The 72,089-nt window shown below is 50.1% G+C and overlaps 1 protein-coding gene across 1 annotated transcript; it reads right to left on the reverse strand.

Moving 5' to 3' along the window:
* Positions 1 to 9,144: 9,144 nt before the first annotated feature.
* On the reverse strand, positions 9,145 to 48,337 carry ZBTB43 (zinc finger and BTB domain containing 43). The gene is made up of 3 exons (XM_068249949.1): positions 48,222 to 48,337; positions 24,077 to 24,158; positions 9,145 to 10,728 (listed from the first exon to the last, which is right to left on the reverse strand). Exon 3 carries the CDS (start codon positions 10,711 to 10,713, stop codon positions 9,322 to 9,324), a length of 1,392 nt encoding a protein of 463 aa, XP_068106050.1. The 5' UTR covers positions 10,714 to 10,728; positions 24,077 to 24,158; positions 48,222 to 48,337; the 3' UTR covers positions 9,145 to 9,321.
* Between the last annotated feature and the right edge of the window lie 23,752 nt (positions 48,338 to 72,089).

Below are 72,089 nucleotides of genomic sequence, written 5' to 3' on the forward strand. Positions count from 1 at the left end.
CCCAGCTAAACATTATGCCGCCTTCAGTCCCATGCCGCCACTGGCCCTGTCCACTCCCAGCTAAACATTATGCCGCCTTCAGTCCCCCGCCACCACTGGCCCTGCCCACTCTCAGCTAAACATTATGCTGCCTTCAGTGCCACGCCACCACTGGCGCTGCCCACTCCCAGCTAAACATTAGGCCGCCTTCAGTCCCATGCCACCACTGGCCCTGCCCACTCCCAGCTAAACATTATGCTGCCTTCAGTCCCACGCAGCCACTGGCCCTGCCTACTCCCAGCTAAACATTATGCTGCCTTCAGTCCCATGCCACCACTGGCACTGCCCACTCCCAGCTAAACATTATGCTGCCTTCAGTCCCATGCAGCCACTGGCCCTGCCCAATCCCAGCTAAACATTATGCTGCCTTCAGTCCCATGCCGCCACCGGCCATGCCCACTCCCAGCCAAACATTATGCTGCCTTCAATCCCACGCCACCACTGGCCCTGCTAGCTTTCAGCTAAACATTATGCCACCTTCAGTCCCACGCAGCCACTGGCCCTGCCCACTCCCATCATTATGCCGCCTTCAGTCCCACGCCACCACTGGACCTGCCCACTCCCAGCCAAACATTATGCCGCCTTCAGTCCCACGCAGCCACTGGCCCTGCCCACTCCCAGCTAAACATTATGCCGCCTTCAGTCCAACACCACCACTGGCCCTGCCCAATCCTAGCTAAACATTATGCCGCCTTCAGTGCAACGCGACCACTGGCCCTGCCCACTCCCAGCTAAACACTATGCTGCCTTCAGTCCCACACCACCACTGGCCCTGTCCATTTACTGCCATGCCTGGTCATTGCTGGCCTGGTCATGTCTGGTCATGCTGTCTGAAATCAATCACAAGTATATTGATTGGTTATTTGGGGTCAACAGATCGCTGACAGATACCATCAAAGTGAATGCATTTTTTAGAAATATGTATGGCCACCTTAAAGTGACCCTGTAGTGAGAAGGATATGGAGGTTTCCTTTTCAAACAATGCTAGTTGCCTGGCAGCTCTGTTAATCTTTCTGGTTTCAACAGTGCCTGAATCTCATTACTGAAACAAGCATGTGGTCAAAGTCTAGTCAAGAACACCGTGGCCACGTCCTGTCCTTGTATGACTGAAACAAGCATCTGGTCAATGTGGTCAGAGTCTAGTCAAGAACATCGTAGCCACGTCCTGTCCGTGTATGACTGAAACAAGCATCTGGTCAATGTGGTTTGAGTCTAGTCAAGAACATCGTAGCCACGTCCTGTCCGTGTATGACTGAAACAAGTACCTGGTCAATGTGGTCAGAGTCTAGTCAAGAACAGCATGGCCACATCCAGTCCATGTATGACTGAAACATGCATTTGGTCAATGTGCAACGGGTCTCCTCCACGGGTTTTAACTATCATCTGTATGCAGATGACACCCAGATCTACCTCCACACCCCTGACATATCCACCACTACCATGGACAAGGTCTCCTCCTGCCTATCAGCCATCTCCTCCTGGATGTCCGCTAGGTTCCTGAAACTAAATCTAGACAAAACGGAATTTATGATCTTCCCACCCCGGCCATCCACGAACCTCCCAGATGTGCATGTCAGTGTTAACCACACTACCATTCGCCCTACCTCTCAAGCCCGCTGTCTGAGTGTCACCCTGGACTCCGCACTCTCCTTCACGTCCCACATCCAAAACCTCACAAAGTCCTGCAACTTCCACCTTCGTAACATCTGTAAGATTCGCCCTTTCCTGACCTCTGCCACCACCAAACTCCTCATCCATGCCCTCATAATTTCCCGCCTTGACTACTGCAATGCCCTGCTGTCTGGTCTCCCTATGACCCGAACAGCCCCACTGCAGTCCATCATGAATGCGGCAGCCAGAATTATCCACTGCTCCCATCGCTCCACCACGGCAGATCCCCTCCTAGAATCCCTCCACTGGCTTCCTATCCAGTCCAGAATCAGATTCAAGATACTGTGTCTGACCTACAAATCTGTCCACAAAACCTGTCCAACCTACATTTCCGATCTTACTCAGAGGTACACACCTAGCCGCTCACTCCGCTCTTCCAATGAACTTCGCCTAACCGCCCCCCGCATCACCCAGTCCCATGCACGCCTCCAGGACTTCTCAAGAGCTGCTCCAACACTATGGAACTCCCTACCTCCACCCATTAGGGCAGCCCCCTCCTTCAAAATCTTCAAGAAAGCCCTCAAAACTCACCTTTTCACTCTGGCCTACCACCCCTCACAATTGCTCTAAACCCACAGCTGAACTCTGGTCCCCTACCTTTCGTGTCCCTACCTCTCCCTCTAGATTGTAAGCCTTTGGGCAGGGTCCTCCTCCTTTTGTGTCCTACCTGATCATGCACCTCCATTACTGTGAACCCATGCTATGCATTTGAGTGAACCTAACTTGCCTAATCTCCATGCTCCATCCAGTGACTGACTAAGCATTACCTTGTACTCATACTGTGCTGTGTGATCTGGTTTTCTTGTATTCCTGTATTGTCATATTGCTGTATGTCACCCCTAAATATTGTCTGTAACCTAAATTAATGTTCAGCGCTGCGTAATATGTTGGCGCTTTATAAATACAATAAATAAATAAATGTGGTCAGAGTCTAGTCAAGAACATTGTGGCCACGTCCAGTCCATGTATGACTGAAACATGCATTTGGTCAATGTGGTCAGGGTCTAGTCAAGAACGCCGTGGCCACATCCAGTCTGTGTATGACAAACAAGTACCTGGTCAATGTGGTCAGAGTCTAGTCAAGAATGCCGTGGCCACATCCAGTCTGTGTATGACAAACAAGTACCTGGTCAATGTGGTCAGAGTCTAGTCAAGAACGCCGTGGCCACATCCAGTCTGTGTATGACAAACAAGTACCTGGTCAATGTGGTCAGAGTCTAGTCAAGAATGCCGTGGCCACATCCAGTCTGTGTATGACAAACAAGTACCTGGTCAATGTGGTCAGAGTCTAGTCAAGAACATCGTAGCGACGTCCTGTCCGTGTATGACTGAAACAAACATCTGGTCAATGTGGTCAGAGTCTAGTCAAGAACGCTGTAGCCACGTCCCATCCTCATATGACTGACCACATTGTCCAGATACTTGTTTCAGTAACATCAGTCATATGAGGATGGGACGTGGCCACAGCATTCTTGACTAGACTCTGACCACATTGACCAGATGTTTGTTTCAGTCATACATGGACTGGACGTGGCCACGATGTTCTTGACTAGACTCTGACCACATTGACCAGATGTTTGTTTCAGTCATACATGGACTGGACGTGGCCACGCTGTTCTTGACTAGACTCTGACCACATTGACCAGATGTTTGTTTCAGTCATACATGGACTGGACGTGGCCACGCTGTTCTTGACTAGACTCTGACCACATTGACCAGATGCTTGTTTCAGTAACATCAGAGTCTAGTCAAGAACAGTCCATGTATGACTGAAACAAACATCTGGTCAATGTGGTCAGAGTCTAGTCAAGAACGCCGTGGCCATGCTCCCGTCCTTATATGACTGAAACAAGCATCTGGTCAATGTGGTCAGAGTCTAGTCAAGGGCGCGGTGGCCACGTCCAGTCCGTGTATGACTGAAACAAGTACCTGGTCAATGTGGTCAGAGTCTAGTCAAGAACCCCATGGCCACGTCCCATCCATGTAGGACTGAAACAAGCATCTGGTCAATGTGGTCAGAGTTTAGTCAAGAACGCCGTGGCCACGTCCCATCCTCATATGACTGATGTTACTGAAACAAGCATTTGGTCAATGTGCTCAGAGTCTAGTCAAGAACACCATTAGCCATTTATTTAGGAAAGGGTTCTTTACAGTAAGAGTGATTAAGATGGGGAATGCATTGCCACAGGAAGTAGTTATAGCAAATTCTATACCTGCATTTAAAGGGGGCTTAGATGCTTTCCTTGCATTGAAAGACATCCATGGCTACAATTACTAGGAATGCCCAATGATGTTGATCTAGGGATTTTATCTGATTGCCATCTGGAGTCAGGAAGGAATTTTTTCCCTTTTGAGGCTAATTGGACCATGCCTTGTAAGGGTTTGTCGCCTTCCTCTGGATCAACAGGGATATATGAGGGAGCAGGCTGGAGTTGTACTTTGTTCTCTGGTTGAACTCGATGGACGTATGTCTTTTTTCAACCCAAGTAACTATGTAACTATGTAACACTGTGGCCACGTCCCATCCGTGTATGAGTGAAACAAGCATCTGGTCAATGTGGTCAGAGTCTAGTCAAGAACAACGTAGCCACGTCCTGTCCGTGTATGACTGAAAGAAGCATCTGGTCAATGTGGTTTGAGTCTAGTCAAGAACGCCGTGGCCATGCTCCCGTCCTTATATGACTGAAACAAGCATCTGGTCAATGTGGTTTGAGTGGTGAGGGAAGGTTGTAGGTAGCTCTCCTGGCCTTCTCATCCTGGACATAAAGATATAGTGTAAAATACTTCTCTGATCGAGCAGACAAGTCGCTGGGCTGGATGCAGCTAGCCGCACCAAAATAGGAAGGGAAATGGAAGTTATCCTACGGCAGATGAGGACGGGTCAGTTCCACCCTGATGTCCACACCACCACAACCAACCCAAATTCCAAACGCATGAAACTCAGTAAACCGCTCAAAAATACAGTTTCCCTTTCCACATCTCAATAGGTTTACAACTACGGTATAACACTTCTGAACAACTTCTGCCACAAAACGTACAACATTCAATTAAGTGCTGTCAGTTTCAGCTTATTTCCTGAACAATACAAAAACGAAGGAGGGTCACTGCCTCGATATGAACCATTGTATATAGTGCATGACCCAATGCTGGAGGGGGGGAGGGGTCGATTAGTGGCGGTTCTATCTAAAAAAAAATTGTGACTAAATTAGAGACACTGAAGCAAAAAAAAAATTATGATATTATGATTTGTATGTGTAGTACAGCTAAGAAATAAAACATTAAGATCAGATACATCAGTCTAATTGTTTCCAGTACAGGAAGAGTTAAGAAACTCCAGTTGTTATCTCTATGCAAACAAGCCATTAAGCTCTACGACTTTCAAAGTGGAGAGGGCTGTTATCTGACTTTTATTATCTCAACTGTTCCTGAACTATTTACTTTTTCTCTGCCAGAGGAGAGGTCATTAGTTCACAGACTGCTCTGAAAGAATCATTTTGAATGCTGAGTGTTGTGTAATCTGCACATATTATAGAATTATGCAATGTTAGAAAAAACACTATATACCTGAAAATAAAAAATATGAGAATATTTTCTTTGCTGCTAATCTTCTAGTAATTATTCATAGTACACAACCAATTCACTATATCATATATATTTTTTCGCTTCAGTGTCTCTTTAAGGTCTTCCAAAAGAAAGTGCTTTTTGACTTTGTGACACCAGAGCAGAGAGATACGACCCAAAGACTTGTCCAGAAACAGAGTAACAAAGTGCTACAGCAGTGCCAAACTCTGAACACCGGAATACGGAGCGACACAAAACTGAGAAGGGCGGGATAAGTGGACAGACTTTCCATCCGTCATAAATGATGACCTCTGTGAACTCTTCATACAAAGGTGACAATTCTTCTTACCCCCGCTACAGGAATGCCTGCAGAATACAGGATCTTCTCAAAAAATTAGCATATTGGGATAAAGTTCATTATTTTCTGTAATGTACTGATAGACATTAGACTTTCCTATATTTTAGATTCATTACACACAACTGAAGTAGTTCAAGCCTTTTATTGTTTTAATATTGATGATTTTGGCATACAGCTCATGAAAACCCAAATTTCCTATCTCAAAAAATTAGCATATTTCATCCGACCAATAAAAGAAAAGTGTTTTTAAAACAAAAAAAGTCAACCTTCAAATAATTATGTTCAGTTATGCACTCAATACTTGGTCGGGAATCCTTTTGCAGAAATGACTGCTTCAATGCGGCGTGGCATGGAGGCAATCAGCCTGTGGCACTGATCAGGTGTTATGGAGGCCCAGGATGCTTCGATAGCGGCCTTAAGCTCATCCAGAGTGTTGGGTCTTGTGTCCCTCAACTTTCTCTTCACAATATCCCACAGATTCTCTATGGGGTTCAGGTCAGGAGAGTTGGCAGGCGAATTGAGCACAGTAATACCATGGTCAGTAAACCATTTACCAGTGGTTTTGGCACTTTGAGCAGGTGCCAGGTCGTGCTGAAAAATGAAATCTTCATCTCCATAAAGCTTTTCAGCAGATGGAAGCATGAAGTGCTCCAAAATCTCCTGATAGCTAGCTGCATTGACCCTGCCCTTGATAAAACACAGTGGACCAACACCAGCAGCTGGCATGGCACCCCAGACCATCACTGACTGTGGGTACTTGACACTGGACTTCAGGCATTTTGGCATTTCCCTCTCCCCAGTCTTCCTCCCGACTCTGGCACCTTGATTTCCGAATGACATGTAAAAGTTGCTTTCATACGAAAAAAGTACTTTGGACCACTGAGCAACAGTCCAGTGCTGCTTCTCTGTAGCCCAGGTCAGGCACCTCTGCCGCTGTTTCTGGTTTAAAAGTGGGTTCATGCTTCCATCTGCTGAAAAGCTTTATGGAGATGAAGATTTCATTTTTCAGCACGACCTGGCACCTGCTCACAGTGCCAAAACCACTGGTAAATGGTTTACTAACCATGGTATTACTGTGCTCAATTGGCCTGCCAACTCTCCTGACCTTACTTACTTACCTTACCTCTCCTGACTTAAGGCCGCTATCGAAGCATCCTGGGCCTCCATAACACCTGAGCAGTGCCACAGGCTGATTGCCTCCATGCCACGCCGCATTGAAGCAGTCATTTCTGCCAAAGGATTCCCGACCAAGTATTGAGTGCATAACTGAACATCCATTATTTGAAGGTTGACTTTTTTGCTTTAAAAAACACTTTTCTTTTATTGGTCGGATGAAATATTGCTAATTTTTTGAGATAGGAAATTTGGGTTTTCATGAGCTGTATGCCAAAATCATCAATAAGAAAAACAATAAAAGGCTTGAACTACTTCAGTTGTGTGTATTTGAATCTAAAATATATGAAAGTCTAATGTTTATCAGTACATTACAGAAAATATCACAACTTTATCACAATATGCTAATTTTTTGAGAAGATCCTGTATATTGCACATGGCTTTATCTCATTGCACCCCGCTAAGTACACGCTGCGGCAGTCAGATTCCAGCCATATGGGCCCACATGTCATTCACTTCTCCTGAGTGATCTTTTCACATCTTACCAATAAAATGCATGCTAAACCATTTACAAGCAAGAAAATACTCAATATCATTTTTATAGTACTTATTCGCCTACTTTTTGGTACTTCTTCAGTTGCAGAGTACCGAATAGTCATTTTAAAAAGAAGATGAGATCTCTTAAGAGAAAACTAAGGAGAAAACGTAAATTGCATAAGGGCCTTTATCTATCGTTAAAGCCAATTGGAATCAAATTTAAAAAAAAAAAAAAATCATGGAAGTGTTCAAAATGAAGATAGCATTCACCTTACTGTATTTTCGCAGCTCCCCCGCCCCTGGATCTGTTTATTTTACCCAGCACCGATGCCCGTGTTATCCAAGATGGCTGCTGACCTTTGCCTTTCTCTTCCGGGTCAGCAGCCTCTTCCTTTTTACTAGCGCTGGTAAAGTCGCGCGAGAAGCAGCACGAGGCCATGAAATGTTGCATAGTTCTACTCATAACTTTTCCCCCGAGTAGAACTATGCGTCTTCTCCTCTGCCGTCAGCGCTGCCTGTGTTGTGTAGCGTCACTATGCGCGCTCTGTCAGTGAGACCAGGGAGCTGCGCATCACCGGGAGGGCGGCTCAGAGAGGCGGGGAAAGGGGAGGTGATGGCCAGGCATGACGGAGGAGAGACAGAGCAGTTGAAATAAGCTCTGCCTCCTCCCAACAGCATTATATTCGACCAAACTGGTCAAATATGTATAAATGAGATTTTGGATGCCAGGCTGCAGCAATTTACACGATAAGGGGACTGAGCAGCACAGGAAAGAAATAGATAAATTATAAGCTATTGGAATTTTTCTTAAAAACTGGTTCCCATTCACTTTAACTCATAATTTATCTCTCCTCATCTAACTCATAATTTATCTCTCCTTATCTCAAGCAGAAATGTGCCTTCTTGAAACAGAAGGTACTTGCGATTATTCAGACTGGAGTGAGCATATGATCTCTCCCACAATGCATCACTGCTGAATATGCAAATCATCTCTGTGTTGTCCCTGAAGTACCTGAATACCTTCTGTTGTAAGAAGGCAAATTTCTGCTAACGCCAACAATCTAAAGCCTCATCTGCACGGTGCAATTTTCCGGCAGATCGGATCTACTAGACCAGTGGTCCTCAAACTAAGGCCCGCGGGCCGAGTGCGGCCCCTCAAGGCTTTTTCACTGGCCCCTGAACACAAATATAGAATAGCAGCGCTGGCACCTCTCATCCACAGACTGTAGAAGTCAGCGAGCAGTCATTTGCTGGCTTCCAATCCAGTTCTGCATCAGGTGACACTGCTGTCTAGCTAGACAGCAGGTTGTCACCTGGGTATGCTTTACTGTCTGGTGCACAAAGACGTTCTTCGGGCGCCGCATGACTGACTGGCTATTGCTGGGAGTTCTCCTCCGGGCATAATTGGGGGAATCAATACCTAGATTCAATGCAATGTTTTTCAACATCATTTTATGTATGTTCCGGCCCCCCAGCAGTCTGAAGTATATTGACCCGGCCCTTGACCGAAAAAGTTTGGGGACCCCTGTACTAGACGGATCTATTTGATAATTTGGTCCAATTGGATTTTGCAATAGATTTTGGGTACTTATCGAAGCAAAATCTATTGCAAAATTGATCTGAAACAATTCGGACATCTACTCACGATGCAATTTCTTATTAGATCCATCTACTAGATCTGTCTATCTGATGGAAAATTGTACCGTGTAAATGAGGCTTAAGAACAATGAGGACACATGAGCTGCGAGATCGGTGGGCTGTCCTCCCCTGATACTTACTATGTTCTTCCCATATTACTGGACAAAGTGGATAAAAAAACCTTTAAGTGACAGAATTTTTTTCCCATAAGTTTCTCACTGCCAAAGTTTTGTTGTAATTTTCTGTGTTGACGGAGCAGAATTACAACAGCAAGCACCGAAGCCCAGACTATGAGCTGATCACTGCTCAGTAACATTATCGCAACATTACCAGTGTGGTTTCCTGGCCCAACTATTACAACAGGACCCTCTCTGAATGACTAAGCAGAAGGGAAATGGGCGTGTCTAGTTTTCAGCTGGGGCGGCATCCTCCTTTAAGGCGGCGTGGTAAGACTTGGAACAGGAGGTGACGTGTCGGTGGAAGCTGTCTCTCCACATGAAGCGCTTGCCACAGATATTACACTCGTAAGGCTTAATACCAGTGTGTATCTTCATATGGCCCACCAGGTGATGCTTCATTTTGAACTTTTTTCCGCAAACACCACAGCCGTACGGTCGGAGGCCAAGGTGCATGCTCATGTGTCTATCCCGTTGGCTTTTGTGGGTAAAGCTCTTGCCGCACTGGCAAGGGTAGAGTTTGTACACAACGGCGGTGAAGCCCGATGAGGACGTTTCTTCTTTAATACCGCTAGGAACCTCTAAACCTTCTCCGAACCCTCCGGGGGTAGTTTCTGGCCCATGGTTCTCATGCTCTTCCCGCTCTGAAAACTCTTCCATTGACGCTCCGTAAAAGTCTACCTGATCGTCGTAGCGGCCATTGTCACTGTGCACGTCAGGCTCCACCGATTTCTTATTACAGAAGACAAAACTGTCTGCAACTCCAGAAGACTGAATGGGAGCTTCCACCGGACATTGGTTGATGGACTCAGAAACATGGTCTTCGAATGGGGATTGAATTTCAACACCTTCACAATCCTGGGGAAACCTCTCTGGCTTGACATGGATCCATCTTTTGTGGGACATGATGCTGGGCTTTATATACGGGGGGCGGGGATAGTGGTAATCAGCGCTATCACTTGCCCCTTCCTCGCCATCTTGGCTCGTCATCTCTGTACTTAGTTGGTCGTGTTCTGTAGAAGAGTTGCTGGGTAGATATTCATGTTCAGTCAACTGAGAAGACATTTCATCATCTTTTGGACTCTCTGCCTCATTTTCTACATCTTGTAGCTCCACGCCTTTTCTGAAATCAGCTTGACTGCTGGAGCCTAGATCGAAAGCTTCATTAAGAGTATTGTAGTTGCTGCTACTGGGAGACTGGTGATCGTTATTGTGGGAGGCCTTTTGGCATAGAAGAGTTGGGTTGCTTTCCAGGAGTTCTGTACACTTGTCAACAACATGCCACATCTGGAGGAAGCTAGCGGCAGTAAGATAACTGACAATTTCGTTGGCCGGCAGGGCCAGTCTTCCTGTGTACGTAGACAAGAGGATGTTCTCAAACACTCTAGGATTCATGACATCAGGAAGGACTACCCTACGACTGTTCTTGAGCAGCACCTGGTCACAGAAGTAGGGTGAGCTGGCCGCCAGGACAGCTTTGTGAGCCCGGAAGAGGTGGCCCTGAACCACAATGGAGATGTCGCATAACTGTCCCAGCTGACGCTGCTGGTTTAGCTTCTGCAAGATGGTGTTGGAGAAGTCTGGAAACTCGACACGGAAGGAGGTCACTCCAGGCTCCATCTCATCTCACGTTGCCTTCAAGAAAGAGAGAAAACAAGGAGATGTTAAACCCTTCAAGTTAACAATCTCACATTTTCTTTTAAATATTTGCAGAAATAAGTAAAAGAAAGACATTGCCCTTTCTTTATCTTTACCCCAAAACTAGAGAAATTTTCAAAGAATGTTATTTTCTTGGTTCCACCAGATTGTGCCTGGGCTGGAATCCTCGGTTCTTCAAGCAGAAGAAAAAACCCCACAACATTATCAGGGATGAGTCAAAAATTCTAAAAAGTAAATTTCCACCGACTTAGGCCTCGATTCGTAGAGCTGTGTGCGGTAAATTTAAAATGCTCGGTAAATCAACGCATTCACTCTTTTAGGGCTAGTTCACACTTGCTTTAAAAACGTATCCGTAGCTACGTTTTTTGTCCCGGACAAAAAACTGAGCCATGGATACCAATGTTAAAAATAGGAACAGTACACACGCAAGTTAAAAACGTATCCGCGTGCGATCCGCGGAATACGTTTTTAAACCCGGAACGCAGAGTCCGGACTTGCAGCATTTTTCACGGACCCGTATACACGTACGGGTAGTGAAAATCAATGGGGAAACGGGCCTACCTCTTCACTGACATTTTGGGACACTGGAAACGGATCAGTTTCCAGTGTCCCTTGGTGAAGGATGGGGCCGCCATGCTGGAGGGGGTAGCAGCCAGGACGGGGTGCTGCGGGGAAAGCGGCGGCCAGGGAGGTCACACCCCCCCTTGCTCACCTGGGTGCCCCCCGTCCCCGCTCCCCCTCGACCATAATGTAATAAATTGTACCTAAGGAGGAAGTTCGGCGAGCCGGGCACTTCCGCCCACACCGCTCGAGTCACTTCCGCCCACACCGCTCGAGTCACTTCCTGCGATGCCGCCCACTGAAATACAGAGGGCGGCATTGCAGGAAGTGACTCGAGCGGTGTGGGCGGAAGTGCCGGCTCGCCGAACTTCCTCCTTAGGTACAATTTATTACATTATGTGCGAGGGGGAGCGGGGACGGAGGGCACCCAGGTGAGCAAGGGGGGGTGTGACCCCCCTGGCCGCTGCTTTCCCCGCAGCCCCCCGTCCTGGCTGCTACCCCCTCTAGCAAAAAAAAAAAACAAAAAAAAAAACACGCAAACGGATCCAGAACGTGTGCTGCAAAAAAGGCAGCACGGATCCGTTTGCGTTCCGGTTTTTGAAAATCGTAGCCCGGACCGCGGATGCGTCCCGCACTCGGAGCTAGTGTGGCCCTAGCCTTACACTAGTGGGGCCCTAGCCTTACACTTTGGTATGCTAATTCATAAAAATGTTCAGAGGTGTGATAGAAGTTCGGTTATTTAGTGTTTCGATAGACAAATCTCTGTGCAGTGAAGGCATTACAATGCATCCCGACATCCCTTTAGATGTGCATGCTTTGCTATACTGTTTGTTATACTGCCTCTGCTTGGCTCTGAATCTGTCTGTTAACATTTTATTTGATTGCCATAACTTAAATTAACTTCTAAGAGACGTTACACATGCCCTACAGTACTGTGACGATAAGTAGCTAGTAAAAGGAAATCATCTATCAGGAATGGAAGATGTTACACACTGCAGAAGGGCTCCAAGGGAAACGTCATTAGTTCCTTTCTCTCTGCTCACCACGTGGGTGTTAGAAACTTTTCTTCTACCCACAAAGCCTGCGCTTCCTATCAGAATCCCATCAGCAGGACCTGAAGCAGACAGGAGCTGTTTCTATTGGCTTCTGCTTCTGTCAGTCACAGCTTGTCCTCTCTCTGCTTGTGGCTTTCACACAGTTACCACTCTCATATCGCCAGCTAAAAGGAGATGGTAATTTTTCGTGTTGTTACCGCTTTTTTCTGGGTTAGACTACTGCAACACCTCCCAGGCACATGGCTGTGGGTTAGACTACTGCCACAACTCCCAGGCACGTGGCTGTGGGTTAGACTACTGCCACACTTCCCAGGCACATGGCTGGGAGTTAGTCTACTGCCACACTTCACAGGCACATGGCTTTGGGTTAGACTACTGCCACACTTCCCAGGCACGTGGCTTTGGGTTAGACTACTGCCACACTTCCCAGGCATGTGACTGTGGGTTAGACTACTGCCACACTTCCCAGGCAGGTGGCTGTGGATAAAACAACTGCCACACTTCCCAGGCACGTGGCTCTAGGTTAGACTACTGCCACACTTCCCAGGCATGTGACTGTGTGTTAGACTACTGCCACACTTCCCAGGCACGTGGCTGTGGGTGAGACTACTGCCACACTTCCCAGGCACGTGGCTGTGGGTTACACTACTGCCACACTTCCCAGGCACGTGATTGTGAGTTACACTACTGCCACACTTCCCAGGCATGTGACTGTGGGTTAGACTACTGCCACACTTCACAGGCACATGGCTGTGGGTTAGACTACTGCCACACTTCCCAGGCACATGGCTGTGGGTTAGACTACTGCCACACTTCCCAGGCACGTGGCTGTCGGTTAAACTACTGCCACACTTCCCAGGCACATGGCTGTCGGTTAAACTACTGCCACACTTCCCAGGCACATGGCTGTGGGTTAGACTACTGCCACACTTCCCAGGCACGTGGCTGTGGGTTAGACTACTACCACACTTCCCAGGCACTTGCCTGTGGGTTAGACTACTGCCACACTTCCCAGGCGCGTGGCTGTGGGTTAGACTACTGCCACACTTCCTAGGCACACAGCTGTGGGTTAGACTACTGCCACACTTCCCAGGCATGTGACTGTGGGTTAGACTACTGCCACACTTCCCAGGCACATGGCTTTGGGTTAAACTACTGCCACACTTCCCAGGCACGCGGATGTGGATTAGACTACTGCCACACTTCCCAGGCACGTGGCTCTGGGTTACACTACTGCCACACTTCCCAGGCATGTGCCTGTGAGTTAGACTACTGCCACACTTCCCAGGCACGTGGCTGTGGGTTAGACTACTGCCACACTTCCCAGGCACGTGGCTGTGGATTAGACTACGGCCACACTTCCCAGGCACGTGGCTCTGGGTTAGACTACTGCCACACTTCCCAGGCACGTGGCTGTGGGTTAGACTACTGCCACACTTCCCAGGCATGTGGCTGTGGGTTAGACTACTGCCACACTTCCCAGGCACATGGCTTTGGGTTAAACTACTGCCACACTTCCCAGGCACGCGGATGTGGATTAGACTACTGCCACACTTCCCAGGCATGTGGCTGTGGGTTAGACTACTGCCACACTTCCCAGGCACATGGCTGTGGGTTAGACTACTGCCACACTTCCCAGGAACATGACTGTGGGTTAGATTACTGCCACACTTCCCAGGCACGTGGCTGTGGGTTAGACTACTGCCACACTTCCCAGGCACATGGCTTTGGGTTAAACTACTGCCACACTTCCCAGGCACGCGGCTGTGGATTAGACTACTGCCACACTTCCCAGGCACGTGGCTCTGGGTTACACTACTGCCACACTTCCCAGGCACATGGCTGGGGGTTAGTCTACTGCCACACTTCACAGGCACATGGCTCTGGGTTAGACTACTGCAACACCTCCCAGGCACATGGCTGTGGGTTAGACTACTGCCACAACTCCCAGGCACGTGGCTGTGGGTTAGACTACTGCCACACTTCCCAGGCACATGGCTGGGGGTTAGTCTACTGCCACACTTCACAGGCACATGGCTTTGGGTTAGACTACTGCCACACTTCCCAGGCACGTGGCTTTGGGTTAGACTACTGCCACACTTCCCAGGCATGTGCCTGTGGGTTAGACTACTGCCACAACTCCCAGGCACGTGGCTGTGGGTTAGACTACTGCCACACTTCCCAGGCATGTGACTGTGGGTTAGACTACTGCCACACTTCCCAGGCAGCAGGCATGGTCGGAATAGCCCATTTCCGTTTCCGTCACAATTCCGCATTCCGTCATATAGAAATTCCGTTACCGTTCCATTCCGACGGTATACCGGGGTAATTCCGCGGAATTCCGTTTAAGTCGGAATTCCGCCGGAAAAATTTTAAAATTCTCTCCCTCCTCCTCCTCCCATCCATCCATCCATCCATCCATCCATCCCATGCAGTAGGGAATTGCAGATTTTCAAAACAGCTTATATACCATAGCTGGGATTTGAACCCAGAACCTAGTGTGTAGTAGGTATGTGTCTTAACCTCTAGACCATGACCCACACTACATGCTAAAGCTGGCGGTAGCATAAACCATACTTCCATTATGATCAATTCGATAGAAAAAGTAGCATGATTAAGGATTTGTACTTTTTGAAAAGCATGCCTATATACCATAGCTGGGATTTGAACCAAGGACCTAGTGTATAGTAGGTATCTGTCTTAACCTCTAGACCATGACCCACACTACATGCTAAAGCTGGCGGTAGCATAAACCATACTTCCATTATGATCAATTCGATAGAAAAAGTAGCATGATTAAGGATTTGTACTTTTTGAAAAGCATGCCTATATACCATAGCTGGGATTTGAACCCAGGACCTAGTGTGTAGTAGGTATCTGTCTTAACCTCTAGACCATGACCCACACTGCATAGTAGTAGGTACCTGTCTTACCCACTAGTAAGGGAGAGGCTGCAGCCTCAGGGCGCAGTGTAGGAGGGGGTGCACAATTCATTCAGCTGTCATTCCCAATTGTGTTTGAAGCAGAAAGAAATAAGAAAAGGTGATACATGGCAGCGACTGCAAGCCAGATAAGTAGAGATTAAGGTGTTGGGGGTGGGGGGGGGGGGCCCTGGGGCACCTCTTAGTGTAATAGCAATCAGTGTGTGACAGCTGGGGTGGGAGGGATGGGGGGGCGCACTTTGCTGTCTCAGCCTTGGGTGCTGAAGGACCTTGTCCCACCTCTGACCACACTACATGCTAAAGCCTGGCCCTGAGTGTGGTTGATGGTCTAGAGCAGTGGTCCTCAAACTAAGGCCCGCAGGCCGAATGTGGCCCCCTAAGGCTTTCTTACCGGCCCCCCACACAGAAAATGTATTGCTTATAAATGCAGTCAGCTACATCTTTAAATATTGGTGGTCCACATATGGAATAGCAGTGCAGCACCCCCCATCCACATGGAAGCCAGAAAGTACAAATCCTTAATCATGCTACTTTTTCTATCGAATTGATCATAATGGAAGTATGGTTTAATGGTTTATGCTACCGCCAGCTTTAGCATGTAGTGTGGGTCATGGTCTAGAGGTTAAGACAGATACCTACTATACACTAGGTCCTTGGTTCAAATCCCAGCTATGGTATATAGGCATGCTTTTCAAAAAGTACAAATCCTTAATCATGCTACTTTTTCTATCGAATTGATCATAATGGAAGTATGGTTTATGCTACCGCCAGCTTTAGCATGTAGTGTGGGTCATGGTCTAGAGGTTAAGACAGATACCTACTATACACAAGGTCCTTGGTTCAAATCCCAGCTATGGTATATAGGCATGCTTTTCAAAAAGTACAAATCCTTAATCATGCTACTTTTTCTATCGAATTGATCATAATGGAAGTATGGTTTAATGGTTTATGCTACCGCCAGCTTTAGCATGTAGTGTGGGTCATGGTCTAGAGGTTAAGACAGATACCTACTATACACTAGGTCCTTGGTTCAAATCCCAGCTATGGTATATAGGCATGCTTTTCAAAAAGTACAAATCCTTAATCATGCTACTTTTTCTATCGAATTGATCATAATGGAAGTATGGTTTATGCTACCGCCAGCTTTAACATGTAGTGTGGGTCATGGTCTAGAGGTTAAGACACATACCTACTACACACTAGGTTCTGGGTTCAAATCCCAGCTATGGTATATAAGCTGTTTTGAAAATCTGCAATTCCCTACTGGATGGATGGATGGATGGATGGATGGATGGATGGATGGATGGATGGATGGGAGGGAGGAGGAGGAGGAGGAGGAGGAGGAGGAGGAGGAGGAGGAGGAGGAGGAGGAGGAGGAGGAGAGGGAGAGAGAGATTTTTTTGTATTATTCCGGAAAATTCCGTCGGAATTATAAAATTTCCGCGGAATTCCGTTTTAGAGGTATAGGAATTCCGATTGACTACCGGAATCGGAATTAACTTAATTCCGGCCGGAATCACGGAATTTATAATTCCGCGGAATTTTCCGAGCATCCCTACCAGGCAGGTGGCTGTGGATAAAACAACTGCCACACTTCCCAGGCACGTGGCTCTAGGTTAGACTACTGCCACACTTCCCAGGCATGTGACTGTGTGTTAGACTACTGCCACACTTCCCAGGCACGTGGCTGTGGGTGAGACTACTGCCACACTTCCCAGGCACGTGGCTGTGGGTTACACTACTGCCACACTTCCCAGGCACGTGATTGTGAGTTACACTACTGCCACACTTCCCAGGCATGTGACTGTGGGTTAGACTACTGCCACACTTCACAGGCACATGGCTGTGGGTTAGACTACTGCCACACTTCCCAGGCACATGGCTGTGGGTTAGACTACTGCCACACTTCCCAGGCACGTGGCTGTCGGTTAAACTACTGCCACACTTCCCAGGCACATGGCTGTCGGTTAAACTACTGCCACACTTCCCAGGCACATGGCTGTGGGTTAGACTACTGCCACACTTCCCAGGCACGTGGCTGTGGGTTAGACTACTACCACACTTCCCAGGCACATGCCTGTGGGTTAGACTACTGCCACACTTCCCAGGCGCGTGGCTGTGGGTTAGACTACTGCCACACTTCCTAGGCACACAGCTGTGGGTTAGACTACTGCCACACTTCCCAGGCATGTGACTGTGGGTTAGACTACTGCCACACTTCCCAGGCACATGGCTTTGGGTTAAACTACTGCCACACTTCCCAGGCACGCGGCTGTGGATTAGACTACTGCCACACTTCCCAGGCACGTGGCTCTGGGTTACACTACTGCCACACTTCCCAGGCATGTGCCTGTGGGTTAGACTACTGCCACACTTCCCAGGCACGTGGCTGTGGGTTAGACTACTGCCACACTTCCCAGGCACGTGGCTGTGGGTTAGACTACTGCCACACTTCCCAGGCACGTGGCTGTGGATTAGACTACGGCCACACTTCCCAGGCACGTGGCTCTGGGTTAGACTACTGCCACACTTCCCAGGCACGTGGCTGTGGGTTAGACTACTGCCACACTTCCCAGGAACATGGCTTTGGGTTAAACTACTGCCACACTTCCCAGGCACGCGGCTGTGGATTAGACTACTGCCACACTTCCCAGGCACGTGGCTCTGGGTTACACTACTGCCACACTTCCCAGGCATGTGCCTGTGGGTTAGACTACTGCCACACTTCCCAGGCACGTGGCTGTGGGTTAGACTACTGCCACACTTCCCAGGCACGTGGCTGTGGATTAGACTACGGCCACACTTCCCAGGCACGTGGCTGTGGGTTAAACTACTGCCACACTTCCCAGGCACGTGGCTGTGGGTTAGACTACTGCCACACTTCCCAGGCACATGGCTGTGGGTTAGACTACTGCCGCACTTCCCAGGCACATGGCTGTGGGTTAGACTACTGCCACACTTCCAAGGCACATGGCTGTGGGTTAGACTACTGCCACACTTCCCAGGCACATGGCTGTGGGTTAGACTACTGCCACACTTCCCAGGCACGTGGCTGTGGGTTGGACTACTGCCACACTTCCCAGGCACATGGCTGTGGGTTAGACTACTGCCACACTTCCTAGGCACGTGGCTGTGGGTTAGACTACTGCCACACTTCCCAGGCACGTGGCTGTGGGTTAGACTACTGCCACACTTCCCAGGCATGTGACTATGGGTTAGACTATTGCCACACTTCCCAGGCACATGGCTGTGGGTTAGACTACTGCCACACTTCCCAGGCATGTGACTGTGGGTTAGACTACTGCCAGACTTCCCAAGCAGATGGCTGTGGGTTAGACTACTGCCACACTTCCCAGGCACGTGGCTCTGGGTTAGACTACTGCCACACTTCCCAGGCATGTGACTGTGGGTTAGACTACTGCCACACTTCCCAGGCATGTGACTGTGGGTTAGACAACTGCCACACTTCCCAGGCACATGGCTGTGGGTTAGACTACTGCCACAACTCCCAGGCACATGACTGTGGGTTAGACTACTGCCACACTTCCCAGGCACATGGCTGTGGGTTAGACTACTGCCACACTTCCCAGGCACATGGCTGTGGGTTAGACTACTACCACACTTCCCAGGCACATGCCTGTGGGTTAGACTACTGCCACACTTCCCAGGCACATGGCTGTGGGCTAGACTACTGCCACAACTCCCAGGCACATGGCTGTGGGTTAGACTACCGCCACACTTCCCAGGCACATGGCTGTGGGTTAGACTACTGCCACACTTCCCAGGCACGTGGCTGTGGGTTAAACTACTGCCACACTTCCCAGGCACATGGTTGTGGGTTAGACTACTGCCACACTTCCCAGGCACATGGCTGTGGGTTAGACAACTGCCACACCTCTCAGGCACGTGGCTGTGGGTTAGACTACTGCCACACTTCCCAGGCACATGGCTGTGGGTTAGACTACTGCCACACTTCCCAGGCACATGGCTGTGGGTTAGACTACTGCCACACTTCCAAGGCACATGGCTGTGGATTAGACTACTGCCACACTTCCCAGGCACGTGGCTGTGGGTTAAACTACTGCCACACTTCCCAGGCACGTGGCTGTGGGTTAAACTACTGCCACACGTCCCAGGCACATGGCTGTGGGTTAGACTACAGCCACACTTCCCAGGCACATGGCTGTGGGTTAGGCTACTGCCACACTTCCCAGGCACGTGGCTGTGGGTTAAACTACTGCCACACTTCCCAGGCACGTGGCTGTGGGTTAGACTACTGCCGCACTTCCCAGGCACATGGCTGTGGGTTAGACTACTGCCACACTTCCCAGGCACATGGCTGTGGGTTAGACTACTGCCACACTTCCAAGGCACATGGCTGTGGGTTAGACTACTGCCACACTTCCCAGGAACGTGGCTGTGGGTTAGACTACTGCCACACTTCCCAGGCACGTGGCTGTGGGTTGGACTACTGCCACACTTCCCAGGCACATGGCTGTGGGTTAGACTACTGCCACACTTCCTAGGCACGTGGCTGTGGGTTAGACTACTGCCACACTTCCCAGGCAAGTGGCTGTGGGTTAAACTACTGCCACACTTCCCAGGCATGTGACTGTGGGTTAGACTATTGCCACACTTCCCAGGCACATGGCTGTGGGTTAGACTACTGCCACACTTCCCAGGCATGTGACTGTGGGTTAGACTACTGCCACACTTCCCAGGCATGTGACTGTGGGTTAGACTACTGCCACACTTCCCAAGCAGATGGCTGTGGGTTAGACTACTGCCACACTTCCCAGGCATGTGGCTGTGGGTTAGACTACTGCCACACTTCCCAGGCGCGTGGCTGTGGGTTAGACTACTGCCACACTTTCCAGGCACATGGCTGTGGGTTAGACTACTGCCACACTTCCCAGGCACATGGCTGTGGGTTAGACTACTGCCACACTTCCCAGGCACATGGCTGTGGATTAGACTACTGCCACACTTCCCAGGCATGTGACTGTGGGTTAGACTGCTGCCACACTTCCCAGGCATGTGACTGTGGGTTAGACTACTGCCACACTTCCCAGGCATGTGACTGTGGGTTAGACTACTGCCACACTTCCCAGGCACGTGGCTTTGGGTTAGACTGCTGCCACACTTCCCAGGCACATGGCTGTGGGTTAGACTGCTGCCACACTTCCCAGGCACATGGCTGTGGGTTAGACTACTGCCACACTTCCCAGGCACATGGCTGTGGGTTAGACTACTGCCACACTTCCCAGGCACATGGCTGTGGGTTAGACTACTGCCACACTTCCCAGGCACGTGGCTGTGGGTTAGACTACTGCCACACTTCCCAGGCACGTGGCTGTGGGTTAGACTACTGCCACACTTCCCAGGCACATGGCTGTGGGTTAGACTACTGCCACACTTCCCAGGCACATGGCTGTGGGTTAGACTACTGCCACACTTCCCAGGCACATGGCTGTGGGTTAGACTACTGCCACACTTCCCAGGCACGTGGCTGTGGGTTAGACTACTGCCAAACTTCCCAGGCACGTGGCTCTGGGTTAGACTACTGCCACACTTCCCAGGCACGTGGCTGTGGGTTAGACTACTGCCACACTTCCCAGGCACATGGCTGTGGGTTAGACTACTGCCACACTTCCCAGGCATGTGGCTGTGGGTTAGACTACTGCCACACTTCCCAGGCATGTGACTGTGGGTTAGACTACAGCCACACTTCCCAGGCACATGGCTGTGGGTTAGACTACTGCCACACTTCCCAGGCACATGGCTGTGGGTTAGACTACTGCCACACTTCCCAGGCACATGGCTGTGGGTTAGACTACTGCCACACTTCCCAGGCACGTGGCTGTGGGTTAGACTACTGCCACACTTCCCAGGCACGTGGCTCTGGGTTAGACTACTGCCACACTTCCCAGGCACGTGGCTGTGGGTTAGACTACTGCCACACTTCCCAGGCACGTGGCTGTGGGTTAGACTACTGCCACACTTCCCAGGCACATGGCTGTGGGTTAGACTACTGCCACACTTCCCAGGCACATGGCTGTGGATTAGACTACTGCCACACTTCCCAGGCACGTGGCTGTGGGTTAAACTACTGCCACACTTCCCAGGCACGTGGCTGTGGGTTAAACTACTGCCACACTTCCCAGGCACATGGCTGTGGGTTAGGCTACTGCCACACTTCCCAGGCACGTGGCTGTGGGTTAAACTACTGCCACACTTCCCAGGCACATGGCTGTGGGTTAGACTACTGCCGCACTTCCCAGGCACATGGCTGTGGGTTAGACTACTGCCACACTTCCCAGGCACATGGCTGTGGGTTAGACTACTGCCACACTTCCAAGGCACATGGCTGTGGGTTAGACTACTGCCACACTTCCCAGGCACATGGCTGTGGGTTAGACTACTGCCACACTTCCCAGGCACGTGGCTGTGGGTTGGACTACTGCCACACTTCCCAGGCACGTGGCTGTGGGTTAGACTACTGCCACACTTCCTAGGCACGTGGCTGTGGGTTAGACTACTGCCACACTTCCCAGGCAAGTGGCTGTGGGTTAAACTACTGCCACACTTCCCAGGCATGTGACTGTGGGTTAGACTATTGCCACACTTCCCAGGCACATGGCTGTGGGTTAGACTACTGCCACACTTCCCAGGCATGTGACTGTGGGTTAGACTACTGCCACACTTCCCAGGCATGTGACTGTGGGTTAGACTACTGCCACACTTCCCAGGCACATGGCTGTGGGTTAGGCTACTGCCACACTTCCCAGGCACGTGGCTGTGGGTTAAACTACTGCCACACTTCCCAGGCACATGGCTGTGAGTTAGACTACTGCCACACTTTCCAGGCACATGGCTGTGGGTTAGACTACTGCCACACTTCCCAGGCACATGGCTGTGGGTTAGACTACTGCCACACTTCCCAGGCACATGGCTGTGGATTAGACTACTGCCACACTTCCCAGGCATGTGACTGTGGGTTAGACTGCTGCCACACTTCCCAGGCATGTGACTGTGGGTTAGACTACTGCCACACTTCCCAGGCACATGGCTGTGGGTTAGACTACTGCCACACTTCCCAGGCACATGGCTGTGGGTTAGACTACAGCCACACTTCCCAAGCAGATGGCTGTGGGTTAGACTACTGCCACACTTCCCAGGCAGGTGACTGTGGGTTAGACTACTGCCACACTTCCCAGGCACGTGGCTGTGGGTTAGACTGCTGCCACACTTCCCAGGCACATGGCTGTGGGTTAGACTGCTGCCACACTTCCCAGGCACATGGCTGTGGGTTAGACTACTGCCACACTTCCCAGGCGCATGGCTGTGGGTTAGACTACTGCCGCACTTCCCAGGCACATGGCTGTGGATTAGATTACTGCCACACTTTCCAGGCATGTGGCTGTGGGTTAGACTACTGCCACACTTCCCAGGCATGTGGCTGTGGGTTAGACTACTGCCACACTTCCCAGGCACATGGCTGTGGGTTAGACTACAGCTACACTTCCCAGGCACATGGCTGTGGGTTAGACTACTGCCACACTTCCCAGGCACATGGCTGTGGGTTAGACTACTGCCACACTTCCCAGGCACGTGGCTGTGGGTTAGACTGCTGCCACACTTCCCAGGCACATGGCTGTGGGTTAGACTACTGCCACACTTCCCAGGCACATGGCTGTGGGTTAGATTACTGCCACACTTCCCAGGCACATGGCTGTGGGTTAGACTACTGCCACACTTCCCAGGCACATGGCTGTGGGTTAGACTACTGCCACACTTCCCAGGCACGTGGCTCTGGGTTAGACTACTGCCACACTTCCCAGGCACGTGGCTGTGGGTTAGACTACTGCCACACTTCCCAGGCACATGGCTGTGGGTTAGACTACTGCCACACTTCCCAGGCACATGGCTGTGGGTTAGACTACAGCCACACTTCCCAGGCACATGGCTGTGGGTTAGACTACTGCCACACTTCCCAGGCACATGGCTGTGGGTTAGACTACTGCCACACTTCCCAGGCACGTGGCTGTGGGTTAGACTACTGCCACACTTCCCAGGCACGTGGCTGTGGGTTAGACTACTGCCACACTTCCCAGGCACGTGGCTGTGGGTTAGACTACTGCCACACTTCCCAGGCACGTGGCTGTGGGTTAGACTACTGCCACACTTCCCAGGCACGTGGCTGTGGGTTAGACTACTGCCAGACTTCCCAGGCACGTGGCTGTGGGTTAGACTACTGCCACACTTCCCAGGCACATGGCTGTGGGTTAGACTACTGCCACACTTCCCAGGCACGTGGCTGTGGGTTAGACTACTGCCACACTTCCCAGGCACGTGGCTGTGGGTTAGACTACTGCCACACTTCCCAGGCACGTGGCTGTGGGTTAGACTACTGCCACACTTCCCAGGCACGTGGCTGTGGGTTAGACTACTGCCACACTTCCTAGGCACATGGCTGTGGGTTAGACTACTGCCACACTTCCCAGGCACATGGCTGTGGGTTAGACTACTGCCACACTGCCCAGGCACATGGCTGTGGTGAGTTGCTGGCTGCTGCCTTTCTCCTGATATCTGTACACTGCAGACGGATGGATTCACCACAGAGAAGACCTGGAAAGTAGAAAGCTGACAGATATTACAGACTTGCTGTGGAAGTAAATTTCATGCTATAAATCCTCATTCACATCTACAGGGCCTGACTTCCCCCCATCGCTGCGTCTCTTCAGATAGAACAGAAGTCTTACTGACCTGCTGAACTGGCATGGAGGTGACTGTCTCCTGACGTGATCACATCTTGCAGTGATGACTCCCACTGTGTCAGGAGCGAGATCTGCAACAACAACACACACTGCTGACCGTCTGAATACTAGTGTCATTCTAAAACATGCACTGTGTGATGTGCAGAGGTGAGCATAGCTTACGGGCGTATAATGTACGGGGGTATAACGTATGGGTGTATAATGTACAGGGGTATAACGTATGGCTGTATAATGTACAGGGGTATAACGTATGGATGTATAATGTACGGGGTTTAGCGTATGGGTGTATAATGTACAGGGGTATAACGTATGGGTGTATAATGTACAGGGGTATAACGTATGGGTGTATAATGTACAGGGGTATAACATATGGGTGTATAATGTACAGGGGTATAACGTATGGCTGTATAATGTACAGGGGTATAACGTATGGCTGTATAATGTACAGGGGTATAACGTATGGCTGTATAATGTACAGGGGTATAACGTATGGCTGTATAATGTACGGGGTATAGCGTATGGGTGTATAATGTACAGGGGTATAACGTATGGGTGTATAATGTACAGGGGTATAACGTATGGCTGTATAATGTACAGGGGTATAACGTATGGGTGTATAATGTACAGGGGTATAACGTATGGGTGTATAATGTACAGGGGTATAACGTATGGGTGTATAATGTACAGGGGTATAACGTATGGGTGTATAATGTACAGGGGTATAACGTATGGCTGTATAATGTACGGGGTATAGCGTATGGGTGTATAATGTACAGGGGTATAACGTATGAGTGTATAATGTACAGGGGTATAACATATGGGTGTATAATGTACAGGGGTATAACGTATGGGTGTATAATGTACAGGGGTAGAACGTATGGCTGTATAATGTACAGGGGTATAACGTATGGGTGTATAATGTACAGGGGTATAACGTATGGGTGTATAATGTACAGGGGTATAACGTATGGGTATATAATGTACAGGGGTATAACGTATGGGTGTATAATGTACAGGGGTATAACGTATGGGTGTATAATATACAGGGGTATAACGTATGGTTGTATAATGTACAGGGGTATAACGTATGGGTGTATAATGTACAGGGGTATAACGTATGGTTGTATAATGTACAGGGGTATAACGTATGGGTGTATAATGTACAGGGGTATAACATATGGGTGTATAATGTACAGGGGTATAACGTATGGGTGTATAATGTACAGGGGTATTACCAGAGCCGGCCTTAGAGTACGCGGGGCCTAGAGCCATAAGTGAAGGCCATGTACCGTACCACCACAGTCACGGGCTTGTCCACCTCTAAAGCAATATGCCTTATTATTGTTTAAAAACTTGTTAAAGGCCCCTAAGCCAACCAATATAGGAACAATTACAATACGTAATGTAATCAAACTGTACCTATCCCTAGCTCCCCAGCCAGCCTCTACCTATCTCTAGCTCCCCAGCCAGCCTCTACCTGTCCCTAGCTCCCCAGCTAGCCTCTACCTGTCCCTAGCTCCCCAGCTAGCCTCTACCTGTCCCTAGCTCCCCAGCCAGCCTCTACCTGTCCCTAGCTCCCCAGCCAGCCTCTACCTGTCCCTAGCTCCCCAGCCAGCCTCTACCTGTCCCTAGCTCCCCAGCCAGCCTCTACCTGTCCCTAGCTCCCCAGCCAGCCTCTACCTGTCCCTAGCTCCCCAGCCAGCCTCTACCTGTCCCTAGCTCCCCAGCCAGCCTCTACCTGTCCCTAGCTCCCCAGCCAGCCTCTACCTGTCCCTAGCTCCCCAGCCAGCCTCTACCTGTCCCTAGCTCCCCAGCCAGCCTCTACCTGTCCCTAGCTCCCCAGCCAGCCTCTACCTGTCCCTAGCTCCCCAGCCAGCCTCTACCTGTCCCTAGCTCCCCAGCCAGCCTCTACCTGTCCCTAGCTCCCCAGCCAGCCTCTACCTGTCCCTAGCTCCCCAGCCAGCCTCTACCTGTCCCTAGCTCCCCAGCCAGCCTCTACCTGTCCCTAGCTCCCCAGCCAGCCTCTACCTGTCCCTAGCTCCCCAGCCAGCCTCTACCTGTCCCTAGCTCCCCCCAGCCAGCCTCTACCTGTCCCTAGCTCCCCAGCCAGCCTCTACCTATCCCTAGCTCCCCAGCCAGCCTCTACCTATCCCTAGCTCCCCAGCCAGCCTCTACCTGTCCCTAGCTCCCCAGCCAGCCTCTACCTGTCCCTAGCTCCCCAGCCAGCCTCTACCTGTCCCTAGCTCCCCAGCCAGCCTCTGCCTGCCCCTAGCTCCCCAGCCAGCCTCTACCTGTCCCTAGCTCCCCAGCCAGCCTCTACCTGTCCCTAGCTCCCCAGCCAGCCTCTACCTGTCCCTAGCTCCCCAGCCAGCCTCTACCTGTCCCTAGCTCCCCAGCCAGCCTCTACCTGTCCCTAGCTCCCCAGCCAGCCTCTACCTGTCCCTAGCTCCCCAGCCAGCCTCTACCTGTCCCTAGCTCCCCAGCCAGCCTCTACCTATCCCTAGCTCCCCCCAGCCAGCCTCTACCTATCCCTAGCTCCCCAGCCAGCCTCTACCTATCCCTAGCTCCCCAGCCAGCCTCTACCTATCCCTAGCTCCCCAGCCAGCCTCTACCTATCCCTAGCTCCCCAGCCAGCCTCTACCTATCCCTAGCTCCCCAGCCATAAGTGTATAATGTACAGGGGTATAACGTATGGTTGTATAATGCACGGGGTATAACGTATGGCTTTATAATGTCCCCCCTGGACATTATAAAGCCATACGTTATACCCCGTGCATTATAATGTTCGGGGTATAACGTACGGGTGTGTAATGTACGGGGTATAACGTATGGCTGTGTAATGTACGGAGGTATAACGTATGGGCATATAACGTATGGGTGTATAATGTCCGAGGAGTATAACGCATGGGTGTAGAATGTACAGGGGTATAACATATGGGTGTAGAATGTACGGGGGTATGAGGTATGGCTGGATAATATATGGGGGTACACCATATGGCTGTATATGGGGTATATCGTATGGCTGTACAGGGGTATAACGTATGGCTGTATAATGTACGGGGATATAACGTATGGGTGTATAATGTACAGGGGTATAACGTATGGTTGTATAATGTACTGGGTATTATGTATGGCTGTATAACGTACGGGTGTGTAATGTACGGGGTATAACGTACCGGGTGTGTAATGTACGGGGTATAACGTATGGCTGTATAATGTATGGAGGTATAACGTATGGGTGTATAATGTCCGGGGGTAGACCGTATGGGTGTATAATGTATGGGGTATAACGTACGGGTGTGTAATGTACGGGGTATTATGTATGGCTGTATAATGTATGGAGGTATAACGTATGGGTGTATAATGTCCGGGGGGTATAACGTATGGGTGTATAATGTACAGGGGTATAACGTATGGGTGTATATTGTACAGGGGTATAACGTATGGCTGTATAATGTACGGAGGTATAACGTATGGGTGTATAATGTCCGGGGGGTATAACGTATGGGTGTATAATGTACGGAGGTATAACGTATGGGTGTATAATGTACGGGGATATAACGTATGGGTGTATAATGTCCGGGGGGTATAATGTATGGAGGTATAACGTATGGGTGTATAATGTCCGGGGGGTAGAACGTATGGGGGTAGAACGTATGGGTGTATAATGTACAGGGGTATAAGGGCCTGTACACACTGCTGCGCTTGCGCTGCGTTTTTAAAAACGCATGCGTTTGCGATTTTGCTTGCGTTTTTCAGTGTGTACAGGCCCTAAGGTACGGAGTATAAGGCACCTGGGTTTAGAGGGCAAAACCGGGAGGGGGGGGGGGGGAGGGAATATACTAAACCTGGTGCATCCATGTTCCAGGAGCATCTTGTAGATGTTGTACCCCCACAATTATTGTGTCCTCCTGTGTCCCCAAGTGTGTCCTCCTGTGTCCCCAGTGTGTCCTCCTGTGTACCTCAGGTGTCCTCCTGTGCCCCCTGTGTATCCTCCTGTGTACTCCGTGTATCCTCCTGTGTACTCCGTGTGTCCTCCTGTGTCCCCCATCCGTCCGGTGTCCCCCGTGTGTCCTCCTGTGTCCCCCGTGTGTACTCCTGTGTCCCGTGTGTCCTCCTGTGTCCCCAGTGTGTCCTCCTGTGCCCACTGTGTGCCCTCCTGTGTCCCCAGTGTGTCCTCCTGTGTCCCCCGTGTGTCCTGTGTCCCCCGTGTATCCTCTTGTGTACCCCGTGTGTCATCCTGTGTCCCCATTGTGTCGTCCTGTGTCCCCCGTGTGTCCTCCTGTGTCCCCCCCGTGTGTGCTCCTGTGTCCCCGATGTGTCCTCCGGTGTCCCCATGTGTCTCCGTGTGTCCTCCTGTGCCCCCCATGTGTGTCCTCCTGTGTACCCCGTGTGTCCTCCTGTGTACCCCGTGTGTCCTCCTGTGTACCCCATGTGTGCTCCTGTGTACCCAGTGTGTGCTCCTGTTTACCCCATGTGTGCTCCTGTGTACCCCATGTGTGGTTCTCCGCTCCTCCTGAATGATGTAAAGCAGCAGCACGGCTCGGTGGGCTCACTGAATCCATTGATGATCAGAGGCCTCTTTTCTCCCTCACGGCTCCCCTAGTGCCGGCTTCTGCTGATGATGCAATCACTAGGGGAGCCGTGAAGGAGAGGAGAGGTCTCTGATTGTCCATGGATTAGGTGAGCCCACTGAGCCATGGAGCTGAGGACGACACAAAGGGGGAGTGGTCCCCGACATCACGGCAGGTCGGCAGTCGGGGACTCCTTATATGAGATGCAGGGACTTTTTCTGCCAATTTTGGGGGGAGAAAGACAGTGTTTTATATGCCAAAAAATATGGTATATGATAATGTATGAGCAGGGCAGCACGGTGGCGTAGTGATTAGCACTCTAGCCTTGTTGTGCTGAGTCCATGGATCAATCCTAGCCCGGGCACTATCTGCAAGGAGTTTGTATGTTCCCCCCAAGTCTGCCTGGGTTTCCTCCCTAAATTGGCCCTAGATTACAATACATACATAGACATATGACTATGGCAGGGATTAGATTGTGAGCTCCTCTAACCACAGTCAGTGACATGAATATGCACTCTAACGCGCTACAGAAGATGTCAGTGCTATATAAATACATAATAATAATATGGGAGGACATTAGACTATGACTATGACAGGATTAGATTGTGAGCTCCTCTGAGGACAGTCAGTGACATGACTATGTACTCTGTAATGTGCTGCAGAAGATGTCAGTGCTATATAAATACCTAATAATAATATGGTAGGACATTACACTATGACAATGGTAGGATTAGATTGTGAGCTCCTCTGAGGACAGTCAGTGACATGACTATGTACTCTGTAATGTGCTGCAGGAGATGTCAATGCTATATAAATACATAATAATATGGTAGGACATTAGACTATGACTATGGTAGGATTAGATTGTGAGCTCCTCTTAGGACAATCAGTGACATGACTATGTACTCTGTAAAGTGCTGCAGGAGATGTCAGTGCTATATAAATACATAATAATAATACGGTAGGGCATTAGACTATGACAATGGTAGGACTAGATTGTGAGCTCCTCTGAGGACAGTCAGTGACATGACTATGTACTCTGTAATGTGCTGCAGAAGATGTCACTGCTATATAAATACATAATAATAATAATATGGTAGGACATTAGACTATGACTATGGCAGGATTAGATTGTGAGCTCCTCTGAGGACAGTCAGTGACATGACTATGTACTCTGTACAGTGCTGCAGAAGATGTCAGTGCTATATAAATACATAATAATAATATGGAGCATGTACAGCAGGACATGAAGTCAGAGCTCCCAGGCAGGTGTATAATATGTGTATAGAATGGATATAGGTGTGTGAGGGTATATAATGTATAGGGTGTGTATATAGAAGGTATATAATGTATAGATAAGGCATGTACAGCAGGACACAGTGTCGGAGCTCACAGGCATGTGTATGTTATGTATATATATTTATACATTGCTGCCCATTATACTCATACCCCTGGTAAATTTCAACCAGCAAGTCATTTTTTGACAGGAAATGACATAGGTGTCTCCTCGAAGATAATAAGACGATTTACAAGAGGCATTATTGTGGGAAAAAAACATTTCTCTGCTTTTATTTACATTTGAGCAAAAAGTGTCCAGTCCAAAATTATTCACACCCTTCTCAATAATCAATAGAAAGCCTTTATAGGCTATTACAGCAAATGCTTCCTATAATTGCAGACCAGCTTTTTGCAGGTCTCCACAGGTATCTTTGCCCATTCATCTTCAGCAATGAGCTCCAAATCTTTCAGGTTGGAGTGTCTTCTTGCCATCACCCTGATCTTTAGCTCCCTATACAGATTCTCAATTGGATTCAAGTCAGGACTCTGGCTGGGCCACTACAAAATGTTAAAGCGGGATTGTCACTATAAAAATCTAATTTCTGATCTGAGTGTATTACGTGATAAAGATGCTAATCCTACAGTCAAAACTTTTTCTGCTGCTATGGTTTGGAGTTATCACATACTTAAAGGGAACCAGAGACGAAGCACCCTTGTGTATTTTACCATATATATCAGTAAGAAGATTAGAGAAAACACTTAAGGTGGCCATACACTGGTCGATTTGCCATCAGATTCGACCAACAGATAGATCCCTCTCTGATCGAATCTGATCACAGAGGGATCGTATGGCCGCCTTTATTGCAAACAGATTGTGAATCAATTTCAGCCTGAAACCGCTGCTGCCGCGGCGCGAGTCCCCTGGTCCCCGCTGTCTTCTTCTCCGCTCCGGGCTCCAGACCGTTCCTGCAGCTACTGAACTTCCTGTCCAGGGGACATTTAAACAGTAGAGGGCGCTCTACTGTTTAAACTTCGTGCCGGGACAGGAAGTTCTGTGCAGCTGCAGCCGGTTTGGAACCCAGCGCGGAAAGAAGACAGCGGGGACCAGGGGACTCGCGCCGGCCGGAACAGGTAATGTATACCCGCTGTATTGCGTCGGTCGTCGGGCATTCGAACGCCGCTATCGACGCACTCCCAACCCGCCGGCGATCGAGAAAAATCTTCCGCATGGACGGATCGACGGGAACGATCGATTTCGGACGGAAATTGATCGTTCTGTCAGCGGTGTGCGCGGCGATTTCACAGACGATTCGATCAGAGTGATCGAATCGCCCGTATATCGGCGGGAAAATCGTTAGGTGTATGGGCCCCTTAACCCTGCTCTTTGCTTCATCCTCACTGCTAAAAGTGTCTTATCAGCTGTGATAAGAATCCCAGACTGAGCATTCAGTCTGGCTTTGCAGGGAAAAATTATAGCTGAGTCATTATAGCAGAGCCACAAGGGGGCAGGCTTTGGCTTGAAAAGACACCAGAGAAGATAGACTCAGCTATAATCTTTCCGTAGCAAAGCTAGACTGAGTCCTCAGTCGGGGATTCTTATCAGAGGTGATAGCAGTCAGATTAAACAGAGAACAATGAAACAAAGAGCAGATTAGGTGTTTACTGTCATGTTCCCACTGATTTATAAGGTAAAATACAAGAGGGTACTTCATCTCTGGTTCTCTTTAAGAACCACTGGCCCTTTAGTAGTCAGAGCCAAACAGTTGCATGCTGGGGGCTCTTTTTATCTATAATATATTCCTCCTCTTCCATTTACTTCCCTGCCTGGCTGCTTATCTGAAACACGATCCCCTGTTCACTTGTGTTTACAAGCAAGGCTGAGGTGACTCAGCAATTGGAGAAAAGAAAAAAAGTAAAGGGCAAAAATGACATCAGGATTTAGCCTTAACTGTGGGGAAAAGACATGGTTCCCACCAGGAACAGAATTCTCGTCATTTACTATCTAACATTCACTGAAATCAAAACGTGGACAGTACAATACATGTGTTATGTAAGTAGATCAAGTATTTTATTTATCTACTTATATATGTTTTTTCCCTGGCATTGTATGGCTGATCCTACTGCTTTAATGTTGTCTGCTGACCATTTCTTCACCACTTTTGCTGTGTTTTGGGTCATTGTCATGATAAAATGTTCACTGGTGCCCAAGGCCAAGTTTCTCTGCAGACTGCCTGATGTTGTCGTTGAGAATCCTCACGTATTGCTTTTTCATGGCGTCGATTACTGTGATTAGGTTCCCTGGTCCATTGGCTGAAAAACACCCCAAAGCATTAGGTTCCCACCATGTTTGACAGTGAAGATGGTGTTCTTTGGGTTGAAGGCTTCTCCTTTTTACCCCAAATGAAAGAAACATCATTGTGACCAAACAATTCCATTTTTGTTTCATCTGACCATAACACAGAATACCAGAAGTCGTCTTCTTTGTCCAGATGAGCATTTGCACAGGCCAAGCAAGCTTTTGTGTGCCTTATCTGGAGAAGTGGCGTCCTCCTAGGTCTGCATCCGTGGAACCAAGCAGTGTGTAGTGTCCGTTGGATTGTCTGCCTTGAGACATTGCTACCAGCATGGCCCAGATTCACCAGGCTGGACTTAGTGGTGATCCTTGGATTATTTTTCACCTCTCTCACTATCCTCCTGGCCAGCACAGGTGTCACTTTTGGCTTCCGACCACGTCCTCTGAGATTTCCCATAGTACGGAACATCTTGTATTTTTTAATAATACTTTGCACTGTAGCCAGTGGAACTTGAAACCATTTAGAAATGGCCCTTTCCTGACTTGTGAGCAGCCACAATACACAGCCGCAGGTCCTCACTGAGCTCCTTTGTCTTAGCCGTGACTGTCCACAAACCAACTGCAAAGAGCTGCTGTTTTTCACCTGTTGAGTTGATTAAAACAGCTGTTCCCAATTAATCAGGGTAATTAGGATGCTTTAGAACAGCTTGGACTATTTGCAATGGTATAGAACTTTGGATTTTTCCACAGACAGTGACAGATTGTAAAGAGTATGAATAATTTTAGACTGGACACTTATTGCTTAAAGGTAAATAAAAGCTGAGAAATGTTTTTTTCCCTCAATAATACCGCTTGTGAGGTGTGTATATACACTGCAATGAGATGTATAGGGTATATAGGGTTTATATACTGTATATGAGGTGTATAGGATATGTAAGATGTGTATAGACCGTATATGAGGTGTACAGAGTATACAGGTGTATAGAAGGTGTATAGGGTATATAGGGTGTGTATATACACTGCAATGAGGTGTATAGGGTATAGAGGGTTTATATAAACTGTATATGAGGTGTATAGGGTATATAGACTGTATAAGAGGTGTATAGGGTATATAAGGTGTGTATAGACTGTATATAAGGTGTATAGGGTATATAGGGTGTGTATATACACTGCAATGAGATGTATAGGGTATATAGGGTTTATATAGACTGTATATGAGGTGTATAGGGTATGTAAGGTGTGTATAGACTGTATATGAGGTGTATAGAGTATACAGGTGTATAGGGTATATAGGGTGTGTATATACACTGCAATGAGGTGTATAGGGTATAGAGGGTTTATATAGACTGTATACGAGGTGTATAGGGTATATAGGGTGTGTATATATACACTGCAATGAGATGTATAGGGTATATAGGGTGTATATAGACTGTATATGAGGTGTATAGGGTATATAGGGTTTATATAAGGTGTATAGGGTATATAGAGTGTGTACAGAATGTATAGTGTATATAATGTATGAGGCATGGATGGGGACAGGACAGTGGAGCTCACAGGCAGGTGTATGATATATATGTGTATAATGTATTTGAGGTGTATATAGACTGTATATTAGGTGTATAGGATTTAAAGGTGTATATAGACTGTATATGATGTGTGTAGGGTATATAGGGTGTACAGGATCTTCTCAAAAAATTAGCCTTTTATTGTTTTAATATTGATGATTTTGGCATACAGCTCATGAAAACACAAATTTCCTATCTCAAAAAATTAGCATATTTTATCCGACCAATAAAAGAAAAGTGTTTTTAAAACAAAAAAAAGTCAACCTTCAAATAATGATGTTCAGTTATGCACTCAATACTTGGTCGGGAATCCTTTTGCAGAAATGACTGCTTCAATGCGGCGTGGCATGGAGGCAATCAGCCTGTGGCACTGCTCAGGTGTTATGGAGGCCCAGGATGCTTCCATAGCGGCCTTAAGCTCATCCAGAGTGTTGGGTCTTGCGTCTCTCAACTTTCTCACAATATGCTAATTTTTTGAGATCCTGTATATAACAGTTCAAAAAAGGATCGGCACCACACTGTATATGTATTAATTAGCTCTTAAACATTTATTGCATATTAGAAAAAAAAGAGATGACAGGCAGCTGCCAGCTAATTAATACATATACAGTGTGGTGCCGATCGGTTTTTGGACTGTTGTGTTTTGACTCTATGGTACAAAGGCACACACATCAAACTTCTGAGCGTTAAGTGGGTGCTCCTGGATACAGGTTTCTACTATAGACTGCATATGAGGTGTATAAAATATATAGGGTGTATATAAAATATACAGTGTATATAATGTATGAGGTATGGATGGAGGACACGATTGCACAATATGTACAGTGTGTATATAGACTGTATATGAGATGTATAGGGTGTGTATATATACTGTATGAGGTGTATAGGATATATAGGGTGTGTATATATTCTGTATATGAGGTGTATAGGATCTATAGGTGTATATAGACTGTATATGAGGTGTATAGGGTATATAGGGCATGTATATATTCTGTATATGAGATGTATAGGGTATATAGGTGTATATATTCTGTATATGAGGTGTATAGGGTATATAGGGTGCGTATAGAGACTGTTTATGAGGTGTATAGGGTATATAGGGTGCGTATAGAGACTGTATATGAGGTGTATAGGGTAAATAGGGTGTATATATACTGTGTATGAGGTGTATAGGGTATATAGACTGTATATGAGGTATATAGGGTGTGTATAGAATGTATGGTGTATATAATGTATGAGGTATGGATGGAGTACAGGATTGTGGAGCTCACAGGTGGGAGTATAATATGTACAGTATGTATTTAGACTGTATATGAGGTGTAAAGGGTATATAGACTACATATGAGGTGTATAAAATATATAGGGCGTATATAAAATGTACAGTGTATATAATGTATGAGGTATGGATGGAGGACAGGATTGCAGAGCTCACAGGTGGGTGTATAATATGTACAGTATGTATATAGACTGTATATGAGGTGTATAGGGTATATAGACTGTATATGAGGTGTATAGGGTATATAGGTGTATATAGACTGTATATGAGGTGTATAGGGTATATAGGGTGTGTGTATAGACTGTATATGAGGTATATAGGGTGTGTATAGAATGTTTGGTGTATATAATGCATGAGGCATGGATGGGGATTGTGGAGGTCACAGGCGGGTGTATAATATGTACAGTATGTTTATTCACTGCAATGAGATGTATAGGGTATATAGGTGTATATAGACTGTATATGAGGTGTATAGGATATATAGGGTGTGTATATAGACTGTATATGAGGTGTAAAGGGTATATAGACTACATATGAGGTGTATAAAATATATAGGGCGTATATAAAATGTACAGTGTATATAATGTATGAGGTATGGATGGAGGACAGGATTGCAGAGCTCACAGGTGGGTGTATAATATGTACAGTATGTATATAGACTGTATATGAGGTGTATAGGGTATATAGACTGTATATGAGGTGTATAGGGTATATAGGTGTATATAGACTGTATATGAGGTGTATAGGGAATATAGGGTGTGTATATAGACTGTATAGCAGTTGGCTGATGGTGTAATGGTTAAGGGCTCTGCCTCTGACACGGGAGACCAGGGTTCGAATCTCGGCTCTGCCTGTTCAGTAAGCCAGCACTAATTCAGTAGGAGACCTTTGGCAAGTCTCCCTTACACTGCTACTGCCAATAGAGCGCGCCCTAGTGGCTGCTGCTCTGCTCTGGCGCTTTGAGTCCGCAAGGAGAAAAGCGCAATATAAATGTTATTTGTCTTGTTTGTCTTATATGAGGTGTATAGGGTATATAGGGTGTGTGTGTATATAGACTGTATATGAGGTGTATAGGGTATATAGGTGTATATAGACTGTATATGAGGTGTATAGGGTATATAGGGTGTGTATATAGACTGTATATAAGATGTATAGGGTATATAGGGTGTGTATATAGACTGTATATAAGATGTATAGGGTATATAGGGTGTGTATATAGACTGTATATGAGATGTATAGGGTATATAGGTGTATATAGACTGTATATGAGGTGTATAGGGTATATAGGGTGTGTATATAGACTGTATATAAGATGTATAGGGTATACAGGTGTATATAGACTGTATATGAGGTGTATAGGGTATATAGGATGTGTGTATAGACTGTATATGAGGTGTATAGGGTATACAGGTGTATATAGACTGTATATGAGGTGTATAGGGTATATAGGGTGTGTATATAGACTGTATATGAGGTGTATAGGGTATATAGGGTGTGTATATATAGACTGTATATGAGGTGTATAGGGTGTGTATAGAATGTATGGTGTATATAATGTATGAGGCATGGATGGGGATTGTGGAGCTCACAGGCGAGTGTATAATATGTACAGTATGTATATACACTGCAATGAGATGTATAGGGTATATAGGGTGTGTATATAGACTATATATGAGGTGTATAGGGTATATAGGGTGTGTATATAGACTGTATATGAGGTGTTTAGGGTATATAGGGTGTGTATATATAGACTGTATATGAGGTGTATAGGGTATATAGGGTGTGTATATATAGACTGTATATGAGGTGTATAGGGTATATAGGGTGTGTATATAGACTGTATATGAGGTGTATAGGGTATATAGGGTGTGTGTATATATAGACTGTATATGAGGTGTATAGGGTATATAGGGTGTGTATATATAGACTGTATATGAGGTGTATAGGGTATATAGGGTGTGTGTGTATATATATATATATATATATATATATATATATATATATATATATATATATATATATATATATATATATATATATATATATATATATATATATATACTGTATATGAGGTGTATAGGGTATATAGGGTGTGTATATAGACTGTATATGAGGTGTATAGGGTATATAGGGTGTGTGTGTATATAGACTGTATATGAGGTGTATAGGGTATATAGGGTGTGTATATAGACTGTATATGAGGTGTATAGGGTATATAGGGTGTGTATATATAGACTGTATATGAGGTGTATAGGGTATATAGGGTGTGTATATATAGACTGTATATGAGGTGTATAGGGTATATAGGGTGTGTATATATATATATATATATATATATATATATATATATATATATATATATATATATATATATATATATATATATATATATATATAGACTGTATATGAGGTGTATAGGGTATATAGGGTGTGTATATAGACTGTATATGAGGTGTATAGGGTATATAGGGTGTGTGTGTATATAGACTGTATATGAGGTGTATAGGGTATATAGGGTGTGTATATAGACTGTATATGAGGTGTATAGGGTATATAGGGTGTGTATATAGACTGTATATGAGGTGTATAGGGTATATAGGGTGTGTATATATAGACTGTATATGAGGTGTATAGGGTATATAGGGTGTGTATATAGACTATATATGAGGTGTATAGGGTATATATATATATATAGACTGTATATGAGGTGTTTAGGGTATATAGGGTATGTATATAGACTGTATATGAGGTGTATAGGGTATATAGGGTGTGTATATATATATATATATATAGACTGTATATGAGGTGTATAGGGTATATAGGGTGTGTATATAGACTGTATATGAGGTGTATAGGGTATATAGGGTGTGTGTGTATATAGACTGTATATGAGGTGTATAGGGTATATATATAGACTGTATATGAGGTGTATAGGGTATATAGGGTGTGTATATAGACTGTATATGAGGTGTATAGGGTATATAGGGTGTGTGTGTATATAGACTGTATATGAGGTGTATAGGGTATATAGGGTGTGTATATAGACTGTATATGAGATGTATAGGGTATATAGGTGTATATAGACTGTATATGAGGTGTATAGGGTATATAGGGTGTGTATATAGACTGTATATAAGATGTATAGGGTATACAGGTGTATATAGACTGTATATGAGGTGTATAGGGTATATAGGATGTGTGTATAGACTGTATATGAGGTGTATAGGGTGTGTATAGAATGTATGGTGTATATAATGTATGAGGCGTGGATGGGGATTGCGGAGCTCACAGGTGGGTGTATAATATGTACAGTATGTATATAGACTGTATATAGGTGTATAGGGTATACAGGGTGTGTGTGTATATATAGACTGTATATGAGGTGTATAGGGTATATAGGGTGTGTATATAGACTGTATATGAGGTGTATAGGGTATATACAGTCCTGCCATATAATTATTCATGCCCCTGGCACATTTTGACTTAAAGCTACTTTTACTCATCCAGCAAGTAATATTTTTTGACAGGAAATGACATCGGTGTTTCCCAAAAGATAATAAGATGATGTACAAGAGGCATTGTGCTTTATCCCTTATGCTGTATCTTAGATTGTGCACCCTTCAACCTCATGTCTATAGATTTACTTCTTACTAAATAGCCTAACCTCGCACTGCCTGTATATATACTGTATACTTCCCCACCTCTTGTTTCCACCCCATTCCTTTAGATTGTAAGCTCACAAGGGCGGGGCTCTCACCCTTTTGTGTCATGGAATGTTATTAATGTAATTGCTTGCACACTGTTAGACATTTATACATTTTAGTCATCATGTTAAATCAAATTGTAATCAGCAGTGCTGTATCTTGTATCAGTATTCATATCTGATGTATATCATTGTCTGTATCATTATGTATCCCTTGTTTGTTTTCTTACATGGTACAGCGCCAAGGAATATGTTGGCGCTTTATAAATAAATAAATAATAATTGTGAGGGGGAAAAAAAATCTCATCTTTTACTTACATTTGAGCAAAAAGTGTCCAGTCCAAAATTATTCATTCCCTTCACAAACTGTCACAGTCTGTGGGGAAATCCAAAGTTCTTTACTATTCCAAATAGTCCAAGCTGTTCTAAGCATCCTAATTACCCTGATTCATTGGGAACAGCTGTCCTAATCAACTCAACAGGTGAAAAGCAGCAGCTCTGTGCAGTTGGTTTGTAGACAGTCACGGTGAAGGGCCTGTTTCCATTAATAATAATATTAATTGCAGTATTTGTATAGCGCCTTTCTCCTGTCGGACTCAGAGTGCTTGCGAGGCAGCCACTAGAGCGCACTCAGTAGGCAGTAGCAGTGTTAAGGAGACTTGCCCAAGAAGCTCCTTACTGAAATAGGTGCTGGCTTACTGAACAGGCAGAGCCGAGATTTGAACCCAGGTCTCCTGTGTCAGAGGCCAAGCCCATTAGCTGCGGTGCATAGCCGCATCGCACCGCGGGTGTCCTGAGCTCAATGCACGGCAATGGAACAGTTTCCACTGCGTGCGTAGAGTGCGGAGCGATCCGAGAATGTGCAGCGTGCAGCATGCAGCAGACTCTCGCACGGCCGCATCCGCCCGCTGTCCCCTCCGTACACACTGCAGCGGGAGATGCGGAAGTGACGCGGACGCCAGCGGAAGTGATATTATGCTGCATGGCATCACTTTCGCTCATGGAAAAGAGCCCCTCTGGACAAATGAGCTCAGTGAGGACCTGCAGCTGTGCACTGTGGCTGCTCACAAGCAGTGATGGGCTCACGGGTAGAAAAGTATCCAAAGCCGTGATTCTAATGAGGCTTAATTGCCTCGGGTGTGTGCATGGGGGACAGGGGAATAATTACCCACAAGTCCGGGGCGCTTGTATGAGTATCAAGCGCTCGCACGTGTCCAATGGGACGCATTCCACCGCTCAATAATGCGCACTTCCTCCTTCCGGCTGAAGTGCGCAGTATTGAGTGTATAGGGTATATAGGTGTATATATACTGTATATGAGGTGTATAGGGTATATAGGTGTATATAGACTGTATATGAGGTGTATAGGATATATAGGTGTATATAGACTGTATATGAGGTGTATAGGATATATAGGTGTATATAGACTGTATATGAGGTGTATAGGATATATAGGTTTATATAGACTGTATATGAGGTGTATAGGGTATATAGGTGTATATAGACTGTATATGAGGTGTATATGGTATATAGGTGTATATAGACTGTATATGAAGTGTATAGGGTATATAGGTGTATAGGGTATATATGGTGTGTGTAGAATGTATATGAGGTGTATAGAATATATAGGGTGTATATAGAATATATAATGTATGAGGCATGGATGGTGGACAGGATTTTGGCGCTCACAGGTGGATGTATAATATGTACAGTATGTATATAGACTGTATATGAGGTGTATAGGGTGTGCATAGACTGTATATGAGGTGTATAGGGTATATGGACTGTATATGGGTGTATAGGGTATATAGACTCTACAGGGAGTGCAGAATTATTAGGCAAATGAGTATTTTGACCACATCATCCTCTTTATGCATGTTGTCTTACTCCAAGCTGTATAGGCTCGAAAGCCTACTACCAATTAAGCATATTAGGTGATGTGCATCTCTGTAATGAGAAGGGGTGTGGTCTAATGACATCAACACCCTATATCAGGTGTGCATAATTATTAGGCAACTTCCTTTCCTTTGGCAAAATGGGTCAAAAGAAGGACTTGACAGGCTCAGAAAAGTCAAAAATAGTGAGATATCTTGCAGAGGGATGCAGCACTCTTAAAATTGCAAAGCTTCTGAAGCGTGATCATCGAACAATCAAGCGTTTCATTCAAAATAGTCAACAGGGTCGCAAGAAGCATGTGGAAAACCCAAGGCGCAAAATAACTGCCCATGAACTGAGAGAAGTCAAGCGTGTAGCTGCCAAGATGCCACTTGCCACAAGTTTGGCCATATTTCAGAGCTGCAACATCACTGGAGTGCCCAAAAGCACAAGGTGTGCAATACTCAGAAACATGGCCAAGGTAAGAAAGGCTGAAAGACGACCACCACTGAACAAGACACACAAGCTGAAATGTCAAGACTGGGCCAAGAAATATCTCAAGACTGATTTTTCTAAGGTTTTATGGACTGATGAAATGAGAGTGAGTCTTGATGGGCCAGATGGATGAGTTCGTGGCTGGATTGGTAAAGGGCAGAGAGCTCCAGTCCTTCTCAGACGCCAGGTGGAGTACTGGTTTGGGCTGGTATCATCAAAGATGAGCTTGTGGGGCCTTTTCAGGTTGAGGATGGAGTCAAGCTCAACTCCCAGTCCTACTGCCAGTTTTTGGAAGACACCTTCTTCAAGCAGTGGTACAGGAGGAAGTCTGCATCCTTCAAGAAAAACATGATTTTCATGCAGGACAATGCTCCATCACACGCGTCCAAGTACTCCACAGCGTGGCTGGCAAGAAAGGGTATAAAAGAAGAAAAACGAATGACATGGCCTCCTTGTTCACCAGATCTGAACCCCATTGAGAACCTGTGGTCCATCATAAAATGTGAGATTTACAAGGAGGGAAAACAGTACACTTCTCTGAACAGTGTCTGGGAGGCTGTGGTTGCTGCTGCACGCAATGTTGATGGTGAACAGATCAAAACACTGACAGAATCCATGGATGGCAGGCTTTTGAGTGTCCTTGCAAAGAAAGGTGGCCATATTGGTCACTGATTTGTTTTGTTTTGTTTTTGAATGTCAGAAATGTATATTTGTGAATGTTGAGATGTTATATTGGTTTCACTGGTAAAAATAAATAATTGAAATGGGTATATATTTGTTTTTTGTTAAGTTGCCTAATAATTATGCACAGTAATAGTCACCTGCACTCACAGATATCCCCCTAAAATAGCTAAAACTAAAAACTACTTTTAAAAATATTCAGCTTTGATATTAATGAGTTTTTTGGGTTCATTGAGAACATGGTGGTTGTTCAATAATAAAATTATTCCTCAAAAATACAACTTGCCTAATAATTCTGCACTCCCTGTATATGAGGTGTATAGGGTATATTAGACTGTATAGTGCATATAAGGTATGATATATAGATGGGGAACATGGTGTTGGAGCTTACAGGTGGGTGTATAATATGTACAGTATGTATATAGACAGTATATGAGGTGTATATGGCATATAGGTGTATATAGAATGTATAGTGTATATAATGTATGAGGTATGGATGGAGGACAAGCTCACGGGTGTGTGTAATATGTACAGTATGTATAGACTGTATATAAGGTGTATAGAGTGTATAGGGTATATAGACTATATATAGAATGTATAGTGTATATAATCTATGAATGACAAGCTCACAGGTGGGTGTATATCTGCAGTATGTATATAGACTGTATATGAGGTGTATAGGGTATATTTAGACTGTATATGGGGTGTTTATGGTATATAGGTGTGTATAGACTGTATAGTATATATGATGTATGAGGTATGGATGGAGGACACGGTGTTGGAGCATATGTATATATAATATATATAGGTGTATGAGGTCTATATAGCATGTATAGTGAATATAGGTATATGAGGCATGGATGGAGGACAGAATTGTGGAGCTCACAGGCAGGTATAGACTGTATATGAGGTATATAGGGTGTGTATGGTATATAGACTGTATATGAGGTATATAGGGTGCGTATGGGCTGTATATCAGGTGTGTATGGTATATAGGGTGTACATAGACTGTATATAGACTGTATAGGGTATATATAGACTGTATATGAGGTGCATAGGGTATACAGGTGTATATACTGTATATGAGGTATATAGGGTGCGTATGGTATATAGACTGTATATAGACTGTATATGAGGTATATAGGGTGTGTATGGGCTGTATATCAGGTGTGTATGGTATATAGGGTGTACATAGACTGTATATAGATTGTGTATGAGGTGTATAGGGTATATATAGACTGTATATGAGGTGTATAGGGTATACAGGTGTATATAGACTGTATATGAGTTATATAGGGTGTGTATGGGCTGTATATCAGGTGTGTATGTTATATAGGGTGTACATAGACTGTATATAGACTGTATATGAGGTGTATAGAGTATAAAGGCTTATATAGACTGTATATGAGGTGTATATGGTATATAAGATGTATATAGACTGTATATAAGGTGTGTAGGATATAAAGGTGTATATAGACTATATGAGCAGTATAGGGTATACAGGTGTATATAGACTGTATATGAGGTGTATAATGTATAAAGGTGTATATAGACTGTATATGAGTTGTGTAGGGTTTAGAGGGTGTATATAGACTGCATCCTTTTCACTCTGGCCTACCACCCCTCACAAATGCTCTAAACCTACAGCTGAATTCTGGTCCCCTACCATTTGTGTCCTTACCTCTCCCTCTAGATTGTAAGCCTTTGGGCAGGGTCCTCCTCCTTTTGTGTCCTACCTGATCTTGCACCTCCATTACTGTGAACCCATGCTATGCATCTGAGTGAACCTAACTTGCCTAATCTCCATGCTCCATTCAGTGACTGACTAAGCATTACCTTGTACTCATACTGTGCTGTGTGATCTCCATGCCCCCTCCAGTGACTAAGCATTACCTTGTACTCATACTGTGCTGTGTGATCTCCATGCTCCATCCAGTGACTAAGCATTACCTTGTACTCATACTGTGCTGTGTGATCTCCATGCCCCATCCAGTGACTAAGCATTACCTTGTACTCATACTGTGCTGTGTGATCTCCATGCTCCATCCAGTGACTAAGCATTACCTTGTACTCATACTGTGCTGTGTGATCTCCATGCTCCATCCAGTGACTAAGCATTACCTTGTACTCATACTGTGCTGTGTGATCTCCATGCTCCCCTCCAGTGACTAAGCATTACCTTGTACTCATACTGTGCTGTGTGATCTCCATGCTCCATCCAGTGACTAAGCATTACCTGGTACTCATACTGTGCTGTGTGATCTCCATGCTCCATCCAGTGACTAAGCATTACCTTGTACTCATACTGTGCTGTGTGATCTCCATGCTCCATCCAGTGACTAAGCATTACCTGGTACTCATACTGTGCTGTGTGATCTCCATGCTCCATCCAGTGACTAAGCATTACCTGGTACTCATACTGTGCTGCGTGATCTGGTTTGCATGTATTCCTGTATTGTCGTATTGCTGTATGTCACCCCTAAATATTGTCTGTAACCTAAATTAATGTTCAGCGCTGCGTAATATGTTGGCGCTTTATAAATACAATAAATAAATATATAAATAAATAAATAAATGAGGTGTATAGGGTATACAGGTGTGTATAGACTGTATATGAGGTATAGAGGGTGTGTATGGTATATAGACTGTATATGAGGTATATAGGGTACATATGGGCTGTATATCAGGTGTGTATGGTATATAGGGTGTACATAGACTGTATATGAGGTGTATAGGGTATATATATATATAGACTGTATATGAGGGGTATAGGGTATAAAGGCTTATATAGACCGTATATGAGGTGTATAGGGTATACAGGTGTATATAGACTGTATATGAGGTGTATATGGTATAAAAGATGTATATAGACTGTATATAAGGTGTGTAGGATATAAAGGTGTATATAGACTGTATATGAGTTGTGTAGGGTATATAGACTGTATATGAGGTGTATAGGGTATACAGGTGTGTATAGACTGTATATGAGGTGTATAGGGTATACAGGTGTGTATAGACTGTATATGAGGTGCATAGGGTATAAAGGTATACTGTATATGAGGGGTATGGGGTATAAAGGCGTATATAGACCGTATATGAGGTGTATAGGGTATACAGGTGTATATAGACTGTATATGAGGTGTATAGGGTATAAAGGTGTATATAGACTGTATATGAGGTGCATAGGGTATAAAGGTGTGTATAGACTGTATATGAAGTGTATAGGGTATAAAGGTGTATATAGACTGTATATGAGGCGTATAGGGTATACAGGTGTGTATAGACTGTATATGAGGTGTATAGGGTATAAAGGTGTATATAGACTGTATATGAGGTGCATAGGATATAAAAAAAGTGTATATAGACTGTATATGAGGTGTATAGGGTATACAGGTGTATATAGACTGTATATGAGGTGTATAGGGTATAAAGGTGTATATAGACTGTATAGGAGGTGCATAGGGTATAAAGGTGTGTATAGACTGTATATGAGGTGCATAGGGTATAAAGGTGTGTATAGACTGTATATGAGGTGCATAGAGTATAAAGGTGTATATAGACTGTATATGAGGTGCATAGGGTATAAAGGTGTGTATAGACTGTATATGAAGTGCATAGGGTACAAAGGTGTATATAGACTGTATATGAGGCGTATAGGGTATACAGGTGTGTATAGACTGTATATGAGGTGTATAGGTTATAAAGGTGTATATAGACTGTATATGAGGTGCATAGGGTATAAAGGTGTATATAGACTGTATATGAGGTGTATAGGGTATAAAGGTGTATATAGACTGTATATGGGTTGTGTAGGGTATAGAGGGTGTATATAGACTGCATATGAGGCGTATAGGGTATACAGGTGTGTGTATACACTGTATATGAGGTGTATAGGGTATACAGGTGTGTATAGACTGTATATGAGGTGCATAGGGTATAAAGGTGTATATAGACTACATATGAGGTGCATAGGGTATAAAGGTGTATATAGACTACATATGAGGTGCATAGGGTATAAAGATGTATATAGACTGTATATGAGGTATATAGGGTATAAAGGTGTATATAGACTGTATATGGGTTGTGTAGGGTATAGAGGGTGTATATAGACTGCATATGAGGCGTATAGGGTATACAGGTGTGTGTATAGACTGTATATGAGGTGTATAGGGTATACAGGTGTGTATAGACTGTATATGAGGTGCATAGGGTATAAAGGTGTATATAGACTGTATATGATGCATATAGGGTATACAGGTGTGTATAGACTGTATGAGGTGTATAGGGTATAAAGGTGTATATAGACTGTATATGAGGTGCATAGGGTATAAAGGTGTATATAGACTATATGAGGTGCATAGGATATAAAAGTGTAGACTGTATATGAGGTGTATAGGATATACAGGTGTATATAGACTGTATATGAGGTGTATAAGGTATAAAGGTGTATATAGACTGTATATGAGGTGCATAGGGTATAAAGGTGTATATAGACTATATATGAGGTGTATAGGGTATAAAGGTGTGTATAGACTGTATATGAGGTGCATAGGGTATAAAGGTGTATATAGACTATATATGAGGTGTATAGGGTATAAAGGTGTGTATAGACTGTATATGAGGTGCATAGGGTATAAAGGTGTATATAGACTGTATATGAGGTGTATAAGGTATAAAGGTGTATATAGACTGTATATGAGGTGCATAGGGTATAAAGGTGTATATAGACTATATATGAGGTGTATAGGGTATAAAGGTGTGTATAGACTGTATATGAGGTGCATAGGGTATAAAGGTGTATATAGACTATATATGAGGTGTATAGGGTATAAAGGTGTGTATAGACTGTATATGAGGTGCATAGGGTATAAAGGTGTATATAGACTGTATATGAGGTGCATACGGTATAAAGGTGTATATAGACTGTATATGAGGTGTATAGGTTATAAAGGTGTATATAGACTGTATATGAGGTGCATACGGTATAAAGGTGTATATAGACTGTATATGAGGTGTATAGGGTATACAGGTGTATATAGACTGTATATGAGGTGTATAGGGTATAAAGGTGTATATCAGGCCTGAACGAGTTTAGGAAAAAATTGAATTGAGCGATTTCTGCCTGAAATTGCGATTTAGATTAAATTCATGATTTCCTTCAAATCAAGCTTTGTTCCCCCTCGTTGCCCGTTTGTTCTCCCTCTGTCCCCGTCTCTCTTTATGCCCCCTTTGCCTCCTCTGGGTCTCTCTTTCCCCCTTTGTGTCTCTGTGCCCACTTTATTTCTTTCTGTCTTTCTCTGTGTCTCGTCTCTTTTTGTGCTCCCTCTGTGTGTCCTGAGTCTCTCTCTGTGCCCGCTCTTTGTCTCTCTCTGCCTCCTCTGTCCCACAAGCTGCATCAGTTCTGGACATAGCTTCCAGCACGAGTCCAGCGATGCCTGTCTATCCACTTCGACTCTTGCAGGCTCTAATGCACGGCATACTTCTTGTATGTCATGTGACATACAGGAACCCAGAGTTTTGCCAAGCACAAGAGCCGGCAGACGGCGATAGAGGACAGACAGCGTTTCAACTTGTGCGGAAAGTATGTCCAACACTGCAGGCCTCACACGCCAGGACTTTGGGGAAGTTCAAAGCCACTTCTTCAAACTTCCCCATGGGGAAATGACGGGATCGCGATAATTTCCGCTTTGACGATTCCGAAATTGTGATCTTGGGGATTGCGATTTCGATTTAAATTCGATTTATCTTTCAGGCCTAGTGTATATAGACTCTGTATATGAGGTGCATAGGGTATACAGGTGTATATAGACTGTATATGAGGTGCATAGGATATACAGGTGTATATAGACTGCATATGAGGTGTATATAGCATGTATAGAGTATATAATGTATGAGGCATGGATGGAGAACGCAATTGCGCAGCTCACAGGCGGGTGTATGTTATATATGATATATATAGGTGTATAATGTATAGGAGGTGTATATAAGGAGTGTACAGTATACAATAGATATATGAGGCATGTATAGGGGATATAATAATAGGCATGTAATAGGGATGGAGAACGCAATTGCGCAGCTCACAGGCGGGTGTATGTTATATATGATATATATAGGTGTATAATGTATAGGAGGTGTATATAAGGAGTGTACAGTATCTAATAGATATATGAGGCATGTATAGGGGATATAATAGGCATGTAATAGAGATGGAGAACGGGATTGCGCAGCTCACAGGCGGGTGTATGTTATATATGATATATATAGGTGTATAGGAGTAAACAGTGTATATAATAGGTATAGGAGGTGTATATAGGGTGGGTATAGCATGTACAGTGGATGTAATAGGTATATGCGGCATGTAATGGGGATGGGAGGACGAGATTGCGCAGCTCACAGGCGGCGGGTGTAGCCGGCCTCGCACATCCGGGTCTCGGGTCACATCTCCGCCCGGCCAGCCTCTCCTCCGCCACCGGAAGTGCTCACATCGCTCTCAGGTCGCGTCTGACAGACCACTTCCTGCTCGCGCTATACTGCCCCGCCTCTTCCATAGAGAAGCCAGCCAATCGACGGCCGCTGCTTCCTGTAACTCCGCCCTCACACCCCCCGACTCCTCCTCCGCCACACCTACCCTGCCGGAGCCGCCCGTTCCAGTCAGCAGCCCGCGAGCCCCTAGTTGCCCTGGAAACGGCTCCAGTCTCGCTCCATGTGTCCAGGAAGGGGGCGGGGTCGCTTCCCTCTTATTATTATTATTACTATATTATACGAAAGGAGATGTTAATGAGATGCTAATATTTCAAACGTTATGCAAATTTCATGCAAATTGTGTACAGCTCTGAATCGGATTAATTGAAACACAGAGAAAGTTTAACCTCTTCACCCCCAACCAGACTAATGTCACCTGTCAGCTCCTCCCTATCAGAGTCAGGATCCTGTTATTTCACCAAGCAGCAAGACTGGGGGGGTCATGGCCGGAATTGTGTCATCATGTAACGCCGGGCTCCACTACAAGATAGGACACACTATATTCTATGGAGGTTCACTTAAAGGACCTCTTTTGCCAAAATCTTAACATTTTAAATATATTTTATATATGGGCGGAGCGTAACTGTAACCCCAAAGCAGCAACTATAGCCAACTATGACCATTAAATAATAAATGCAGCAACAGTTACCCTCGGACACCAGAAAATAAACGCAACGTGGGCAACATGTCAGCAAAAAAAAAAAAAAAAAAAGAATGTACTCACCTGACAGAAGTCCCCTCACCCGGCCGGCCTCTGGTGTGCAGCTCCCAGGGAGATATTGCGCCTCCAATCTCCCGCGCTGACAGACAGGAAGATGGCGCCCGAAGCCCTGTACTGCAGACACAAATAGTCTCCAGTACAGGGCTTCGGACGCCATCTTCCCGTAGCTCTGCTCTGCCTGCGGGGAGACTATGCAGGCTCAGGCTGTAGCGGTGCTGCGGGCTATGAACAGGCGCAGTATCTATTAGACGCTGCGCCCAGTTCATACAATAGTACAGTGGCCAGAGTCCCGAGGCCGGGACGTCCCGCAGCTTAAAGCGGGACGTTTCCCGGGACCTCATGCAGCCTGGGACAGGGGACCCCGAATCCAGGATCTGTCCTGGGTAAAGCGGGACGTCTGGTCATCGTATGTAAACCTATACAAATAAGCAGTACGTTTCTTCCACAGTAAAATGAGACATAAATGGCTTTTCTCCTATGTTGCTGTCACTTACAGTAAGTAGTAGAAATCTGACATTACTGACAGATTTTGGACTAGCCCATCTTCTCATAGGGGGGTCACTGATCACGGTCATGTCCATTCATTACACCTGAGATGACACACAAAAATAATTCATACATATCTGGGGCTTCCTCCAGCCCCCTCTGGCCTGATCGCTCCCTCGGTGCCATACTCCACCTCCTGGATCTGCTGTAAGGGCTCTTGGTATCTTCGGCCAGTCAGGGTCAGTCAGCGCACGTGCAGTGCGCTCCCCGTTTCACTCCCGGGAAAGTTCTGCACATGCGCAGTAGTACTACATAGATGCAGAGAGCTCCCAGCAGTAGAAGCACGGCGGGGCAGGCGGGCATGGCTGGGCCGCACATGTGCAGTAGTACTACGTAGATGCAGAGAGCTCCCAGCAGTAGGAGCGCGGCGGGGCAGGCGTGCATGGCTGGGCCGCACATGTGCAGTAGTACTACGTAGATGCAGAGAGCTCCCAGCAGTAGGAGCGCGGCGGGGCAGGCGGGCATGGCTGGGCCGCACATGCGCAGTAGTACTACGTAGATGCAGAGAGCTCCCAGCAGTAGGAGCGCGCCGGGGCAGGCCTGCATGGCTGGGCCGCACATGTGCAGTAGTACTATGTAGATGCAGAGAGCTCCCAGCAGTAGGAGCGTGGCGGGGCAGGCCTGCATGGCTGGGCTGCACATGTGCAGTAGTGCTACGTAGATGCAGAGAGCTCCCAGCAGTAGGAGCGCGCCGGGGCAGGCCTGCATGGCTGGGCCGCACATGTGCAGTAGTACTACGTAGATGCAGAGAGCTCCCAGCAGTAGGAGCGCGGCGGGGCAGGCGTACATGGCTGGGCCGCACATGTGCAGTAGTACTACGTAGATGCAGAGAGCTCCCAGCAGTAGGAGCGCGGCGGGGCAGGCGTGCATGGCTGGGCCGCACATGCGCAGTAGTACTACGTAGATGCAGAGAGCTCCCAGCAGTAGGAGCGCGGCGGGGCAGGCGTGCATGGCTGGGCCGCACATGTGCAGTAGTACTACTAGATGCAGAGAGCTCCCAGCAGTAGGAGCGCGGCGGGGCAGGCCTGCATGGCTGGGCCGCACATGTGCAGTAGTACTACGTAGATGCAGAGAGCTCCCAGCAGTAGGAGCGCGGCGGGGCAGGCGTGCATGGCTGGGCCGCACATGCGCAGTAGTACTAAGTAGATGCAGAGAGCTCCCAGCAGTAGGAGCGCGGCGGGGCAGGCCTGCATGGCTGGGCCGCACATGCGCAGTAGTACTACGTAGATGCAAAGAGCTCCCAGCAGTCGGAGCGCGGCGGTGCAGGCGTGCATGGCTGGGCCGCACATGTGCAGTAGTACTACGTAGATGCAAAGAGCTCCCAGCAGTAGGAGCGCGGCGGGGCAGGCCTGCATGGCTGGGCCGCACATGTGCAGTAGTACTACGTAGATGCAGAGAGCTCCCAGCAGTAGGAGCGCGGCGGGGCAGGCCTGCATGGCTGGGCCGCACATGCGCAGTAGTGCTACGTAGATGCAAAGAGCTCCCAGCAGTAGGAGCGCGGCGGGGCAGGCCTGCATGGCTGGGCCGCACATGCGCAGTAGTACTACGTAGATGTAGAGAGCTCCCAGCAGTCGGAGCGCGGCGGGGCAGGCCTGCATGGCTGGGCCGCACATGTGCAGTAGTACTACGTAGATGTAGAGAGCTCCCAGCAGTCGGAGCGCGGCGGGGCAGGCCTGCATGGCTGGGCCGCACATGTGCAGTAGTACTACGTAGATGCAGAGAGCTCGCAGCAGTAGGAGCGCGGCGGGGCAGGCGTGCATGGCTGGGCCGCACATGTGCAGTAGTACTACATAGATGCAGAGAGCGCCCAGCAGTAGGAGCGCGGCGGGGCAGGCGTGCATGGCTGGGCTGCACATGTGCAGTAGTACTACGTAGATGCAGAGAGCTCCCAGCAGTAGGAGCGCGGCGGGGCAGGCGTGCATGGCTGGGCCTCACATGTGCAGTAGTACTACGTAGATGCAGAGAGCTCCCAGCAGTCGGAGCGCGGCGGGGCAGGCCTGCATGGCTGGGCCGCACATGTGCAGTAGTACTACGTAGATGCAGAGAGCTCCCAGCAGTAGGAGCGCGGCGGGGCAGGCCTGCATGGCTGGGCCGCACATGCGCAGTAGTACTACGTAGATGCAGAGAGCTCCCAGCAGTAGGAGCGCGGCGGGGCAGGCCTGCATGGCTGGGCCGCACATGCGCAGTAGTACTACGTAGATGCAGAGAGCTCCCAGCAGTAGGAGCGCGGCGAGGCAGGCGTGCATGGCTGGGCCGCACATGCGCAGTAGTACTACGTAGATGCAGAGAGCTCCCAGCAGTAGGAGCGCGGTGGGGCAGGCCTGCATGGCTGGGCCGCACATGTGCAGTAGTACTACGTAGATGCAGAGAGCTCGCAGCAATAGGAGCGCGGCGGGGCAGGCGTGCATGGCTGGGCCGCACATGTGCAGTAGTACTACATAGATGCAGAGAGCTCCCAGCAGTAGGAGCGTGGCGGGGCAGGCGTGCATGGCTGGGCCGCACATGCGCAGTAGTACTACGTAGATGCAGAGAGCTCCCAGCAGTGGGAGCGTGGCGGGGCAGGCGTGCATGGCTGGGCCGCACATGTGCAGTAGTACTACGTAGATGCAGAGAGCTCCCAGCAGTAGGATCGCGGCGGGGCAGATGTACATGGCTGGGCCGCACATGTGCAGTAGTACTACGTAGATGCAGAGAGCTCCCAGCAGTAGAAGCGCGGCGAGGCAGGCGTGCATGGCTGGGCCTCACACTGACCTCTATGTCACTGTCAATGGCACAATCATTCATCCAACCACACAAGCCCGCTGCCTGGGTGTCACCCTAGACTCGGCCCTCTCCTTCACCTCCCACATCCAAACCGTAGCTAGAGCCTGCTATTTCCACTTACGCAACATCTCCAAGATCCGGCCTTTCCTGACCACAGACACTACCAAACTCCTTGTCCATGCCCTCATCATCTCCTGCCTGGAGTACTGCAACTCCCTCTTGTCAGGCCTTCCTCAAAACCGCATCGCCCCCCTAAAATCCATCATGAACGCAGCAGCCAGACTCATCTACTCCTCCCACCGCTCTGTCTCCACAACTCCCCTACGCAAATCCCTTCATTGGCTTCCAATTCACTTCAGAATCAGCTTCAAGATCCTATGTTTGGCATACAAATCCTTACACAAGTCCTGCCCAACCTACATCTCTGACCTGGTCAGCAGATATACACCTGGCCGCCCACTTCGCTCCTCCAACGACCTCCTCTTAACCACCCCACGCATCTCGCACTCCCATGCCAGACTGCAGGACTTCACTAGAGCTGCCCCTATCCTGTGGAACTCTCTCCCGCTGCCCATCAGGCTCGCTCCCACCTTCAACACCTTCAAAAAAGCACTCAAAACTCACTTCTTCAAGGAGGCCTACATCAACTCAACACTACCCTAATCCTTTCTGCCAATAACTTCTTGATTAGAGTTGGGCCGAACCTCCGATTTTAGGTTCGCGAACCGGGTTCGCGAACTTTCGCGGAAGGTTCGGTTCGCGTTAAAGTTCGCGAACCGCAATAGACTTCAATGGGGATGCGAACTTTGAAAAAAAAAAAAAATTATGCTGGCCACAAAAGTGATGGAAAAGATGTTTCAAGGGGTCTAACACCTGGAGGGGGGCATGGCGGAGTGGGATACACGCCAAAAGTCACCGGGAAAAATCTGGATTTGACGCAAAGCAGCGTTTTAAGGGCAGAAATCACATTGAATGCTAAATGACAGGCCTAAAGTGCTTTAAAACATCTTGCATGTGTATACATCAATCAGGGAGTGTAATTAAGGTACTGCTTCACACTGACACACCAAACTCCACTGAACAGAACAGGTATGCAGTGGCGGGTTCACTGAACAGAACAGGTATGCAGTGGCGGGTCCACTGAACAGGTATACAGTGGCAGGATCAATGAACAGGTATGCAGTGGCAGGATCAATGAACAGGTATGCAGTGGCAGGATCAATGAACAGGTATGCAGTGGCAGGATCAATGAACAGGTATGCAGCCAGGGACAAGCTAAAGGTTCGTATACACGTCCGATAAAGATCGTTCGTTACGAACGATTCGTGACGTTTACACGATATTCAAATTAGACTGAAAAGATCGTTCGTAATGAACGATTGTGTACACACGTGAACGATATAAGTATAAAGTACTGAACGACGAACGATAAAAAAATGCGTGCGCAAACGGAAGTGACGTTATGACAGGCAATAAGAACATGCGTTATCGGACGATCTTTGTACACACTGCAACGATTGAACGATTATCTTTCGAAAAAATCCGCCGGGTTGGATCGGTCCGATTGAACGATAACGATCGTTATCGTTCACAAAAACGATCGTTCACACTTTTTGAACGCACGATTATCGTTCCGATTGTCGTTATCGTTCGTTTTTGAACGATCGTTATCGTACGTGTGTACTCAGCTTAAGGCTAACTAATCTTTCCCTATGAGAGACTGCAGTAGCTCGCCCTACTCTAACTAATGCAGGCACACGAGTGGCCACGGCCGCCGCTGCCTGCCTATATAAGGGGGGGTGGGGCTCCAGGGGCTAGTGTAGCCTAATTGGCTACACTGGGCCTGCTGACTGTGATGTAGAGGGTCAAAGTTGACCCTCAGTGCATTATGGGGCGAACCGCAATGGGGCGAACTTTTCCGCAATAAAGTTCGCGTGCGGTACCCGCACGCGAACCACCTAGGTTCGCGCGAACCAGGTTCGCCGGCGAACCGTTCGGCCCAACTCTATTCTTGATGCACCTCCTCCTTTTGTGTCACCAGCCCTTCCCTCTAGATTGTAAGCCTTTGGCAGGGCCCTCTTCCCTTGTGTATCATACTTGACTGTGTGCACTTTACCCAGAATTTGGAACTGGTAATTTTTTACCACTACCATTCCAGTTTGTGATCTGGCATTGTACTATTATCTGCATTATGTTGCGTATTTTATTGCTATTACCTGTATTGTTGTATCTATGGTCTGTTAACTGTATTGTTCTGTCAACCCTGTTATCATTGTCTGTAATCCTATTTATTGTACAGCGCTGCGTAATATGTTGGCGCTATATAAATCTAATAAATAATAATAATAATAATAACATGTGCAGTAGTACTACGTAGATGCAGAGAGCTCCCAGCAGTAGGAGCGCGGTGGGGCAGGCGTGCATGGCTGGGCCGCACATGTGCAGTAGTGCTACGTAGATGCAGAGAGCTCCCAGCAGTAGGAGCGCGGCGGGGCAGGCCTGCATGGCTGGGCCGCACATGTGCAGTAGTGCTACGTAGATGCAGAGAGCTCCCAGCAGTAGGATCACGGCGGGGCAGGCCTGCATGGCTGGGCCGCACATGTGCAGTAGTACTACGTAGATGCAGAGAGCTCCCAGCAGTAGGAGCGCGGCGAGGCAGGCGTGCATGGCTGGGCCTCACATGTGCAGTAGTACTACGTAGATGCAGAGAGCTCCCAGCAGTAGGAGCGCGGTGGGGCAGGCGTGCATGGCTGGGCCGCACATGTGCAGTAGTGCTACGTAGATGCAGAGAGCTTCCAGCAGTAGGATCACGGCGGGGCAGGCCTGCATGGCTGGGCCGCACATGTGCAGTAGTACTACGTAGATGCAGAGAGCTCCCAGCAGTAGGAGCGCGGCGGGGCAGGCGTGCATGGCTGGGCCGCGCATGCGCAGTAGTACTACGTAGATGCAGAGAGCTCCCAGCAGTAGGAGCGTGGCGGGGCAGGCCTGTATGGCTGGGCCGCACATGTGCAGTAGTACTACGTAGATGCAGAGAGCTCCCAGCAGTAGGAACGCGGCGGGGCAGGCCTGCATGGCTGGGCCGCACATGCGCAGTAGTTCTACGTAGATGCAGAGAGCTCCCAGCAGTAGGAGCGCGGCGGGGCAGGCGTGCATGGCTGGGCCTCACATCCGCAGTAGTACTACGTAGATGCAGAGAGCTCCCAGCAGTAGGAGCGCGGCGGGGCAGGCGTGCATGGCTGGGCCGCACATGTGCAGTAGTACTATGTAGATGCAGAGAGCTCCCAGCAGTAGGAGCGCGGCGGGGCAGGCGTGCATGGCTGGGCCGCACATGTGCAGTAGTACTATGTAGATGCAGAGAGCTCCCAGCAGTAGGAGCGCGGCGGGGCAGGCGTGCATGGCTGGGCCGCACATGTGCAGTAGTACTATGTAGATGCAGAGAGCTCCCAGCAGTAGGAGCGCGGCGGGCATGGCTGGGCCGCACATGTGCAGTAGTACTATGTAGATGCAGAGAGCTCCCAGCAGTAGGAGCGCGGCGGGGCAGGCGTGCATGGCTGGGCCGCACATGTGCAGTAGTACTAAGTAGATGCAGAGAGCTCCCAGCAGTAGGAGCGCGGCGGGGCAGGCCTGCATGGCTGGGCCGCACATGCGCAGTAGTACTACGTAGATGCAGAGAGCTCCCAGCAGTAGGAGCGCGGCGGGGCAGGCGTGCATGGCTGGGCCGAACATGCGCAGTAGTACTATGTAGATGCAGAGAGCTCCCAGCAGTAGGAGTGTGGCGGGGCAGATGTGCATAGCTGGGCCGCACATGCGCAGTAGTACTATGTAGAAGCAGAGAGCTCCCAGCAGTAGGAGCGCGGCGGGGCAGGCCTGCATGGCTGGGCCGCACATGCACAGTAGTACTACGTAGATGCAGAGAGCTCCCAGCAGTAGGAGCGCGGCGGGGCAGGCGTGCATGGCTGGGCCGCACATGCGCAGTAGTACTACGTAGATGCAGAGAGCTCCCAGCAGTAGGAGCGCGGCGGGGCAGGCGTGCATGGCTGGGCCGCACATGTGCAGTAGTACTATGTAGATGCAGAGAGCTCCCAGCAGTAGGAGCGCGGCGGGGCAGGCGTGCATGGCTAGGCCGCACATGCGCAGTAGTACTACGTAGATGCAGAGAGCTCCCAGCAGTTGGAGCGCGGCGGGGCAGGCGGGCATGGCTGGGCCGAACATGCGCAGTAGTACTATGTAGATGCAGAGAGCTCCCAGCAGTAGGAGTGTGGCGGGGCAGACGTGCATGGCTGGGCCGCACATGCGCAGTAGTACTATGTAGAAGCAGAGAGCTCCCAGCAGTAGGAGCGCGGCGGGGCAGACGTGCATGGCTGGGCCGCACATGTGCAGTAGTACTATGTAGATGCAGAGAGCTCCCAGCAGTAGGAGCGCGGCGGGGCAGGCCTGCATGGCTGGGCCGCACATGCACAGTAGTACTACGTAGATGCAGAGAGCTCCCAGCAGTAGGAGCGCGGCGGGGCAGACGTGCATGGCTGGGCCGCACATGTGCAGTAGTACTATGTAGATGCAGAGAGCTCCCAGCAGTAGGAGCGCGGCGGGGCAGGCCTGCATGGCTGGGCCGCACATGCACAGTAGTACTACGTAGATGCAGAGAGCTCCCAGCAGTAGGAGTGTGGCGGGGCAGACGTGCATGGCTGGGCCGCACATGCGCAGTAGTACTATGTAGAAGCAGAGAGCTCCCAGCAGTAGGAGCGCGGCGGGGCAGGCGTGCATGGCTGGGCCGCACATGCGCAGTAATACTACATAGATGCAGAGAGCGCCCAGCAGTAGGAGCGCGGCGGGGCAGGCGTGCATGGCTGGGCCGCACATGCGCAGTAATACTACGTAGATGCAGAGAGCTCCCAGCAGTAGGAGCGCGGCGGGGCAGGCCTGCATGGCTGGGCCGCACATGCACAGTAGTACTACGTAGATGCAGAGAGCTCCCAGCAGTAGGAGCGCGGCGGGGCAGGCCTGCATGGCTGGGCCGCACATGCGCAGTAGTACTACGTAGATGCAGAGAGCTCCCAGCAGTAGGAGCGCGGCGGGGCAGGCGTGCATGGCAGGGCCGCACATGCGCAGTAGTACTATGTAGATGCAGAGAGCTCCCAGCAGTAGGAGCGCGGCGGGGCAGGCGTGCATGGCTGGGCCGCACATGCGCAGTAGTACTAAGTAGATGCAGAGAGCTCCCAGCAGTAGGAGCGCGGCGGGGCAGGCCTGCATGGCTGGGCCGCACATGCGCAGTAGTACTACGTAGATGCAAAGAGCTCCCAGCAGTAGGAGCGCGGCGGGGCAGGCGTGCATGGCTGGGCCGCACATGCGCAGTAGTACTACGTAGATGCAGAGAGCTCCCAGCAGTAGGAGCGCGGCGGGGCAGGCGTGCATGGCTGGGCCGCACATGTGCAGTAGTACTATGTAGATGCAGAGAGCTCCCAGCAGTAGGAGCGCGGCGGGGCAGGCGTGCATGGCTGGGCCGCACATGCGCAGTAGTACTACGTAGATGCAGAGAGCTCCCAGCAGTAGGAGCGCGGCGGGGCAGGCGTGCATGGCTGGGCCGCACATGCGCAGTAGTACTACGTAGATGCAGAGAGCTCCCAGCAGTTGGAGCGCGGCGGGGCAGGCGGGCATGGCTGGGCCGAACATGCGCAGTAGTACTATGTAGATGCAGAGAGCTCCCAGCAGTAGGAGTGTGGCGGGGCAGACGTGCATGGCTGGGCCGCACATGCGCAGTAGTACTATGTAGAAGCAGAGAGCTCCCAGCAGTAGGAGCGCGGCGGGGCAGACGTGCATGGCTGGGCCGCACATGTGCAGTAGTACTATGTAGATGCAGAGAGCTCCCAGCAGTAGGAGCGCAGCGGGGCAGGCCTGCATGGCTAGGCCGCACATGCACAGTAGTACTACGTAGATGCAGAGAGCTCCCAGCAGTAGGAGCGCGGCGGGGCAGACGTGCATGGCTGGACCGCACATGTGCAGTAGTACTATGTAGATGCAGAGAGCTCCCAGCAGTAGGAGCGCAGCGGGGCAGGCCTGCATGGCTGGGCCGCACATGCACAGTAGTACTACGTAGATGCAGAGAGCTCCCAGCAGTAGGAGTGTGGCGGGGCAGACGTGCATGGCTGGGCCGCACATGCGCAGTAGTACTATGTAGAAGCAGAGAGCTCCCAGCAGTAGGAGCGCGGCGGGGCAGGCGTGCATGGCTGGGCCGCACATGCGCAGTAATACTACGTAGATGCAGAGAGCGCCCAGCAGTAGGAGCGCGGCGGGGCAGGTGTGCATGGCTGGGCCGCACATGCGCAGTAATACTACGTAGATGCAGAGAGCTCCCAGCAGTAGGAGCGCGGCGGGGCAGGCCTGCATGGCTGGGCCGCACATGCACAGTAGTACTACGTAGATGCAGAGAGCTCCCAGCAGTAGGAGCGCGGCGGGGCAGGCCTGCATGGCTGGGCCGCACATGCGCAGTAGTACTACGTAGATGCAGAGAGCTCCCAGCAGTAGGAGCGCGGCGGGGCAGGCGTGCATGGCAGGGCCGCACATGCGCAGTAGTACTAAGTAGATGCAGAGAGCTCCCAGCAGTAGGAGCGCGGCGAGGCAGGCGTGCATGGCTGGGCCTCACATGTGCAGTAGTACTACGTAGATGCAGAGAGCTCCCAGCAGTAGGAGCGCGGTGGGGCAGGCGTGCATGGCTGGGCCGCACATGTGCAGTAGTGCTACGTAGATGCAGAGAGCTTCCAGCAGTAGGAGCGCGGCGGGGCATTCGTGCATGGCTGGGCCGCACATGCGCAGTAGTACTACGTAGATGCAGAGAGCTCCCAGCAGTAGGAGCGCGGCGAGGCAGGCGTGCATGGCTGGGCCGCACATGCGCAGTAGTACTACGTAGATGCAGAGAGCTCCCAGCAGTAGGAGCGCGGCGGGGCAGGCCTGCATGGCTGGGCCGCACATGTGCAGTAGTACTACGTAGATGCAGAGAGCTCCCAGCAGTAGGAGCGCGGCGGGGCAGGCGTGCATGGCTGGGCCGCACATGCGCAGTAGTACTACGTAGATGCAGAGAGCTCCCAGCAGTAGGAGCGCGGTGGGGCAGGCGTGCATGGCTGGGCCGCACATGTGCAGTAGTGCTACGTAGATGCAGAGAGCTCCCAGCAGTAGGAGCGCGGCGGGGCAGGCCTGCATGGCTGGGCCGCACATGTGCAGTAGTACTACGTAGATGCAGAGAGCTCCCAGCAGTAGGAGTGCGGCGGGGCAGGCGTGCATGGCTGGGCCGCACATGCGCAGTAGTACTACGTAGATGCAGATAGCTCCCAGCAGTAGGAGCGCGGCGGGGCAGGCCTGCATGGCTGGGCCGCACATGCGCAGTAGTGCTACGTAGATGCAAAGAGCTCCCAGCAGTAGGAGCGCGGCGGGGCAGGCCTGCATGGCTGGGCCGCACATGCGCAGTAGTACTACGTAGATGTAGAGAGCTCCCAGCAGTCGGAGCGCGGCGGGGCAGGCCTGCATGGCTGGGCCGCACATGTGCAGTAGTACTACGTAGATGTAGAGAGCTCCCAGCAGTCGGAGCGCGGCGGGGCAGGCCTGCATGGCTGGGCCGCACATGTGCAGTAGTACTACGTAGATGCAGAGAGCTCGCAGCAGTAGGAGCGCGGCGGGGCAGGCGTGCATGGCTGGGCCGCACATGTGCAGTAGTACTACATAGATGCAGAGAGCGCCCAGCAGTAGGAGCGCGGCGGGGCAGGCGTGCATGGCTGGGCTGCACATGTGCAGTAGTACTACGTAGATGCAGAGAGCTCCCAGCAGTAGGAGCGCGGCGGGGCAGGCGTGCATGGCTGGGCCTCACATGTGCAGTAGTACTACGTAGATGCAGAGAGCTCCCAGCAGTCGGAGCGCGGCGGGGCAGGCCTGCATGGCTGGGCCGCACATGTGCAGTAGTACTACGTAGATGCAGAGAGCTCCCAGCAGTAGGAGCGCGGCGGGGCAGGCCTGCATGGCTGGGCCGCACATGCGCAGTAGTACTACGTAGATGCAGAGAGCTCCCAGCAGTAGGAGCGCGGCGGGGCAGGCCTGCATGGCTGGGCCGCACATGCGCAGTAGTACTACGTAGATGCAGAGAGCTCCCAGCAGTGGGAGCGTGGCGGGGCAGGCGTGCATGGCTGGGCCGCACATGTGCAGTAGTACTACGTAGATGCAGAGAGCTCCCAGCAGTAGGATCGCGGCGGGGCAGATGTACATGGCTGGGACGCACATGTGCAGTAGTACTACGTAGATGCAGAGAGCTCCCAGCAGTAGGAGCGCGGCGGGGCAGGCCTGCATGGCTGGGCCGCACATGTGCAGTAGTACTACGTAGATGCAGAGAGCTCCCAGCAGTAGGAGCGCGGCGAGGCAGGCGTGCATGGCTGGGCCGCACATGTGCAGTAGTACTACGTAGATGCAGAGAGCTCCCAGCAGTAGAAGCGCGGCGAGGCAGGCGTGCATGGCTGGGCCTCACACTGACCTCTATGTCACTGTCAATGGCACAATCATTCATCCAACCACACAAGCCCGCTGCCTGGGTGTCACCCTAGACTCGGCCCTCTCCTTCACCTCCCACATCCAAACCGTAGCTAGAGCCTGCTATTTCCACTTACGCAACATCTCCAAGATCCGGCCTTTCCTGACCACAGACACTACCAAACTCCTTGTCCATGCCCTCATCATCTCCTGCCTGGAGTCAGTGGCGGCTCCAGGAAATTTTTTTAGGGGGTGCTATGCAGGTGCCGGACCAATTTCCGGGGGAGCTGACGACCTGCTTCGCGCGCCGCGCCCAGAATGGGTGTGGCTACAACCTGCGGCGCGCGAAGCGCGCCGCGGCGAAAAAATGGGCGTGGTCATGACCGGATGAGGGCGGGGCTAACTGTAATTTAAAGTGAACCCAGGGTGAGAGTGATATGGTGGCTGCCATATTTATTTCCTTTTAAACAATACTAGTTGCCTGGCAGCCCTGCTGATCTATTTGGCTGTAGTAGTGAACTGAATTACACCAGAAACAAGCCATGCAGCTAATCTTGTCAGTTCTGACAATATTGTCAGAAACCCCTGACCTGCTGCATGCTTGTTCAGGGTCTATGGTTGAAAGAATAAGAGGCAGAGGACCAGCACGGCAGCCAGGCAACTGGTATTGCTTAAAGGGAGATAAATATGGCAGCCTCAATATTATTCTCACCTCGGGTTCCCTTTAAAAGTGCAACGCAAAGACAGAGGGCCCAAGTTTTGGTGACCCTTTTCCCAGAAAATTCACATAATTGTGCAGGTTTTCTCAAGAAAATACACGTAATGTGAGCAGATTTTAACAAAAAACACGTCCAATGACCCCAATATGCACAATCGTTATCAGATATGACCCCAATATGCACAATCGTTATCAGATATGGCCCCAATATGCACAATCGTTATCAGATATGGCCCCAATATGCACAATCGTTATCAGATATGGCCCCAATATGCACAATCGTTATCAGATATGGCCCCAATATGCACAATCGTTATCAGATATGGCCCCAATATGCACAATCGGTAGCAGATATAGCCCCAATATGCACAATCGGTAGCAGATATGACCCCAATATGCACAATCGTTATCAGATATGGCCCCAATATGCACAATCGTTATCAGATATGGCCCCAATATGCACAATCGTTATCAGATATGGCCCCAATATGCACAATCGTTATCAGATATAGCCCCAATATGCACAATCGGTAGCAGATATGACCCCAATATGCACAATCGTTATCAGATATGGCCCCAATATGCACAATCGTTATCAGATATGGCCCCAATATGCACAATCGTTATCAGATATGGCCCCAATATGCACAATCGGTAGCAGATATAGCCCCAATATGCACAATCGGTAGCAGATATGACCCCAATATGCACAATCGTTATCAGATATGGCCCCAATATGCACAATCGTTATCAGATATGGCCCCAATATGCACAATCGTTATCAGATATGGCCCCAATATGCACAATCGGTAGCAGATATGGTCCCAATATGCACAATCGGTGGCAGATATGGTCCCAATATGCACAATCGGTGGCAGATATGGTCCCAATATGCACAATCGGTAGCAGATATGGTCCCAATATGCACAATCGGTAGCAGATATCGCCCCAATATGCACAATCCGTAGCAGATATGACCCCAATATGCACAATCGGTAGCAGATATGACCCCAATATGCACAATCGGTAGCAGATATGGTCCTAATATGCACAATCGGTGGCAGATATGGTCCCAATATGCACAATCGGTGGCAGATATGGTCCCAATATGCACAATCGGTAGCAGAAATGACCCCAATATGCACAATCGGTAGCAGATATCGCCCCAATATGCACAATCCGTAGCAGATATGACCCCAATATGCACAATCCGTAGCAGATATGACCCCAATATGCACAATCCGTAGCAGATATGACCCCAATATGCACAATCCGCATCACCTGAAAAAGAAAAGAAAAACCCATTTACTCACCTACAGCCAGAAGACCTTCTTTCCCCGACCTCCTGTCCCGAGTCCCGACCTCATTGTGGCGCGCAGCGCCCGCGCGCCCACGATCCTCTTCCTTCCCGACGTCACCACGAGACTTCCTGCCTGCATGCAGAGAGCAGGGCTACGGGAAAATGGCCGCCCGAAGTCTGCAGAACAGGGCTCCGGGCGGCCATCTTACCGTAGCCCTGCCTGCTGCTCCGTGCTGCCGGTGTGTGAACTGACTTGGCGTCTTTTAGACGCCTGAAGTCAGTTCACTCCAGGGGGTGCTTTGGGGGTGCTTGGACAATTCTAGGGGGTGCTCGAGCACCCCCAAGCACCCCCCTGGCGCCGCCCCTGCCTGGAGTACTGCAACTCCCTCTTGTCAGGCCTTCCTCAAAACCGCATCGCCCCCCTAAAATCCATCATGAACGCAGCAGCCAGACTCATCTACTCCTCCCACCGCTCTGTCTCCACAACTCCCCTACGCAAATCCCTTCATTGGCTTCCAATTCACTTCAGAATCAGCTTCAAGATCCTATGTTTGGCATACAAATCCTTACACAAGTCCTGCCCAACCTACATCTCTGACCTGGTCAGCAGATATACACCTGGCCGCCCACTTCGCTCCTCCAACGACCTCCTCTTAACCACCCCACGCATCTCGCACTCCCATGCCAGACTGCAGGACTTCACTAGAGCTGCCCCTATCCTGTGGAACTCTCTCCCGCTGCCCATCAGGCTCGCTCCCACCTTCAACACCTTCAAAAAAGCACTCAAAACTCACTTCTTCAAGGAGGCCTACATCAACTCAACACTACCCTAATCCTTTCTGCCAATAACTTCTTGATTAGAGTTGGGCCGAACCTCCGATTTTAGGTTCGCGAACCGGGTTCGCGAACTTTCGCGGAAGGTTCGGTTCGCGTTAAAGTTCGCGAACCGCAATAGACTTCAATGGGGATGCGAACTTTGAAAAAAAAAAAAAATTATGCTGGCCACAAAAGTGATGGAAAAGATGTTTCAAGGGGTCTAACACCTGGAGGGGGGCATGGCGGAGTGGGATACACGCCAAAAGTCACCGGGAAAAATCTGGATTTGACGCAAAGCAGCGTTTTAAGGGCAGAAATCACATTGAATGCTAAATGACAGGCCTAAAGTGCTTTAAAACATCTTGCATGTGTATACATCAATCAGGGAGTGTAATTAAGGTACTGCTTCACACTGACACACCAAACTCCACTGAACAGAACAGGTATGCAGTGGCGGGTTCACTGAACAGAACAGGTATGCAGTGGCGGGTCCACTGAACAGGTATACAGTGGCAGGATCAATGAACAGGTATGCAGTGGCAGGATCAATGAACAGGTATGCAGTGGCAGGATCAATGAACAGGTATGCAGTGGCAGGATCAATGAACAGGTATGCAGCCAGGGACAAGCTAAGGCTAACTAATCTTTTCCTATGAGAGACTGCAGTAGCTCGCCCTACTCTAACTAATGCAGGCACACGAGTGGCCACGGCCGCCGCTGCCTGCCTATATAAGGGGGGGTGGGGCTCCAGGGGCTAGTGTAGCCTAATTGGCTACACTGGGCCTGCTGACTGTGATGTAGAGGGTCAAAGTTGACCCTCAGTGCATTATGGGGCGAACCGCAATGGGGCGAACTTTTCCGCAATAAAGTTCGCGTGCGGTACCCGCACGCGAACCACCTAGGTTCGCGCGAACCAGGTTCGCCGGCGAACCGTTCGGCCCAACTCTATTCTTGATGCACCTCCTCCTTTTGTGTCACCAGCCCTTCCCTCTAGATTGTAAGCCTTTGGCAGGGCCCTCTTCCCTTGTGTATCATACTTGACTGTGTGCACTTTACCCAGAATTTGGAACTGGTAATTTTTTACCACTACCATTCCAGTTTGTGATCTGGCATTGTACTATTATCTGCATTATGTTGCGTATTTTATTGCTATTACCTGTATTGTTGTATCTATGGTCTGTTAACTGTATTGTTCTGTCAACCCTGTTATCATTGTCTGTAATCCTATTTATTGTACAGCGCTGCGTAATATGTTGGCGCTATATAAATCTAATAAATAATAATAATAATAATAACATGTGCAGTAGTACTACGTAGATGCAGAGAGCTCCCAGCAGTAGGAGCGCGGTGGGGCAGGCGTGCATGGCTGGGCCGCACATGTGCAGTAGTGCTACGTAGATGCAGAGAGCTCCCAGCAGTAGGAGCGCGGCGGGGCAGGCCTGCATGGCTGGGCCGCACATGTGCAGTAGTGCTACGTAGATGCAGAGAGCTCCCAGCAGTAGGATCACGGCGGGGCAGGCCTGCATGGCTGGGCCGCACATGTGCAGTAGTACTACGTAGATGCAGAGAGCTCCCAGCAGTAGGAGCGCGGCGAGGCAGGCGTGCATGGCTGGGCCTCACATGTGCAGTAGTACTACGTAGATGCAGAGAGCTCCCAGCAGTAGGAGCGCGGTGGGGCAGGCGTGCATGGCTGGGCCGCACATGTGCAGTAGTGCTACGTAGATGCAGAGAGCTTCCAGCAGTAGGATCACGGCGGGGCAGGCCTGCATGGCTGGGCCGCACATGTGCAGTAGTACTACGTAGATGCAGAGAGCTCCCAGCAGTAGGAGCGCGGCGGGGCAGGCGTGCATGGCTGGGCCGCGCATGCGCAGTAGTACTACGTAGATGCAGAGAGCTCCCAGCAGTAGGAGCGTGGCGGGGCAGGCCTGTATGGCTGGGCCGCACATGTGCAGTAGTACTACGTAGATGCAGAGAGCTCCCAGCAGTAGGAACGCGGCGGGGCAGGCCTGCATGGCTGGGCCGCACATGCGCAGTAGTTCTACGTAGATGCAGAGAGCTCCCAGCAGTAGGAGCGCGGCGGGGCAGGCGTGCATGGCTGGGCCTCACATCCGCAGTAGTACTACGTAGATGCAGAGAGCTCCCAGCAGTAGGAGCGCGGCGGGGCAGGCGTGCATGGCTGGGCCGCACATGTGCAGTAGTACTATGTAGATGCAGAGAGCTCCCAGCAGTAGGAGCGCGGCGGGGCAGGCGTGCATGGCTGGGCCGCACATGTGCAGTAGTACTATGTAGATGCAGAGAGCTCCCAGCAGTAGGAGCGCGGCGGGGCAGGCGTGCATGGCTGGGCCGCACATGTGCAGTAGTACTATGTAGATGCAGAGAGCTCCCAGCAGTAGGAGCGCGGCGGGCATGGCTGGGCCGCACATGTGCAGTAGTACTATGTAGATGCAGAGAGCTCCCAGCAGTAGGAGCGCGGCGGGGCAGGCCTGCATGGCTGGGCCGCACATGTGCAGTAGTACTAAGTAGATGCAGAGAGCTCCCAGCAGTAGGAGCGCGGCGGGGCAGGCCTGCATGGCTGGGCCGCACATGCGCAGTAGTACTACGTAGATGCAGAGAGCTCCCAGCAGTAGGAGCGCGGCGGGGCAGGCGTGCATGGCTGGGCCGAACATGCGCAGTAGTACTATGTAGATGCAGAGAGCTCCCAGCAGTAGGAGTGTGGCGGGGCAGATGTGCATAGCTGGGCCGCACATGCGCAGTAGTACTATGTAGAAGCAGAGAGCTCCCAGCAGTAGGAGCGCGGCGGGGCAGGCCTGCATGGCTGGGCCGCACATGCACAGTAGTACTACGTAGATGCAGAGAGCTCCCAGCAGTAGGAGCGCGGCGGGGCAGGCGTGCATGGCTGGGCCGCACATGCGCAGTAGTACTACGTAGATGCAGAGAGCTCCCAGCAGTAGGAGCGCGGCGGGGCAGGCGTGCATGGCTGGGCCGCACATGTGCAGTAGTACTATGTAGATGCAGAGAGCTCCCAGCAGTAGGAGCGCGGCGGGGCAGGCGTGCATGGCTAGGCCGCACATGTGCAGTAGTACTACGTAGATGCAGAGAGCTCCCAGCAGTTGGAGCGCGGCGGGGCAGGCGGGCATGGCTGGGCCGAACATGCGCAGTAGTACTATGTAGATGCAGAGAGCTCCCAGCAGTAGGAGTGTGGCGGGGCAGACGTGCATGGCTGGGCCGCACATGCGCAGTAGTACTATGTAGAAGCAGAGAGCTCCCAGCAGTAGGAGCGCGGCGGGGCAGACGTGCATGGCTGGGCCGCACATGTGCAGTAGTACTATGTAGATGCAGAGAGCTCCCAGCAGTAGGAGCGCGGCGGGGCAGGCCTGCATGGCTGGGCCGCACATGCACAGTAGTACTACGTAGATGCAGAGAGCTCCCAGCAGTAGGAGCGCGGCGGGGCAGACGTGCATGGCTGGGCCGCACATGTGCAGTAGTACTATGTAGATGCAGAGAGCTCCCAGCAGTAGGAGCGCGGCGGGGCAGGCCTGCATGGCTGGGCCGCACATGCACAGTAGTACTACGTAGATGCAGAGAGCTCCCAGCAGTAGGAGTGTGGCGGGGCAGACGTGCATGGCTGGGCCGCACATGCGCAGTAGTACTATGTAGAAGCAGAGAGCTCCCAGCAGTAGGAGCGCGGCGGGGCAGGCGTGCATGGCTGGGCCGCACATGCGCAGTAATACTACATAGATGCAGAGAGCGCCCAGCAGTAGGAGCGCGGCGGGGCAGGCGTGCATGGCTGGGCCGCACATGCGCAGTAATACTACGTAGATGCAGAGAGCTCCCAGCAGTAGGAGCGCGGCGGGGCAGGCCTGCATGGCTGGGCCGCACATGCACAGTAGTACTACGTAGATGCAGAGAGCTCCCAGCAGTAGGAGCGCGGCGGGGCAGGCCTGCATGGCTGGGCCGCACATGCGCAGTAGTACTACGTAGATGCAGAGAGCTCCCAGCAGTAGGAGCGCGGCGGGGCAGGCGTGCATGGCAGGGCCGCACATGCGCAGTAGTACTATGTAGATGCAGAGAGCTCCCAGCAGTAGGAGCGCGGCGGGGCAGGCGTGCATGGCTGGGCCGCACATGCGCAGTAGTACTAAGTAGATGCAGAGAGCTCCCAGCAGTAGGAGCGCGGCGGGGCAGGCCTGCATGGCTGGGCCGCACATGCGCAGTAGTACTACGTAGATGCAAAGAGCTCCCAGCAGTAGGAGCGCGGCGGGGCAGGCGTGCATGGCTGGGCCGCACATGCGCAGTAGTACTACGTAGATGCAGAGAGCTCCCAGCAGTAGGAGCGCGGCGGGGCAGGCGTGCATGGCTGGGCCGCACATGTGCAGTAGTACTATGTAGATGCAGAGAGCTCCCAGCAGTAGGAGCGCGGCGGGGCAGGCGTGCATGGCTGGGCCGCACATGCGCAGTAGTACTACGTAGATGCAGAGAGCTCCCAGCAGTAGGAGCGCGGCGGGGCAGGCGTGCATGGCTGGGCCGCACATGCGCAGTAGTACTACGTAGATGCAGAGAGCTCCCAGCAGTTGGAGCGCGGCGGGGCAGGCGGGCATGGCTGGGCCGAACATGCGCAGTAGTACTATGTAGATGCAGAGAGCTCCCAGCAGTAGGAGTGTGGCGGGGCAGACGTGCATGGCTGGGCCGCACATGCGCAGTAGTACTATGTAGAAGCAGAGAGCTCCCAGCAGTAGGAGCGCGGCGGGGCAGACGTGCATGGCTGGGCCGCACATGTGCAGTAGTACTATGTAGATGCAGAGAGCTCCCAGCAGTAGGAGCGCAGCGGGGCAGGCCTGCATGGCTAGGCCGCACATGCACAGTAGTACTACGTAGATGCAGAGAGCTCCCAGCAGTAGGAGCGCGGCGGGGCAGACGTGCATGGCTGGACCGCACATGTGCAGTAGTACTATGTAGATGCAGAGAGCTCCCAGCAGTAGGAGCGCAGCGGGGCAGGCCTGCATGGCTGGGCCGCACATGCACAGTAGTACTACGTAGATGCAGAGAGCTCCCAGCAGTAGGAGTGTGGCGGGGCAGACGTGCATGGCTGGGCCGCACATGCGCAGTAGTACTATGTAGAAGCAGAGAGCTCCCAGCAGTAGGAGCGCGGCGGGGCAGGCGTGCATGGCTGGGCCGCACATGCGCAGTAATACTACGTAGATGCAGAGAGCGCCCAGCAGTAGGAGCGCGGCGGGGCAGGTGTGCATGGCTGGGCCGCACATGCGCAGTAATACTACGTAGATGCAGAGAGCTCCCAGCAGTAGGAGCGCGGCGGGGCAGGCCTGCATGGCTGGGCCGCACATGCACAGTAGTACTACGTAGATGCAGAGAGCTCCCAGCAGTAGGAGCGCGGCGGGGCAGGCCTGCATGGCTGGGCCGCACATGCGCAGTAGTACTACGTAGATGCAGAGAGCTCCCAGCAGTAGGAGCGCGGCGGGGCAGGCGTGCATGGCAGGGCCGCACATGCGCAGTAGTACTAAGTAGATGCAGAGAGCTCCCAGCAGTAGGAGCGCGGCGAGGCAGGCGTGCATGGCTGGGCCTCACATGTGCAGTAGTACTACGTAGATGCAGAGAGCTCCCAGCAGTAGGAGCGCGGTGGGGCAGGCGTGCATGGCTGGGCCGCACATGTGCAGTAGTGCTACGTAGATGCAGAGAGCTTCCAGCAGTAGGAGCGCGGCGGGGCATTCGTGCATGGCTGGGCCGCACATGCGCAGTAGTACTACGTAGATGCAGAGAGCTCCCAGCAGTAGGAGCGCGGCGAGGCAGGCGTGCATGGCTGGGCCGCACATGCGCAGTAGTACTACGTAGATGCAGAGAGCTCCCAGCAGTAGGAGCGCGGCGGGGCAGGCCTGCATGGCTGGGCCGCACATGTGCAGTAGTACTACGTAGATGCAGAGAGCTCCCAGCAGTAGGAGCGCGGCGGGGCAGGCGTGCATGGCTGGGCCGCACATGCGCAGTAGTACTACGTAGATGCAGAGAGCTCCCAGCAGTAGGAGCGCGGTGGGGCAGGCGTGCATGGCTGGGCCGCACATGTGCAGTAGTGCTACGTAGATGCAGAGAGCTCCCAGCAGTAGGAGCGCGGCGGGGCAGGCCTGCATGGCTGGGCCGCACATGTGCAGTAGTACTACGTAGATGCAGAGAGCTCCCAGCAGTAGGAGTGCGGCGGGGCAGGCGTGCACGGCTGGGCCGCACATGCGCAGTAGTACTACGTAGATGCAGAGAGCTCCCAGCAGTAGGAGTGCGGCGGGGCAGGCGTGCATGGCTGGGCCGCACATGCGCAGTAGTACTACGTAGATGCAGATAGCTCCCAGCAGTAGGAGCGCGGCGGGGCAGGCCTGCATGGCTGGGCCGCACATGCGCAGTAGTACTACGTAGATGCAGAGAGCTCCCAGCAGTAGGAGCGCGGCGAGGCAGGCGTGCATGGCTGGGCCGCACATGTGCAGTAGTGCTACGTAGATGCAGAGAGCTCCCAGCAGTAGGATCACGGCGGGGCAGGCCTGCATGGCTGTGCCGCACATGTGCAGTAGTACTACGTAGATGCAGAGAGCTCCCAGCAGTAGGAGCGCGGCGGGGCAGGCGTGCATGGCTGGGCCGCGCATGCGCAGTAGTACTACGTAGATGCAGATAGCTCCCAGCAGTAGGAGCGCGGCGGGGCAGGCGTGCATGGCTGGGCCGCACATGTGCAGTAGTACTACGTAGATGCAGAGAGCTCCCAGCAGTAGGAGCGCGGCGGGGCAGGCGTGCATGGCTGGGCCGCACATGCGCAGTAGTACTACGTAGATGCAGAGAGCTCCCAGCAGTAGGAGCGCGCCGGGGCAGGCCTGCATGGCTGGGCCGCACATGCGCAGTAGTACTACGTAGATGCAGAGAGCTCCCAGCAGTAGGAGCGCGGCGGGGCAGGCGTGCATGGCTGGGCCGCACATGTGCAGTAGTACTACGTAGATGCAGAGAGCTCCCAGCAGTAGGAGCGCGGCGGGGCAGGCGTGCATGGCTGGGCCGCGCATGCGCAGTAGTACTACGTAGATGCAGATAGCTCCCAGCAGTAGGAGCGCGGCGGGGCAGGCGTGCATGGCTGGGCCGCACATGTGCAGTAGTACTACGTAGATGCAGAGAGCTCCCAGCAGTAGGAGCGCGGCGGGGCAGGCCTGCATGGCTGGGCCGCACATGCGCAGTAGTACTACGTAGATGCAGAGAGCTCCCAGCAGTAGGAGCGCGCCGGGGCAGGCGTGCATGGCTGGGCCGCACATGTGCAGTAGTACTACGTAGATGCAGAGAGCTCCCAGCAGTAGGAGCGCGCCGGGGCAGGCGTGCATGGCTGGGCCGCACATGTGCAGTAGTACTATGTAGATGCAGAGAGCTCCCAGCAGTAGGAGCGTGGCGAGGCAGGCGTGCATGGCTGGGCCGCACATGTGCAGTAGTACTACGTAGATGCAGAGAGCTCCCAGCAGTAGGAGCGCGGCGAGGCAGGCGTGCATGGCTGGGCCACACATGCGCAGTAGTACTACGTAGATGCAGAGAGCTCCCAGCAGTAGGAGTACGGCGGGGCAGGCGTGCATGGCTGGGCCGCGCATGCGCAGTAGTACTACGTAGATGCAGAGAGCTCCCAGCAGTAGGAGCGCGGCGGGGCAGGCGTGCATGGCTGGGCCGCGCATGCGCAGTAGTACTACGTAGATGCAGATAGCTCCCAGCAGTAGGAGCGCGGCGGGGCAGGCGTGCATGGCTGGGCCGCACATGTGCAGTAGTACTACGTAGATGCAGAGAGCTCCCAGCAGTAGGAGCGCGGCGGGGCAGGCGTGCATGGCTGGGCCGCACATGCGCAGTAGTACTACGTAGATGCAGAGAGCTCCCAGCAGTAGGAGCGCGCCGGGGCAGGCCTGCATGGCTGGGCCGCACATGCGCAGTAGTACTACGTAGATGCAGAGAGCTCCCAGCAGTAGGAGCGCGGCGGGGCAGGCGTGCATGGCTGGGCCGCACATGTGCAGTAGTACTACGTAGATGCAGAGAGCTCCCAGCAGTAGGAGCGCGGCGGGGCAGGCGTGCATGGCTGGGCCGCGCATGCGCAGTAGTACTACGTAGATGCAGATAGCTCCCAGCAGTAGGAGCGCGGCGGGGCAGGCGTGCATGGCTGGGCCGCACATGCGCAGTAGTACTACGTAGATGCAGAGAGCTCCCAGCAGTAGGAGCGCGCCAGGGCAGGCGTGCATGGCTGGGCCGCACATGTGCAGTAGTACTATGTAGATGCAGAGAGCTCCCAGCAGTAGGAGCGCGGCGAGGCAGGCGTGCATGGCTGGGCCGCACATGTGCAGTAGTACTACGTAGATGCAGAGAGCTCCCA

Source organism: Hyperolius riggenbachi, chromosome 8, assembly GCF_040937935.1.
Source record: "Hyperolius riggenbachi isolate aHypRig1 chromosome 8, aHypRig1.pri, whole genome shotgun sequence".
Lineage (NCBI taxonomy): Eukaryota > Metazoa > Chordata > Amphibia > Anura > Hyperoliidae > Hyperolius > Hyperolius riggenbachi.

Coding starts and splice junctions, on each gene's coding strand:
- ZBTB43 (XM_068249949.1), bottom strand. CDS start 10,713: ATGGAGCCTGGAGTGACCTCCTTCCGTGTCGAGTTTCCAGACTTCTCC.